Source organism: Peromyscus eremicus, chromosome 8a (assembly GCF_949786415.1).
Source record: "Peromyscus eremicus chromosome 8a, PerEre_H2_v1, whole genome shotgun sequence".
Lineage (NCBI taxonomy): Eukaryota > Metazoa > Chordata > Mammalia > Rodentia > Cricetidae > Peromyscus > Peromyscus eremicus.
In genome coordinates, this window is record NC_081423.1 from 46,345,400 (window position 1) to 46,417,488 (window position 72,089).

The 72,089-nt window shown below is 44.3% G+C and overlaps 1 protein-coding gene across 1 annotated transcript; it reads left to right on the forward strand.

Annotated features, from left to right (window-relative positions):
• The first annotated feature begins 6,021 nt into the window (after positions 1-6,021).
• On the forward strand, positions 6,022-50,200 carry Tekt3 (tektin 3). The gene is made up of 8 exons (XM_059270913.1): positions 6,022-6,164; positions 16,008-16,615; positions 19,545-19,628; positions 29,688-29,758; positions 33,411-33,554; positions 36,249-36,471; positions 39,818-39,972; positions 49,866-50,200. Exons 2-8 carry the CDS (start codon positions 16,037-16,039, stop codon positions 50,080-50,082), a joined length of 1,473 nt encoding a protein of 490 aa, XP_059126896.1. The 5' UTR covers positions 6,022-6,164; positions 16,008-16,036; the 3' UTR covers positions 50,083-50,200.
• The last annotated feature ends 21,889 nt before the right edge of the window (positions 50,201-72,089 follow it).

The following is a 72,089-nucleotide window of genomic DNA, read 5'->3' on the forward strand; positions in this document are numbered from 1 at the left end:
TCCTAATGGATGCATCACACACCCAGCCAAGTTTCCTGACTAATCCTCCACGAAGCCCTTCTCTGTGATGACGGGTATTCCGTTCTGCATTTTAAATCCATTCTGATCTCCTATGCAATTTATAGATTGAATTTACCATTTACAAAAAGGGTAGCTTTCTAATTCAGAACTCATAGGAAGTAAAGTCCTAGACACTGATGGTATAAATTTGAATAAAATTCTTCATATTTGTTTCTAAGCAATTTATTTCTGAGGACAGAGACAATGAGTGCATTTTTGAGAGCTCATAATATTCTAAAATGCATATAACAAATACTTCGTTTGTCTCTTTTGCAATGTGAACATTCCAACTCCCCTCTATACGGAGCAACAAAATATGGAGCTAAGAGTCTTTGGAGGGCACAAGAAGCCAGAGCTAGCCTGCTATATAAATAGTGGTTTTTATTTTCTCTGCTTTAATATTCCCTTTTCTCTCCAAAACACCCCATCACCTTTACACCTTTTTCATTTTTCCATGACCCCTCCCCCGACCCCCACACACTTAGACCATATACTTAATGGTGTAGCCATCCTCAATTCTCACATCAGAATGACAGACATTGCTGTGGGAAAAGCCCAATGATTGGTTGAACATATTTTTTTCTCTTTTTCACCGAAACACGTTCCTAGTCCTGAACTGTGTTCAGAATTGCAGTTCTGAACCATAGAACTATTGCCGTGGGCTGAAGCAGGTTTCCCACGGTGTGTTCCATGAAACACTGATGTCTCTGGAGATGTTAAGCATTCTAAATACTTAAATCTTCAGAGTTAGAGTGCCATGGGAAGATACACTGACCTATTAAAGATTCTAAGAGCACCAGCGTTAAAGAAACTTGCCTAACTTTCTCTCCCTGCTAGGAACACACAGATCTGTTCAGGTAGCGAACTCTTATTGATTGACTGGTTGGTTGATATTGACTGAGTTCATGGTGCCAGGAGAAACATGTCTCATCAACATGAATTCCTTTTTTTTCTTCTGTTAAAGAAATAAAGGAAGGGATTCCGACTATTCCAGCCTTTAGGGCTTCCCTTCATACTAGAAAAATGCGGCCACAGGCTCCCTGCTCACATCTTCATACACACTCATGCTTAACAAATACTTCTCGTGTTGCCTCATTCTCCTTCCTTTCTCCAGAGTTCTATTTTTCCGTGGGAAGAAGAGAAGCAAGTCCCTCCAGAAGTCTGTGCCTGGAGTTGCTCTACATGAGCATCTGAACTTCTAGCTGGTTTTGAGGCAAGACTATCAACAGAGCATCTGATCAATTCTCTTCCCTTTGGGGTGGATAACATGCCATTAGCCCTGTGTTCTAGCTCACCTAGGGGATGGCCTCAGGTTTATAGTGCCAGTAAGTGCCAAAGGAGATGCTAGTTCCTCTCCTCCAAGTATTGTGTCCATTCATTGAGTAAACATATGTTAGATGTCTGTCGTGAACCAAGCATGGGGATGCTGAAGATAACAAGAAGGATGTTTGAGTGGAGTGTACAGCATCAGATTCAGAGGAAGTATCACAAGTTTGGAGTTACATGGTCCTAGGTTATATTCCAGCTCAGTCATCTAATGTGGTTTTGGTCAAGTTATTTGCTCTATAAATCCATGTTATGGGTTTTCATGGGAAGTAGAGGTGAGATGGTATACATGAAGCTGGAGCAACACACGTGTTCTGTTCCTCCTCTATCACCAAAGAAGAACAGAAGTTCATCCATTACCTGACTATAATCCTGCATATCTTTAAATCTCACAGCATAGCAGTGGACCACCTTCAGTCATCTAAGCCCATGCCCTTTCACTTCCAACTTTGTGCTAACAGCAGACATGACTCTGAAGAACTCCAATCCTATATCCCAGGGGAGGTTTGTTCAAACTCTGTTGGACCAGCCACTGGGCCTCTGTATAAGCTTCCCATCGCTGATACCAATTACCCAAGCCAATCAAAGAGGGGAATGTTTCATTTGGGCTCACAGTTTCATGGTTGCCTCTTGCTTTTGACCCAGGGTGGCAATACAGCATGGTAAGAGTGAGGAGAAGAGCAAGTCTGCTCGTTTCATGGCTGATGAGAAACAAAGGCAGAAGAGGAAGGGGCCAGAGTCCCAGCATCCCCTTCAATGGTAGCGCTCAATGATCAAACTTCCCCTTGCAAGGCCTAACAGGTTAGGTAGTCTATCACATCCCAGGAGTATGATATGCTAGGCCACCTTTTGATACATGCACCTTTAGAAGACACTTTAGATCCAAGATATAGTACCTGCTTTATGGGTCCCACCCCTTCCCGTTTTGAGGGCATTGTTACCAAGACTGCCCTACTGAAGGCGATTATCCTGACAAAACATGTCCTGAAAACCTTTTCCCTGGGAACCTTTGCCCCAGAATCAGCCTGAACTGCTCTCATCAGTCTCAGATAAGCTAATTCAACAGGCTGTCAGCACTTTATGACTGTGGACACATGCCATCCTTCCCCTAAAGGATGAGACTGGAGTCAGAGTATGCATTGATGTGAAGGGTAGTGCTAGGCACGGCAAAATCTACATATTGGTTCTGGGTTCGATTGATCATTGTTTCAAGTGTATTTATTCACTTGTAGAGTAGAGGTAAAGAGCTCAGATGTTAGAGTCAGGTAGTAAAGCCAAGCTCTTGCTGCCTAGATCATAATGTTCAAGTCATCTACCCTCCAAGCCTCCATTGCATCATCTGGAAAATGGACAGGATGGGCTGTTAAGAGCACTACAAAGAGCGGGTGTGATGGTGCAAGACCAGACGATATGGGGAGACCCTATCTCAAACAGATCTATGCCTTTGCCACAATCCAGGCAGATGTGGTGCCTTCAACTCTGATGATGGCACAGGAGACTGACAGAGATGGGTGCGTTTAGCTACCTTTCTGAAGGGGGCACTGGCGGGAGTCAGAGATGAAAGGACTCGTGCATGAGGGAGGGAAGGGAGTTAATGAACTCCTATGGTTCTCTTTGAGCAGTGTGCTCCATTTCCCTGAAAGGCAGCTTGAAACAAGGGCAGGCTGGTGCCGCTCTTTGTAGGAAAGCATCATTAAGTCTGGGACACATAGGCTGCTAACAAGGAAGTAGCTATCGTGTTGGAAAGGCAAGTCTTCACGTAAGAAACCAGGAAAGCCAGACCTGTCATGATGGTTATTAGAGAAAGACAAAGATAACTTGGGGAGAATGTGGGGGAAGGATGAGCCTTGGTGTGTGGTTGGCAGAAATGTAATTTAGTGTAACCACCATGGAAAACTGCATGGTGGCTGCTCAGAAACTAAAGGTAGATTGACCACATATAATCCCAAATCTCACTCATGGATACATTCCCACTCTGGGGGCCTCTGCCTCTGCCACTATTGGAACACTCTTTCACACCCAGTGTTCATTTCCTCCTATTACAAAAGGAGCTGATCGATGCTGTTCTCAGTGCACCCTGCACAACACTCTCCCCAGGAGCAGAAATGGCTGGGCTCGCCTGAGACCTGCCCCGGATTGTAGATCCTACCATGCTGAGTTTATGCATCATTTACTGTCTTCTCCAGGTCCTAAAACACAGCAGTGACCCTTTAACAACTAGTGGCTGTACTGGTGAGCCTTCAGTGTCTGTGACTGTGTCTTAGCTGCGGACAGAGGAGCGTCACTGTTTTGTTCTGAAAACTGGGTCCTTGCTACATGGAAGGAGATGGTGAGTGGATGTGGTTTATAGGGCTAAGGAGCTTACAGTCTAAGGAAGTCATTCTGCAGGGTGACAGTGGCAGTTGACTGTCCTTCACAGAGCATTGTGCTAGATGAGACACTAGGTCGGGGACTTGGGCACAGGAGCAAGCAACAGACCTCAGTTAGAGGGACTGTTATGACATTAGGCAGGAATACATGATGAGGTCAGGAACATATGTCATTTAGTTAGATGTGACAGGGAAGGGAAGGGGAGGGAAAGAAAGGGAAGGGAAGGGAAGGGAAGGGAAGGGCAATACCTTGGAAAAGCAGATGAAGAAGCAGGTTTAATGGGGATGGTTGGCATAGGCTAACGTAGAAGGAAGGTCCCTAGGGAGAGCGAAGAGGGAGTGGCAGGGCAGTGGAGGGGTTACTCCAGACATCCAGGTGGTGGGATGCACTGTGCTTCCAAATAAATGTCAGTGAGAAGATCTTTTTCTGTGGAAAGGTCGCAGACAAGGGAAATGGGGTGTGCTAAGATTTGGAGGTGATATTGTTAACTGGAAGTTAAATTTTGTTCTCACAGAGGGCCTGGTATGTAACAGGAGTTTTAGGGGGTGCTTAGCAAGGCACACAGAGCTAAGCAGAGATTTCCAAAGAGTAGCCAAGTGAGAGAGCAGCCCATGCCTTTGGGAAAGCAAGGAGGAGGTGTGAGGGAGCCACTGGGATGGCAAGGGTGGGCGGAGCCCCAGGATCTCAGTAGACAAAGCTGCCCTTGGTTCCTGATGAGGAAGTGCATGCAGCTGGGACAGGATTGATGGCTTCTGGATAAGGACTGCTGGTGGCTGATGACTGAGTGAGGAAGCCCCAGAGTGACTAGAGAGGAAGTCTGCTGACAGCGGGACAGAGGAAGGAAATTGTATAGTTGGCCTCAAGCAGTGTGCTCCTCAAGCAAAGCCGAGAAGTTGCCTCAATCAGCCCTCTCTGCGTTGAAACCTCCAGTAAGTCTTCTCTGCTACACATGGCATCTGTGCTTCCAAGTCACAAATACTGGCCGAGGAACTCTTTGTGGCAAGCATGATAAGGTGCAAGGGAGATAATTACCTTTTAATTCTGGCAAACGTTTGACAATTGTACAAAGGGTATCTGACATATGTTTTAAAAAAATCATTTTTTCCCCCTGTGAATAGGGTTGATCAATTTAACCCAGGAAGTTTCGTGCTATCATTTCACCTGTTTCTTTTAAAATCAGACACAGGGTGACTAATATTCGGTCAGCACCATACTGTGGTCTATTGAAGAAGGTGCGGTACAAACCATTAAGACTGTCCCATCTTCAATAGATCTCAGTTACATTTGGTTCAGAGATTTCTGGTTTTCTGGCACCAAGAACCAACACACTATGTTGGCGGCAGCTTGTGGCAGCATTACCAAAGCCCAGTCAAGGATGCTGATGGCGTGTTGAGAGGAAAAGAATGAAAATGGTAGATTCAAGAGAGGCATCTTGAATTAGGATCTGGAGTTACCTGTAGGGGGAGAGAACTGGGAAAGAGAAGGCTAGCGTTTCAGTCCTGGGTGGGATACAGGGACAGGGGCCTCCATGTGTAAGCACTGGACCTTCAGCTGTTCTTTGTAGCCCTGCACCCCTCCCACCACACACTTGATGGAAACATTCTGGGCTTATTTCCATTGTCAGAAAGCTGGAGTCACTTAATGTGCACCTTGCTGGCATCATTCTAGCTATCCCTCGGCAGGTTCTTATGAGTTCAGTTGGCCTTAGCCTCTGATACAACCAAGTTTCTGAATGGGCAAAGCTGAGGACCCACTTCCCGCTTCCCCTGAATGCCTAGTGTCGTGTTGTAAGGTCCCTTGGGTGAGCTTCCTCATCTTGGGAGTGTGCACAAGGAACATCAAGAGTGATTAACCGGAGGCTTTGTTTTCTTTCATGTTACCAGTTGCAAGTGTGAGTTATTGGGGCTGGCACAGCTGGGATGCCACTTGGGGAGTATTAAACCCACCAAGTCTGCATTTTAGGGCTAGTTCAGCGACTGGGTGTGACTGTTAGACCAATGAACATCTACAGTCTCGGTCTCCCCACTTGTTAAAAGGACCTCTATTAGTGCTTGGAAGGAGGTGGCAGCGATGGACATTTAAGTAAAACACGTGACCGGTGCCTGCAGAAATATTGTGTTTACTGAAAACTTAACAGAAGGAAGACCCAAGGGCAGCTGGTCCGCCTCGGGATGGACCCTAAGTTCCAATGTCTCCGGGACCCCTCATTCTCCCTGCACCACTGTCCCAGCACGGTTACTATGCGCGTGAGCGTCCATAGCAACCGCCTAGGGCGGGGCTGCCTTGCTGGTGCCCAATCCGCTCCCTGAGGGGGACCCCGGCTGCCGTTGAGTGGTCCACGGTTTGAGGTCACAAGGGGGCGGGACGATCCGGCCTCTAGGGAGGCTGAAGGTCGACCGCACGCATAGGTGAGTGGTCTAGGAAGGGTGCCCTGGGTGGCAAGGCTGTGGCACCTGCCTAGGAGTCCTGGTTGTCTCATCTTCGGTCCTCAGGCAGCCCTGGCCCGCTGCTCCGCCCCGCGGTCCAGGGAGGGGCATTCATTCTCTTTCTCACCTGCTTCTTCCGGGTGTAGCCATCCCTTCTCCCCGTGCTTTCTCAGTCCTGGCTTCCAAGAGACTCAGAGGAAGACACATATCTGAAATTCAAACCAGGGCTGGTATCCTCTGGCACTCTTTGTCCCAGGGCCACTTTCGGGTTAAATCTTCCTTGCATTTTGGTGCTTAAAACCAAGTCCCTCAATACCATTTCTGGTGCTTACAGAGTAATAAGCAAACACTTGAGAACCGAGGAACATTCTTTGCTTGGTTATTGCTGACAGGAAATTGTTTTATTGACAGGTAAAGTATTTGAGGATTCTGGTAAAATGGTCTATTCCTTTTATAAATGAAATATTTCACACGATAATTCAGTGAGCAGCATCTTGGAGTGTCCTTTCCAGTGCCCTAGATCCTGTCACTGACAAGAATTATTTTGTATTTTTTGTTTGTTTACAGACAATTAAGCCTTTCCTATGTTTTTATTTAACCTTGAAGTTGCAATGTTTCATACTGAAATACAAGTCATTGCTTCTAATTTTGGTGTTTGTTTAAAAGGTGTTTAATTCATATGCCAAGTCACCCCATTCACCCCTTAAACTGTCACAAGCACAGCCCTCTCCTTCCCCAGGGCACTCGCCTACCAGAATTTAGTGTTTCCTTATACTCTGCGTATTTTATACTTTTATCATGGTATATCTACCCAGATGCTAACACATGGTGTTGCTTTAAGTTTATGTAATGATCTGTAACAGACACTTTGTGTCGAGTGTGCTATGAATTTGTCACACATCACCTGTACATCTTCCTGCTCATAAGCTTTTAGTTTGCTTCCTTAAAAATACTGGAGATGGCCGGGCGGTTGGTGGTGCACGCCTTTAATCCCAGCACTCGGGAGGCAGAGGCAGAAGGATCTCTGTGAGTTTGAGGCCAGCCTGGGCTACAGAGTGAGTTCCAGGAAAGGCACAAAGCTACACAGAGAAACCCTGTCTCAAAAAACCAAAACAAACAAACAAAACAAAACAAAACAAACAAATAAAAAAAAACCCTAGAGATGGATTCTTGGACATTCTTAATTGTTTCTGCATTTGGGTATCTCTGGGTATACAGTTGTGGCAATAAAAGTAACTTGGAGTGTCCTTTCCAGTGCCTTAGATCCTGTTACTGAAAAGAATTATTTTGTATTTTTTGTTTGTTTACAGATAATTAAGCCTTTCCTATGTTTTTATTTAACCTTGAAGTTGCAATGTTTCATACTGAAATACAAGTCATTACTTCTAATTTTGGTGTTTGTTTAAAAGGTGAAAGCTTTATAGGATCTGAAGAGACAGCCTCATTAACTGTGGTATTTATTGTGTGTTTCTGGCCCTATGTGACAGACACTGTGTTAGCCGCTAGTGGACCTGAGGGTCTGTATGGGAAGCTTTCAAGCCCATGCCTGCTGCTGATCTGAAGCCATGTGTGGAGCAAAGCAATACAGTCTCTGCATGTGGGTCTTCTGGAGAAGATGTTTTATAGGCTTCTGTTTTAAATATTTATGATCCTAAAGTCTTGACTAAAATGTGCTGATAAAATACATCCATTCAAGTCAAGCCCGTCTTCTGAATTGTAAATGTATCTTTCCAGTACTTGTATTCTCTTTGGGTTTGGTTCTATCTTTAGCAAATTAATATTTATAGATGGTCACTATAGTATTTTCAGTATGTTAGTACCTGTTGACCACACATTAAATGAATAAAGTTCAACACAGTTTAACATTGTAGCACCTCTCATTTATTCAAATGCTCTTTGGTGCTTACAAAATATATATTTTTTATCTATTTCTTTATTTGAGTTCTGGCTGTCCTGGAACTTGCTGGAACCAGATTGGTCTCAAACTCATAGAGATCCACCTGCCTCTGCTTCCTGAGTGCTAGGGTGAAAGGCATGCACAGAACACCTGGCCCAAGGTTTAATTTAAAAAACAAACAAACAACAACAACAACAAACCAATTGAATGGTCTACAGGATGATTTCCATGGCTACTTTCAGCCATTTTCCCAAAGAACTCATTGAATATCCTTGCAGATATGAGATAAATACAGTGTTAACAATCTTACTAAGTGTTGTACATACATGCATAGAGAGTGACTGAGAATTTGGAGAGCTAACTCTGTAAAAGACACAATCAGCAATTCATCCAGGATATTTTGAAAACTGAGGGCGCTAGTTTTTCCTTAAAAGTTTGATAGAAGTTGGGCATGTCTCACTTGAGAGTATAAGGCAGGAGAATCATGAGTTACAGACCATACTTTGTTGTTGTTGTTGTTTTTTAAAAAAAACAACAAACCAACAAACCTTAATTAAAGTTTGGTAGATGTCATGACTCTTCTTGTGCCTATGACCAAATACCAGGCCAAGAGCAACTTAAGGGAGGAAGCATTGATTTGGGCTACAGTTTGAGGGGGTGTTGCCCATCATGGTAGGAAGAAATGAGGCAGCCGGTCACATTGCACTTTGTATGCATCCAGGAAGCAGACACCCCCAGGATACGGAGTGGGGTCATATAACCTACCATCAACTCTCCAGTGACTCACTTCCTCAAGAGATGCTCTACCCCTTAAAAGTTTCACCATCTTCCCGAACAGTGCTGCCAGCTGTGAACCAAGGGTCAAAAACGGGAGCCTATGGGGGACATTTCAATCCAAACTATAACAGACTTTACCAGTGACACCGTCTAGGACTGAAATTTTCTTTGAGAAAAGGTTATAAATTATACATCCCATCTGATTACCATAGGGCTCTGTGGGTTGTCAGTCTCTTCTTCAGTCAGTTTTGGTCATTTGCATCTTTCAAAACCTTTACTTGGGCTGGAGAGGTGGCTTAGTGGAGTAAGTACTCACTGTGCAGCATGAGGCTCAGAGTTCGGATCCCTAGAACCCACATCAAGGTTGAGTAGGTGTAGTGGTTCCTACAGTACTGGGCCAGGGTGTGGAGACAGAGGATTCTGGCTAGCTGGTAATCTGGATTAGCTGGTATTGGATAGCCCAGGGTTCAGCAAGGGACCCCTTCTCAATTCATGGAGAATAAACGAAGAGGGCATCCCATGTCAGCATCAACTTCCGGTCTCCACGTGCATGCACACACATGTGGTCACACACATTTGAGTTGAGTTTAGCTCCTCTGGTTTGGCTGTAAGCACCTTTATCGTCTGAGCCAGCTCGTGCGCCTGTGCAGTCCACTGTTAGCATAAAGTCGAGAGTGTGGCTGCCTTATTAGCTTTTCCAGGTTTGCTCATTTGGTGGTAACATTCCTCTTCCATTCCTAAGTTGTCCTCTTTTTATTTTGGTATATCTAGCCGCTTTATTAATTTTATTGACAGAGTTTCCTTTTTTTTCTATTTATCCTTTGTTTCATGAATTTTTCTCTTTGCTATTTCTTCCTTCTACTTTGGGTTTATTTTGCTTTTTATTTCTTAGATTAAAACATAGATCACTGATTTGAGCTCATTATTTTCTAAAATGAATAAAACTATACCCTTTGCTCTAGTAGCAATTTTTGCTCTTTCATTAATTTTCATAGGTTGTGTTTCATTCAGTTAAAGATATTTTCCAATTTCCCATGCTATTTCCTCATTGATTCATGATTTTCTTTATAATTGTGTTGTTTAATTTCCTATTATTTGGGGGAATTTCTAAGTGTCCTTTGTTGACTTATAACTTAATTTTGATACATTCAGAAAACATATTTAACTTGCACGGTTTTGGTAGTTTAGGATTACTGAGATTTGGGCCTGGTGAGAGGCCTGCTGCATTGGTGGGCATTCTCTGTGCAACTGGAAATAGTGTGCAAGACTGCATTTGGGCTGGAGCGCTTTGTAGATACCTTAGGTCCAGGTAGTGTAGGTTATTGGAATGAGTATTAGCCAGTATATCTTGTCTATGAGTTACTGACAGAAGAGTGTTGGCTATCCAGTTGTAACTGTGGATTTGCCTGTGCCTTATTTCAGTCTTGTCAATCTTGGTGTTATGTATTTATGTCAATGATTACACAGACATTTAAGATGGCTGTGTCTGTTAAAATGTTATTTTCATTTCTTCTTATTATGTGTATGATATGTGTGCGAGTGCTGGTGGGCAGGTGTGGAGGTCAGAAGACAAGCCCCGGGAGTCAGTTCTCTCCTTCCGTCTTTATATGGATTCCAGGAATGGACCTCAGGTCTCCAGGCTTGGACAGCAAAGCACTACTACCCACTGAGCCACCTTGCCTGCCCTGGCGTCTCTCTTTGAATGACCCTTTTATTCATTTTTATCTTTGGTCTTGAGATTTACTTGGCTTGATAGTACTATAGTAAACTCAATGTTTTATTACTATTAACATGTTGTATGTTTTCCTATACTTTTATTTTTAAATTATATACTTTACATTTCAAATGATTTTTCTAGACAATAAACAATTAATATTACTATTTAAAATCATTCCTCAATTGATGTGGAGGCTATTTAATATAAATATAATTTATAGTATAGTTAGAGTCCTGTCTGTCATCTTGATAGTTTTACTTTTCTTCATCCTATTTTTTAATCTTCTTTAAAATCATGTCTTTGCTATCCCTCCTCCTCCTCCTCCTCCTCCTCCTCCTCCTCCTCCTCCTTCATTTTGACTCATCAATTTGAACTCTTTTTTTAAATTATTATTTTGTAGAGATTACTTCAGGAAATCAATTTTAAAATGGTCTTTGAGCCAGAACTCTTTTACAAAGTAGAGCCATTGATGACCCCAGACGTGCAGATGCGCAGACCATTCACATTAAAGCATTATTGTGTGAAGCAAAATAAAGTATATTGGCAAGGGTGTTGCTGTCTTACAATTGTGGCGTGTTCCTTTAATTCCTAGTTTGGTGTTTCATTTGCTCTGTTGTAATGCCACATGTGACATCACCCCTGGAAACTCCATGGTAAACTTACGAGATTACAGGGTTAAAGATGGTGACGGTCCCTGAGGGTTGACTACAAAAATAATGTCTGTTTTCACTGCTGGAAAGCTTTTTGGCATGCCTGTTGGTCCTTCGTTACCTTTTGAGAATGGCAGTTCTGAAGTGTGCAGTGTGTATTTTAATATATCACAGGCTATGTTTAAGTTCTATCGTTCATTTCAACCATACAACCCTTAAAATAGTATACTTTCCCCCAAACTCTCCAGCTGTGCTCTTATCATATAGTTTACTTCTATTTGATAAGTTATTTGGTAATATCTTTATTATTTTTGCCTTAAGCAACTATCCTTTAAAGAAACCTGGAAGTTAGAAAAGTTTTTAACAATGCTAGCACACATCCTCGCCGTTTCTGGCGTTCTTCATTCTTTGTGTTGGATCCAAGGCTCCATCTGGGATAATTCCCTTTGCCTGAGTAAGTTCCTGTGCAAGCCTATTGCTGATGAATCCTTTTGGCTTTTCTTTGAAAATCTCTTCTCCTGCCTTACTCTTTTGAGGGATGCGTTAGTTGGGTTTATGTGTTTGTCTGTGTCAGTTTGACACAGTGTGGGTCATCTGGGAAGAGGAAACCTTGACAAAACACCTCCATCAGATTGGCCTGGAGACAAGGCTGTCGGGCATTTTCTTGAGTACCGATGGATGTGAGGTGGTCCAGTCCACTGTGGGCATTTTCAGCCCTGAGCAGATGGTCCAGAGTTGTGTGGAAAAGTAAGTTGAGTAAGCTATGGAGAGCAAGCCAGTAAGCAGCATTCCTCTGTGGTTCCTGCCTCTGCATCTGCTTGAGTTCCTGCCACAACTTTCCTCAACTGACAGATGATAATCAGGGTATATAAGCCCTTTCCTCCCCAAGTTGCCTTTGGTCATGGTGTTACCACAGTCACGGAAAGCAAGCTAGAACGGGGACATTTCACTTGCTAGAGAATTTCTGCTCCATGCTTTCTTCCAGCCTTTTAAAGACTCTGTTCATGGCTAGCATGCAGCTCACTTGTTGGAATGCTTGCCTAGCATGGGAAAGACTACGGGTTTGATGCCAGGCACCACAAAAGAAACATTAGGGGAAAACTATTGTCTGGCCCGAGTAGTTTCTGGCAATCCTACGTTCCTTCTTATACTTATTCTCTCTGCTTGTCATGTTGTTGCTGTGTTCTCTGAGTCTAAGCTTTTTCTTTAGGCCTGGCTTCCAGCAATTCAATTTGGATGAGCCTTGGAGCGGCACTAGGGTATGTGTATGCCTGCGTGTATACCTGTGTTTATCTTTTTTCAGTTTGTGGAATTTCTGTACTTTTATAGCCATCTAGAGACTAGGATAGTTTCCATCACATGTGGAAGGCATGCAGTTATTTTCCTCCAGCATCTGGTCCCTCTCCTTATAACGTCACAAAGGCCTAGTTCCCATGCCCGTATGCTGCCCCTTCGGTTTTCGTTTTCTCTTTCAGTTAAAGAAAACCTCTGTTTCTTGTTAACGAGGCTTAAGTGTACTGTGTCCGATCTGCTGTCGGCCCCATGTGCTAGGCTGAGGACATACTGTCTGCATTCATCCTGCCTGTTTGACTGCTGGAGTCCCGGCTGGCTCTTCCCACCATCGTTCTTGCTCCAACATTCTTGCCGTTTCCAGACTTGCTCCTACTGACGGATTCTCCTTGATTGTGGCCCATATTTTCTGCCTGTCAGTATATAGGTAATTTTTGACCAGATGCTGGACACTGCGATGCGGCATGGTTGAGTGTCTTGATGTTGTCAGGCAACCATGTTACTTGCGGGCCAATCAGATCACGCAGAGACCTGTCCTCAGGTTTTGCACAAATGAGTCCTCAATACGCTATTCTTGCCTTTGCATTGTGATGGAAAACTATCAGACAAGAACTAATTAAAGAGAGAAGATGAATTTGGGCTCAGGGTTTCAGAGGGTGCTTGCTTGGCCCCATGGAAGGTAGCAGGAGAGTATGGCTCGGGAGGGCTGTTATCCATGGCCAACCAGCAAGCAGAGGGTGTACCAAGCAGCCAAGGGTGACACACCTTCAAGGACTTGCCCCAGCGGCTTACATCCTCTAGCTAGAATCTGCATCCTAAATGTTTGTACAAGCTCCCAAAGCAGCACCACCAACCGGGGACCTGGCAGCAAACCTGACCCCATGCCTGACATCTCATGTTCAATCCATAATAAGTGTTTTCACCCCAGGGACTTCAATTGTGTGACCTCTCTGACATCGTCACTGGCTGCCTCTGGGAACACGACAGATTCTAATCTCGCTCGCCTAAGTTCAGAGCGCATCCCAACCTTTATGCTCTAGAAATAGTTCAGCTAACCACTCTGCCCCCAGGGTTTGGCAAATTTCGAGGAGGGTCCCTGGATGCATGTGCAGATTATGCCTCATTAGAGGCTCACATGCATCCCTGGGTGGGTTCTAAGCGGTCTTTGCATAGCTTACATTTTCTTGAGTTCTGCTTTACAACTTCTAGCTGTTGAGGCTTCTCCAGAGTCTGGCCACTTTCTCAATACATAGAGCCTGCCAAGCTCTGGTCCATTTCATGTGTTTTTCCCACGGTGATCTGGAAATTGCCTCCGAGCACAATGGTGCCACAATCAGAGGGCTCCCTCGTTATTTGTCGTGTGTTGCCTGTAGACCAGTGTGTGAGAGGCGCTGTCCCACATATTGGATCCAGGTTTTTAGCTGTACAATTTTGATTAGTGTACCACGGGCTGTAAGTAGGAATCCTGTTTGAGTTTTAGACTTTTCCTAGGCCGTGATACTTTCAGATTTCTTTACCAATAACAGCCCAAATTACATGATGGTGGAGAACTTTGGTAAAACATCACCAAGGGATGGTTTTCATTCCAACTTCCTGGGTGGCTTTAAAGGATGCCTGGATCTCCAGTTGTGGTTATAACAGAGTTGGTCTTTTGGAACTCATCACCACACGTGAATTCTACATCCTGTCCATCAGTCCAGATCCTCAGCTGTCCCTTCCCTAAAACAAAGTTCTCTCTGTGTGGCTTTTTCTCAGTCCATGTGTTTCATATTGCTTATGAACCTGCATTTCCATGGCCGTGTGGTTTCATTTGTGACAATTCTGGATTGTGATTTCTCAAGATGCCAACATTGCAGGTGTTAGAAAAATTCATGGGGCATGCTGCCCTTCAAATCCCACTGTCAGAGTACCGAGTGACCCTCTGGATTTGGGATCCTTTATTGTCAAGCTTTTAACCAAAGCTTTAACCAAAATAGAAAGCTTTTTATTTGTTTGTTTGTTTGTTTGTTTGTTTGTTTTTGGCTAGAAGAAAACTATGTTATTTCTGGATATGACAAGGGAAACATGTTAGAAGGAAGGCACCTTAAGGTCCCCAACATCTCAAGTTGCTTTGAACTTGTTTTTAAGAAAAGCAATATTTAAAGTTTCGAACTGAAGTAAAGAGTTGCCATTATAAAGTGATTAGGAGCAAAAGAAAAGAAGGATTCCACAAACAGGGAAGGAAAAGTGTTACCTGGGCCACTCCGGCATGAGCAGCTATTCTATGATGTGATGTGGGTGGGTTTTATCTTGACACAGTTCTACAAATCAGTTATTCTGTGGTTTTGGTTGAAAGGCGTTGGTATATAGCTGTTTAATCTTTGAGGGACTTATTTCTTTTTATCGGCATAGTGCATCAAGTTGAATATGACTTGATACTTCTCTTTTTGGCAACAGGTCTAGACATTACCTCCCCAGCAGAGTTATACTTCCGTTCCAAAAAGTGTGTCACAGTGTATGGTGTCCTGGTCTTCCTAGGGGCCCTAGATATGTATTTAACTTAAAAAAAGTATATTCTAGAATGATACATACTGTGATTAGGATAACCCAGTAATTCAGTGTCTTGTATTTAAAAAGCTCTGCACATATAAGTGGCACATCAGTAGATGTCTGTAGTACATAAATAACACATATATCTACATGCAAATGGAATAATTTGAAAAACTACAACCAATAACGAGCCATCCACAGTGACTCCTTCTGAGTAGTTAGTGGACTTTTAGGGGAGAAGGGAGACTTTACTTCGATATCATTTACTCGTTTCAACTGGTAATTTAACAGTTAACGTTTATTGGCCCAACCTTGTCCCAGCTATTCCAATACCTAAGTACCCTTCTAGACTCATGGCTGGTCAATAATTTCTATATTGGAGGCTCTTAGAAGGGGTGTCTCCTACTTTCATTGAAATTTCTGCACACCAGCCACCCCACGGCCACCCGCTGACATGCTTATTAGTAGGGCATGATGGGGCAGGTGAGTCCTGCCAAGGAGCTTCCTGCAGGGCTGCTCCGACAATCCAAAGAAGAGAGTGCTGGTATTGATCCCTTAGATGAAGCAGCAGAAGGTAAAATAATTTGACCCGTTGTCATACAGGGGCAGGATTCGAATCGGTTAAGCGTTAACTCTCTGTTTAAACACAAAGCCACACTCTTGATTTGAGTTTGCACTCAATATTATTAGTCTTTTATTTTAAAACATTTGAATTTCAAAAATTCAAATGGCCGATATAGAAACATACTACCTTCATACATTTTAGAGACACAGGGATGGAAATTTTTTTGAAATTATCACCAAGAAGTACTGATGACATGTGAGAACAGGTACCTAATGAGCCCGGGAGCTCCACAGCTGGCACTATGTTTAATGTAATCTATTACGGGTATGCTATATAAGATTAAGTGATATGATATTCTTTTCTTGTTCCCTCTCTCCTTCCTTCCAGCCTTCCTTTGCAGGAGAGATTTTCAAATTGTGCCTGGGCACCATGGAGCTTTTAGGCTCTACGTTAACGGCGACTTATGCCCGCCCGCAACCAGCACCGACCAGTTTTCTACCAGCCGTTGGTACCATGACGTCGAGCTACCGGGACCGCTTTCCCCATCGTAATCTGGCACACAGCTTGAGCCTGCCGTGGAAACCCAACACGTACTACAAAACGGCCTCCAACTATCCAACGTTGGCCCCATACTGCACGAGAGCGCAGAGAGTGTGTGAGAGCACCATGCTCCCCTTCATGTCCAACAGAACCACCCTCTTCACAAGGTATACACCTGATGATTGGTATCGGTCCAATTTAGTCAACTACCAAGAGTCTAACAGTTCACGGCATAATTCAGAGAGACTCAGAGTGGACACATCTCGCCTCATTCAAGACAAATACCAGCAAATCCGGAAGACCCAGACTGCCACTACCCAGAACTTGGGAGAGCGTGTCAATGACATAGCGTTTTGGAAATCTGAAATCACGCATGAGTTGGATGAAATGATTGGAGAGACAAATGCACTTACTGATATTAAGAAAAGGCTGGAGAGGGCTTTGACGGAGACTGAAGCCCCTCTGCAGGTAAGGATGAGAGCTGGGGTAAAAGGTGCTGCAGCTCAGTTACTGTAGAGACACACTCATCCCTAAATTTGTAGTGGGATCGGTAATGGCCAAACCTTGGCCATTTTACTCCTATCACACATAGGGAGTTTCTGAGCGAATTCTAAAAGCAAAGCAGATGAAAGAAACGCCATTAGGCTCTACAGTGTTTTCAGTTCAATGTGTCATCGTATTAGCTCTTAAAAAGGCTGGCCTGATCTTTGCAGGTTCTAGAGTAAGATGAAAATGGAAGAAAATATTCGTTTGAGAAATTTTTAATATAATGGGAGCTGGGCAGATGGTTCAGTTGGTGAGAATCTTGCCTTGCAAGTAGAAGACTTGAGGTCGATCCCCAGGACCCATATGAAACATCAGGACATGGTGGTACGTGCTGGCAGTCCCAGCACTGGGGAGGTGGAGGCAGGGGGATCACTGGGGTCACTGGCCAGCCAGCCTAACCTAATCAGTGAGTTCCAGGCTAATGAGAAACTCTGTTTCAGAATGAGGTTGATGGTATCTGAGGAAGCACAACACTCAAGACTGACCTTGTCCCTTGACATTTACACACACATACACATACATGCATGCACACACACATATGGAAACCTGCACACACACACACACACACACACACACACACACACACACCACAGAAACCTGCATACACACACATATGCACACATATACCTGCACACAAATATATGCACATATACACATGTGTGTACATGCATACACATAAACAGATATACCTGCACGCACATGCAAATGTGCACACATGCACTCATGTGTACCTACACACACACACACACACACACACACACACACACACACACACACACACACATTTACAACTAAAGTTCTTTAAAAAGAAAATTAAAAATTTTCAGTCTGTGTCATGAAGTAAGCCCTTTGTTGATGTGATTGCCTTTCAGGGCACAAATGATCAAATGAGACTCCATTAGAAATCTGTTTAGGATTCTTTTATTAAACAGTAAATGAGGCTGATGTAGGCTGGTTGCCACGGCCATACAGACAGCACTCAATTAGTTGCTGGTGTCTGATGTGGCTTTGAGTGGGCTCCAGTCACCTATGACCCTTGTACCACACCATGGGCCCTCCAACCCCTTTGTACCCACCACCACAGAAAGAAGGCATTCCATGCCTAACGCTGGGGAAGGCATAGAAACTAGTATGTATCTCAACAAATGCAGTCAACACCAGTTGTCTCCATATGGAGCACTCGCAGGAGGTCACGTGGTATTTGTAGTGTAGGAGCGAGGCCCCAGGGGCTGCAAGGCTAGTGATCTGAGGAGTCTGCTGGGCATCAATGCCCAGTGTCTCTTCTGTCCCTTTCTCTCTCCACTAACCAGAAATACACAAATACAAACAAGCTCCAGAGTCCTCAGGGAGGTTGGGGGCGCTCACATAGGATCTTTTTGGAGTAATTCACCCTGGGTTGTTAAGACCCAGAAGGCCTCCAGTGCCTTCCCCAGGACCTAGCTCAGGGATTGAAAATGTCCTGAAAACCACGACCACATACCCTGCGACTTAATTTCTCCAAGACTCTCGGTTGCTTTCCTCACTCCCCTTTCATGATGACTGAACCCTTGACTTGGTTCTAACGTGAGCTCTCTCCCGCAGTCTCTGCCTGAGTGTTCTTGTGGGTCACAACATGGACTGTCAAAACAGAATCAGAAGGTCCTGATTACAGTCAGTGTTACATGGAAATGAACTTCAAAAGAGAAAATACAAACAACCACTTAATAGGAGGAAGGTTGTTAAAATGTAATAACACAGCAGTGGTTGAATCAGTACGGTGGCCATTTCTAGCTTATGACATTCGCAGCAATGGACACTTGTAACATCTAGGGCCCAGTGTGTGCACTTGGGTGTGTCGCTGCTGGGGTTGTGGGAGGAAGAGTCCCGAAAAGCAGTGTGGTGATATCCACTTAAATACTCCTAGTTACCACAATCCACTAGCTCCTCATCCAGTAAATATAAATTGTACTACTCAAAAGTAGAAACGTGCTCAGTTAGGGTTCAATAATATATACCAATTTGGCTCACATTTGATGTTTATAAGAGCTTAACATCATACAGTAGTTTTGTGTCATGGAAAAGGTTTTGAGAAAGCATTTCAGCTACATAATGACCTCTCTGACATAATTCATGGTTAGCAATTTATGATGGTATTTTCCATTGTCATCATTAACGTTCTCTTCCTCAAAGGGCATTTTAAAACTTCAATCTAATGTTTAATTTGATCCTAAAAAAATAGTATAAAATTGTAAGGACATTGTTGCCTCCATTTATTAAAATCAACCAAACAATAAAACAGTGATAAGTATGGCTGGATCATGTTTTCTATATTTTAATTTTTAATAGGTAAAAGCATTATATTATTTTTATAATTAGGAAAAAATAATTTTAAAGATGATGACTTAGATATTTGGCTACACAAATATTTTAATATTTTGAAAATGAATCATTCATTTCTACTTTTTTCAGTAGAAAATATTTAGAAACGATATCCAAACGCTTGGTTTCATGTAATCAAACTGTTTCTCTTCAATAAACTGATGCCAGGTACTTATATTAGTTGCTAGCTGATGGGCATTCATTTTGTCAGTTTCCCAAATTGGGATTTATTTATTTATTTATTTATTTATTTATTTATTTATTTATTTACTTACTTATTTTCCAATTTGTTTCTCAAGCAGACACCACCTTTCCACAGCAGCAAAGATCTCTTCCCCTGTCATGGTCTTTCTTAGGCTGGACTCTCCCAGATTGGCTTGAGAAGTCCAACTAGGGAGTCCCTGTTGACTTACTTGAAACAAGTTACTAGAGTTCCTTGTCCCCAGGTGCTGTCAGTTTGCAGTGATGTGTTCTGTGCTCTGTGGATTTGTAGGTTGCCCGAGAGTGTCTCTTTCACCGAGAGAAGAGAATGGGAATCGACCTAGTTCATGACGAAGTTGAAAAAGAACTACTGACGGTAAGCATGGGTGGTGGGGAATGCTTCACTAACGAGAAGTTTCTTGTTGCAAGTGTGTGCTTAAGTGAAGACACAGAGCCACGGTGTTGTCTACAACCATTTATAAGTGAATTTATAATGCCTAGCAAAGGTCCATTCTCTTGGTTTTATAAGTAATACGTGTTGACTGAGAACTTTAAAAATACAGGAAAGAATAAAGAAAGATTAGATGTTTGCAGTGCCATTGGATGGAAATCAGTGTTGATTTTGGAATAGTTCAGTCATTCTGTCAAACATGTTTAGATAGACACCACCGGATCACACGGCACTGACATGCACACATCTCCAAGATTGCCCTCATACAGAATTTGTGAATGGGAAAACTCCTTCATTCATTTAAAATGGTGCTGAGGTCATTTTCCTTATCACTGCATATCCCTGTAGGACACAGCTTTGGTTATCCAATTCCCAGCATTCACAGCGTGAAGGTGCCACCACTAACACAGCTCCCTTATTGGACAGTTTGGTAGTTTACTGACCCCACACACTACTTGGCAATGTTGGCTTAGTCTCCAAGGAGGGCACAGGCTCTGATCTTTGTAGCTTGATGCCACCACGGTGTCAAAGGGCATAAATATCTGGGGAAGTTTTGGTCCACTACTGAGCTGCCACCCTAGAACCGATGTGTCCCCATGCTGCTCTACGGATTCTCCCAAGCTTTCTGGCACTTTCCATCTGCTCAATCTGATCTACTTGTCAATTTTCTCACCTTTCTGGACTACCTATGGGAACATCTCTACAGTCTGTTAAAGTTTCAGTCCTCCTGTGAGGACTAAATTAAACATTAGTTTAATTAGGACACTAATTTAAACATTAGTTCTTCACATCAACTGTTCTGCCAAACAACTTTTAAGTTTTTGATTAACATACAATGGTAATAATAAGGATCAAGTATGTACTGGTCAAACCCAGCATCTGCTTGTCCTTCCTCCCTGTTCACTTCCCAGCCTGTCCTACCCTGTCGTCTACCTCTTTCTACTCATGGTAGAGTGCTCTTGGCTGTAGCCATTGCCTCCTTGAACCTTCCTGTCAGCCTTAGCTCTTCCTCTGAAAGCCGAATCCTATGCAATTCCCAGATATGCCCCCACTCCATGATTTTCTTTGATGTACACGTCACCAATTCTTTCCATCTTCTGAGAAATATCCCCAACTCGATAATTGCCTGGAAGATGTAAGTTCACTGGGACCTTCCACTGTGCCTCCCTCTAATTTCTCAGCCCATTTCCCCCTCAGAATCACAGGATTTCTGCTGTGATGAACCCATCTTCTCTGTCCCCAAACCAGATTTTCAGGGTCCCACTGCCTTTTTTTTTTTTTTAATTCCTGGTGAGAAATTATTTTGAGCTAGTCAAGTCAACCGAATGATTTTTATCCCAACACTCCATCGGTGTCTCTCTTGAACATCATCTTGAACTTCTGAAATGTCCATTCCATCAAGAATGATAAAAGTCATCACTCTCATTGCCTAGGAATAATTAGGATCTGCGCATCATGAATGAAATGGCTTTGCCATGATGGGCCCTTACTCTATACTTTCTTCTTTCCTGGTCTCCGATGAATCTCACAGTTCATGAAGTGATCTGTCATTGTTTGGCCACCGAAAGTGGGAGGGGACTTAGGGTCTGTCCCTTGGCTCATTGTTTTCACTGATCTGAGGTGTCCTGTGGGAAGTAAATGTGGAGCCTATTGTAATGGCTTAACCTCAGAGTGCCCATTAAACACACTTTGGTACTTTCAAGAAGTTTTTTGAAGCCTGGCATCTTGTAATATTTTTGCTATTGTAGGAGGAGCCCACAAACCTGTGCATATGTTAGAACCACCTGGTGTCTGGGCTGAATTCACAGAGTGTCTGGTTCAGATTTAGAATGGAGGCTGGTTTTAAAAATATTTCCCAGACAATTTTAATGAACAGGCACAGCTAAGAACAAGCATCTCAAAATGTTGAAGAGAACTGGGGAACACTCAGTGGGTAAAAGCCCTTGCATAGTGTGAGGACTGAGTTTGGATCCCCAGCATCAACAAAAAGGCCAGGAATAACCCCAGTGAGAGAGAGGGATGGGTAGAAACAGGAGGATCACTGGGGCGCATTGCCCACTAACCTGGTTCCAGGTTCAGTGAGAAACCCTGCGTCAAAAAGAAAAGGTAGCAAGTAAAGGAACAGGATACTCAATGTTCTTCTTGGGTCTCTGCATGTGAGTGCATGGGCACACGTACTCACACATATGTGTGTGTGTATATATATATATATATGTTTAAATGCATGCATGCATGCCCCACATACTCATGTACCACACACACAAAAAATGTGAAAGAAACTTAATGTGATCTAAGTAAATAGACATGACATGTTCATAGATGGGACAATTTGACTGTGTTGAGATGACAATACTTCCTCGGTGACTTCACAGATCCAGCATAATTTCTATCAAAGTCTCAGCTTTGATCCTAAAATTCATACACAAGTCCAGGGATTCACAGGGGTTGTAAAAATATTGAAAAAAGAAGATAATTGGAAGATTCTAACAGCCCAATAAAATGTATTGCTATGTTGTATTGTGTAAGATAGTGTAACTCATATGGAGGCAGATCAATGGAATGGAACTCAAGTTCAATGAGAAAACAATGGTCTCCAAAACAATGGTCCTCGGATAATTGGATATCCATGTGCAAGAATAAAGAACTCACATCTCTTCACTATGACATACAAAAACATTACATAAAAATGGGTGGAAGACTTAAGAGTTAAAGTGATCAAATGCTCAGGAAAAGTCTGTACAAATAATTTTGACACTGGAGTAGGTGACAGTGTTTTAGATGCGACACTAAAAACAAAACTTGTTTTTTTTTTTTCAAAAGATAAGCTACATCATCAAAACTGAAAAACTGGTCCATCAAAGAAGATTATCATTAACAAAAACCTTTACCTATCATATATCTACTATGGTCTTGTATCTAGCCTATATAAATAATGATTAAGAGTATTAGAGATAAACAAATAATCCAATTTTTAAGAATGGTCGAGTTCTCTAGTCAGTTCTCCAAGGAGGAGAAGGCATGAAACTATGAAGCATCATTAGTTGCCAAGAAAATATCAATCACCTTTCATAATGAGACTCATTCATGCCCACTAGGATAGTGGTGGCTAGACAGAAAATAAAAGCTGAGACTGTGGAGGGATTAGAATCAGTGCACATTGCTGGTGGGGATGTAGAACAATGTATCTGCTTTAGAAATGATTAGAGTCACTACAGAATCCAGTGACTCTACTCCCAGGTATCTACCCAAGGGGAAAAGAAACCACATGCCACGAGGGAAAAGCCTGCATGGGAATATGTACAGGAACAGTATGCAGAACAGCGGGGCCCAAAGTGAAAACATCCTAATGGAAATCCCCACAGTAGAGAATCCTTTAGCAACTCCACGTAGATTAGTGGGTGTCTAGAAGGAGGTCCCGGGGAAGCTAAAGCTTGGTAGTGACAGCTAAGAGGTGCTTGCTTTTTGGGTCCAGATGATGAAAGTGCCCTGACGTTGGTTTTGATGATGGATGTCCTAACAGACACTGAGCTGTTGTACTTTGAGTAGATGAGTGGTGCTGTCTGTGCCACGCAGACCTATCCATGAGAACCAGGGAACACTGAATCAGAGGTTGATGTTTTCCAGCTCAGTAGCAGAGGTCATTTTATCTCAATGTTAAACCTGCAACTAGAATAATAGCTCATTAATTCAAATGTGTTCTGTTATTCAGTGTAGTGATCTCACACACACACACACACACACACACACACACACACACACAAAGAGAGAGAGAGAGAGAGAGAGAGAGAGAGAGAGAGAGAGAGAGAGAGAGAGAGAGAGATTCTTTTGACTATTATATACAAGCAGTAATTATAGGCTGAACATCCCTACCCCCAAAATCCAAAATGTGCAATGTTCCAAAATCAAAACATTTTAAGCATGGGAATTGCACCACAAGTAGGAATTTGCACACCTGACCTCATACTATTCAGGTTTGTTAAATCACCTTCAGGCTGTGTGCAAGGTGTATCTGTGATATAAGTGAATTCTGTGTTTAGACTTGTGTCCCATTTTTTAAGATATTTCATCATAACTATGTGAATATTCCACATTCTGAAATCTGAAATGCTCCTGACTGGAAGTATTCCAGATGAGGGACGCTCGCTGTATTCAGCCATCTCTTACAGAACGGCTTCTCTCAGGGAACCATCATGAGGCCATCTGCCCATGTCTCTGATAGCGCGGTGTTTCTTTAAACTCCAAAGCCAAGTGTGCCTGTACAGTCACCACACACCCAGCCAGTCCGGGCTGTGCCCTGGGACTCAAGCCTGGCCTGCTAATCCAGAACTGAGCCAGGTTTGACCCTGCTCCCAGTGGCCAGTTTCACTCCCCTCCCATGTTGCAGAAGCAGAAACACTTCAGACTTCAGGGTTTATCAGGAATGCACAGCAATGAGTCCGGGAGACAGGCCTGTTTCAGCACAACGCAGCCCATGAGGGTACTGCTCCGAGAGGGCATTCAATAGAACCCAGATCTCAACAAAGAAGATATGGGTAAGGTATGGGTAAGGTCCAACCATCTGTACTATCTTTTTTTTTTTTTTTTTTTTTTTTTTTTTTTTGGTTTTTCAAGACAGGGTTTCTTTGTGTAGCTTTGCACCTTTCCTGGAACTCACTCTGTAGCCCAGGCTGGCCTCAAATTCACAGAGATCCACCTGGCTGTGCCTCCCGAGTGCTGGGATTAAAGGCGTGCGGCCACCACCACCCGGCCATCTGTCCTATCTTATGTCCTCCTTACCTAGGATTCTGTGTCCAAACATGCTCTGGTTCCAAAGGTTTCCCACAACCAGGCATGTCAGAAAGGCCAACCATTTGCTAGTCATCTTTGATGGGCACAGCAGCAAATACTGAAAATGGAAACTGGTAATGAAGGAGCATTGTGTGGGGGATCAAAGGACCTGCTCTTGTAGATGAGGTTTTCCCATCTAGGTTCCACTGGAACTGCAGTTTGATTTTAGGAGTTGGATTGCCTCAGACCATTCAACTGTGGTGTTTTATACTCTCTGAACCTCCAAAACACAGTTAAGTGAACACACAGAACCACACAAACAGTTTCAACCTCCTGGGTGCAGGGTCTGGATTAATAAGGACACCCATGAAATGATTTTAAACCCACAATTTAGGCTGTAGCCTAAGGCCAGCACTTGTCCACATCTGTAGTTGGACATCAGTGTTCTTGGGATGCTGGCCATGTTACTCTACGGAGACAGAGCCTGCATTTCACATGAGTATTAAGTTCTAACATGAGGGAAATGAGCTCTTGTGTGAGTTTTCCTGGGGAGATGTGAACGAGTGTCATAGCACATCCTAGATAGGAAAGGGATGAAAAGCCAAAGAAAAGACTCTACCTAATTGTACTTTAGAGAACCATCGAGATTATTGGCTTTACTTATTGGAGTATGATGAGTAAGGTAAGATCAGGTAGTGTGGATGAGGTGAGCATGGGTAGCTCAGAGACAGCTGTATTTTGGAAAAGCCCAGCCCGATGGGGATGACTGACACACAAAAGCTGCATCCTTGGATCTCCCTGCACAACTTGAAGGCAGCTTGGCTGTTCTTCCCCAGCAATTTCACTGCCTGAATTACCTTCTGCAGAGGCTCAGTGAGTCTCTTGACTTTCAAGAGCCTGGAACCTTGCGAGTTTTGTTTACATCTTGGGCTTTAGGCACTTCCCTCCTCAATCCAGGAAGGTGTGTTTAAGTTTGGAGAAAACACCTGCTAGAAGACCTACCACCTCCTGAACACTGACTGTCTGCTAAGCGTGAGCTTCTTTCCTTGTGGGTTGCAATCCCCTCTGGGGTTGTATTACAGAATGTATGGGGGTCATAAACATTTGACAGCAGTGGAAGAGTTCTATACAAAATAAAAAATTAATTCCAAACCAAACTTGCAATGATCATCAATGAGCATGAAAGTGCTCATCCATGTTGTGCCTAGGGACTTCACTGCAGTCTTGGTTCTGAACACACAGCATGCACACTTTACGATGGGCATGTGATACCTGCATGCAACACCACAGGGATGCTGCCTAAAACACCTCATCTCAGAGTTGAGATATCTTATGTCATGAATTGCAGTGTTTTTCTACACATAATTTTCTGCTCATATGGAAACATGATGGTTGAATGACAAGGTTCTCTGTGTAGCCCTGGCTGTCCTGGAACTCACGCATAGACCAGGCTGGCCTCGAACTCACAGAGCTCTGCCTGCCTCTGCCTCCCTGAATGCTGAGATTAAAGGCATGTGCCACTACCGCCTGGCTCAAAGAACTGTTTTAAATGAATTTCTTTTTGATTTATGAACACAAAGTATGTATGCCTATTTTAAGTAGACTTAATATCATCTAAAAATTTCTCAGGCAAAGGAGATTATAAGTGGAAAAGGTTTAAGGAATTCTGGACTGAGCACTTAGCTCTCTGTGCAAAAATCCAGGAGAGTGTCACTGTCCTCACATTTCCTTTATGACTCACCCTTGGATGCAGTTAACCAGTGGCAGAGCTGGCATCTGAAGCAGGGCTGGCTGATGTCAAAGCAGGTGCGTAGCTACAGCTGCACCAGTCGGAGTGCGAGGCAACACGTTTTTACTCGGGGTGATGGGAAGGCAAGGGCTGCAGTCTCTACCCCGACACCCCCACTCTGCATAACACTGCTCTAAGAATACAGTTCATACGAGGTGGGTTGACAGCAGGGGATGAGCTGTGAAGGTTTCACCTGCTCCATTAGGAGGCTTAACCCAAGCCTCCCCGGTCACTAAGACAAAGCTCCTGTTTGGCTTTTGCCCAAAGTCCTGCTGGTGAGACCACGTAGCTGTCAGGTACTATACTGATAATTTGAGACTCTCTGGGAAGTCAGGCCACAGTGTGGTGTCTCCTACTTCTCTCCAAGTCTAGGCATGCACCGGCTGTTACTCCTCCCCATGGCAGAGTCCAGAATCCCAGGCCCACTTTCCAACTCCTACAGGTGTGGCTGTGCTATGCCAGAGGCTGTGGTCATGGACTCATTGGACCCAGGCCGCCTCCACAGCTTCTGCCTTCTGCACATGCCCACTACCTCCTATAAGCATTCATCTCAAGGCAGGGGAGGGATGGATGCACCCTCCCTCTGCAGTAGACATGCAGATTGACAGGTCAGCTAAGGCTGGACAGCTCCATTGCAGGTATGGATACAGATTGACAGGTCAGCTAACACTGGATAGCTCCGCTGCAGGTATGTATGCAGATTGACAGGTCAGCTAACACTGGATAGCTCCACTGCAGGTATGGATGCCGACTGACAGGTCAGCTAACACTGGATAGTTCCACTGCAGGTATGGATGCAGATTGACAGGTCGGCTAAGGCTGGACAGCTCCACAGGACCCATTTCTAGTCTTTCCTTGCTCATGTAAATTCCTCTTTCTTTAACCATCTACTGTTCTCCATCTGAATTTATTTGAATTCACAATAAAAACTATTGTTCAAAGATAAAAAATATTAAAGTCTTATTAAATGCATTTCCCCACTGAAAATCCCAGTAATTTCTACTAAGTGCATTGTATGTGGAAACACACTGTACATACTGTAGAGTGCTCTCATGCTGCTTTCTAGGCAAGACTCCATGCATCCTTTGGTACCTCTCTCTCTTTCTCTCTCTCTCCCTCCCTCTCCCTTCCCCTCTGCCTCTCCTTTCTATGTCATCGAGATAGATGAAAATTAAACAATACAAAAATGTAAGACTCTTAGTATCCCATAACTGTTTGTGAGAACAGCCAGAGCTTTGCTACAGCAGGGAAGCAGAGCAAACTCTTAGTTGACTCCACTGATCCTGAGCATTTAAGAATCAGACAGCAGGTTTAACATTTTAGGCATATTCATTACTGTCTAAACATGTATGTGGCATGTTCATACGTGTGTAGGAGTGCACATATTTGCATATGTGTATGCATGTAAAGGCCAGAGGACATCATCTGTAGATGGAGTTTCTCTGTGTCCCATCAGCCAGTTCCCAAATAACCACTCTGAGACTTATTAATTATAAATGCTCACCGATAGCTTAGGCTTGTTACTAACTAGCTCTTACAACTTAAATTAACCCATATTTCTTGTCTACCCTCTGCCACGTGGCAGTACCTTCTTTCAGCATGGCACATTCATCTTGCTTCTTTCCATGTCTCCTCAAGACTTTCAGACTCTGCCCTTCTTCTTCTACCCAGCATTCTCTCTGCCCTGAAAATCCTGCCTAGCCAGTAAGCTCTTCACTAACCAATTAGAGTAATACATATTTGCAATGAACAAAAGGATTATTCCACAGCAAACATCAGCTGTCATTCTCTGGAATGCTATTTATTCTTTTGAGGCAGGGCTTTTCATTGGCCCAGAGCTCATCAATGAAGTTAGACTGGCTGTCCAGCAAGCTTCAAGGATCTGCTGGTCACAGCCTCCCCAGGCCATCATGTCTAGTATCTTTGTATGGGTTCTGGGAATCAAACTCAGGTACTGATGCTTGCAAAAGAATTGCTTTACTGCCTGAGCTCCCAACTCCCTGCAGCCCCCTACTTAATACTTTAAACAATAAAGGAAGAAGATAACTAACAGGTGAGTCACAATATTAGAGTGAAGAAAATATCATAATCAAATTAACAAAGACAGAAATCAAAAAAAATGTTTGATAGATTTTAGCATCCTAGAAATTATGTCAATATAAAGACATCATGCATAAAATTATAACACATCTGATGGGAAAGAACTGACTTGTTTTGTTTTGTTTTGAGATGGGGGCCTCCTCCTCTGTAATACAGGCTAGCCTTAGACTTCAACTCCTGAGCATCTCAGCCTTCCTTGTTCCTAAGACTACAGGTGTCTACCACCACGTGTGGCTAAGGATTACATTTCAAATATGTAAAGAACATTAAATACATCCTTCTATTAGCCTCCAAACACAGGCAGGTTGGCTGTTTGTCTTGGGGCATGTTCTGTCACATTGGCCAGGGTTGGACAATAGTTGGCTACCTGGTGTGCCAAAGGAAGGCAGACCCGTTCACCATTATAGACAAATGCAACTTTCCGGAAGGGAATTTTGCCTTTAATTGCCAAACCTTGAAAACAGGCACGACCCTTGGCAGTCTCTATATGTTTACACTGATTGTTCACACAGCCTTGTTTAATGTCATGGGAAAGCATCCAAGTTTAAAATGCCACAAACCAAATGTTAAGGATGACCCCTTTGTACTTGAAGAAAATGATAAAAATGATTATGTACACTTATAAAAAATGTCTGGAAGATGTTATTTGAGTTTGCAAATTTTCTAATGTTAATATTCATTTCAGGAGGAAATTAATATTTATATGCTATGAAATAGCGTATATATCATTGTAGCCTCAAAATGCCACACATTTGGTCAAGTGAGTGGCATGGCTAACACAGGTATTGGTTCAAGTGTAGGGACTGAGCCACAGGGCACAGCATGACATCAGGTGGTTGACCTCCAGTGTGGAAGTCGATTTCCATGTCTGAAGCACGGAGCTGGACCAGTGTTGTGTGTACAGCCACAGAGACGCTCCCAGGCTCGATCTTCACTGGTTTTCTTTGCTTTTGAAGGAAATCTGTTAAGGAAAAAGGTATCAGTTAAGTTCAATTGCACATCACCAGAATTCTAGGGGTTTTTTTGTTGTTGTTCTTGTTGTTTTCTTTTAATTAAAGACAAAGATAGAGTAGAAACGAAACACTAAAATTTTAACCCTGCTCCAGCTTGGTCCATATCACAGTATCCCTCTAGGCCTATAAGAAAAGACTGGTTTGTATTATCATGGGGCATGCAGGTAAATAAGTAGATGTAAAAAATTTTAATGCTCAACGTTACAGATTTTCAACAAAAAAAATTTCATTTATTGATGGGTTTGAACATTTATGACTTTGGATGATATCCGCAATGAAAACATTGATGTGTGGTTTTGTTTTTCAATTGAGTAGGAAACTGATGGCATTCTGTGTTGTCAAGAGAGAATGAGGCGGCATCTGGATAAGGCGATTGCCCAGCTCGCGTAAGCATTTCCTCTGTACCCAGTTTAAAGCCCAGCATTGAACCATGCTTCTGCCTCCTGTGCACATTTCTCTTAGCGCCTCATAAGAGCACACACACACACACACACACACACAGCACACAGGGACATTGGCACACAGGCACACAGACACAGGTATACACATGGGCACACATGCATGCACATTTCTCTTAGCGCCTCATAAGAGCACACACACACACACACACACACACACACACATACACACACACGGCACACAGGGACATTGGCACACAGGCACACACGGGCACACACGCATGCACATTTTTATTCGGAGGTTAGGATAAGTGCTTAGAATTTTTTTTTTCAAGACAGGTTTTCTCTGTGTAGTTTTGGTGCCTGTCCTGGATCTCGCTCTGTAGACCAGGCTGGCCTTGAACTCACAGAGATCTGCCTGGCTCAGCCTCCTGAGTGCTGGTATTAAGTAGTGCTCCACTACGGCCCGGCAAGTGCTTAGAATTTTGTCTTTGATTTTTATTTAAAAAATAATTTGGGGATGTTATGGGAAGGGTGGCCAGTGTTTCCTTAACTCAAGAATCTTTTACTTTGTGGCCTGTATTCTGTCCTGGCATTTGGAAAGGGAGTAGGTTGTGTCTGCCTTTTATTTTCATATTTCCTTAAAGACCCACCTCTCCTGATTACATCATCGCAGCATTCACTGAGCCACGGCACTGTCGTTAGGCACTATTCCTGTGCCGGAATACAACTCCCTCAAGGATGGGTTCTCAGGCACTTACTCTTTATGCCAAGGGTGGGAGGAGAATGGGAAAGGAGAGGAGGAGGAGGAGGAGGAGGAGGAGGAGGAGGAGGAGGAGGAGGAGGAGGATGTTCTTAAGTTATGGTAATGCCTGTCAGAATAGAAAAGGTACTGGCTGAACCTGGTGACTTGCAGTCCTCCAAAAGTCCATGTTGGCTATGGTCACACAAAGAAGCAGTGCTGAAAATGCCACCCCCACCCAAAGAAACGATGGCCACATATATACTGCTGTTACCAAAGATGACGTGATACACCTCAGGTAACAAGTCTCACAGAGGCATAAATTACTACCGGCTTAGTTTGCCCAACCAAGCCTTGGAGTCAACACTGGGAAGGTTGGTGAGGTTTGCATGCCGAGGTCCTCTGGAGGTGGCATTAGAAGGCTCTGTTACTCAGAAATTTGTGAGATGCACAAACGATTATGGAGGCTGCATTGTTTGGTTATGAATGGGGTAGCTATGATCTGAACTCACGACTCCTTTAAGAATTTCAGAATCTACGTTTAGCATGTTTCCAAGACTCTGTACTGATCTCCATTTTCTTTCGTAATCCCCAAATCTGCTGTTATGCCTTGTGTCCTTGGCTTTTTGTGGCCACGATTGTTCCATGCTGAGAGAACTACATCTCTCTGTGAGTCTGCATTACTGATTGTCTCCCTCGCTTGTATTACAGGCCCTCGCACAAGGTCCTGACCATGTGAATTCTCTTGCTTGGATTTTTGTTGGTAACCCTTTAAGGAGCTTTCTTTTGCTTAAATGTATAGCGAGCAGAGCCAACCTCAGCTCCCTGTGTGGCTTTTCCATTGTACTCTCTCCACTTGTTTTGAATGTGACTGTCACACTCTCAGAAGGCACATCAGCTGAAAATCGAACCTCCCTGGGCACTAACATGGCATCTGAGGCTCTTGACATCTTTGTTTATATGACAAGTTGATGAAGTGCCACCCCACATACCTTCCCAGGTTGACTGGCAGGCTCCCCTCTCATCAAAGATGCCATCCCAAGAGAGGAAATCCATGGACGTTCTGGTCCTAGATCACAAACAAGATAGATCTTCTAGTCCAGAGTCCCAGCATAATAACCCAAAGCAGGAGGCTCAGCGGCATCAAGGGGAGGCATCTTTTGCATGTATGTTCTTCTAGAATTCATAAAATACAGATAGTTTGCCCAGGGCTGCCCTCATTCCTACTTTACCAAAAAAAGCTAAAGTGTTATGCTAAGTGATTTGACTGTAGGCACAGGCCACAGTGAGTGGAAGCTGCAGGCACCAGTTCATTCCACTGGAAGCAATCTTTACCAGGCGATTCCTGTGCCGGGCCTTGCTTAGGGTTCTAGAAGCATAGATGTGATTGATCATTCAATTGTCCTGCTTCTCACAGGCCACATGCTAACAGCTTTCAACTCTCTGTTTCTAGTACAGATTGTCCCAAATTTCAACAGCCTACTGGGGTCTACATGTGGGTGTGGAAAGAGCACTCAGGCTTAGTGTGTCCTCCAACCCCCCGCTCAGACCCTCCTCCCATCCATATGTCCCCCAACTCCAGTGATGGATTTCCATCAATCCAGTGACTCAGCTGAGCTCTTGATTATCACTGAGGTCCAACCTCCTGGGAGATTGGCTTGGTTCTTAAACACACCCAGAATCTGAATACTTATCTCTTCTGCTGTCCACTTAGTTTCTGCCATCTTACTCTTCCGAGTCACTGCTGTGGCTTCCCAGTGGGACTTCCGAGGTCTCCGGCAGTCGGTTCTCAGCACAGCGACAGAATGATCTAGTTAAATGGCAAGTCAGCAGTCTCTAGCTTCACTTAGGAGAAAACCTGGGCCTTTGCAACATCCAGCGTCCAACATGTGTGACCTGGTTGTCCTTATGCCAGGGCTCAGCGTCATCTGATGAAACGCCTCCTGACCACCCTGTGTAAAATCACCGCCCCTGCTCTGGGGCTCCTGGTTCCTGTTTTGTTTTTTACCTTGCTCTTCCAGCCACACCAGCTGCCCGTGTAATGTGTGTATTGTCTATGTGTTCATGGAAGGACAAACTCCTCAGAGAAGAGGTTCTGCTGTGTTCACTATTTCTCAGGCTCACACAACAATTATTTGTTAAATAAACAGTGATATGAATGAAGATATGTTTCACCTGTTGCCCATGCCCACCTCTCATCCAGGGCTAGTCTCTGGGCTTGACTTGTGGGTCCTCTCTTTCCCTGGAATCCAGGCAAGACTGTATTACTGAGATGCAGGGTCTCTTCTCTCCCAGTAGCTGGGCCACTGGGGCAGAGTGCTGGAGTGAACCACCAGTTCCCTGACATCTTCTCAAGCACTCTTGGAAGATGATTCTGACTCTTAATTTATGGCTCCTGGGAAACATCTGAGCCACAACATGGCCTCAAATTTAGGTTGTCAATGGACCGAGGGAGGCTTTGCTGTGTGTGTCTCATGAGTTCTTGGGGAAAATATATTCAAAGCATAGAAAAAGGGGTGAGAATACAGAAGCTGAATAGGAAGGAAGAGAGGAAGGCACAGAAATGGACATATGACTGCAAACCAGTGTCCTGCTTGGAACTGGTGGTGAGCGTTAGGGTTAGGCCATATCATTCTCCCTCCACCCTCTCTCCCCACTTCCCTACACCCCATGGACAGGAAACATGGAGGGTGGGACGAGGTGGAGCAGGGCAGGGTGGGCTTCTTATGACTCACATGCATGACCATCTCCACAGATGCTCCTTTGGAGTGGGAGTTGATTGTTTTGATGGAGGAGAGTTGTGGAGGGTTCCACCTTAAAAGGGCAAAATGCCTGGTCGTTTGGGAAGTAGTTGCCTGACTGGAAACTTGTCTCTCTTCTCTCCCCTGGATATTGTAGCTCAGACAGAGCTGCACAGCATGAGCTGGAGAAGGACTTGAGTGATAAACAGACAGCCTTCCGGATCGACGATAAATGCCAGCACCTGCGGAACACTTCGGAGGGCGTGAGCTACTTCCGGGGCGTGGAGAAAGTTGATGCAACGTAAGCTGGCCCGTGCCCTTCTGTGATTGTCGTTCTCTCCGCTTCCGTAATGATGCAGCATGCAAGTCATCCTACTCCATTCCTTTTTAAAAAATGCTATCACAAGTTCCCAAGACTTGGTGATTGATAAGGAACAGAAGTTTCTTAGGTTCATACTTTTGGAGTCTTGGAAGTCTATGGGAGCAACTTCTTGAGAGAGGTGTTTTTTTTGGTTTTTTTTTTTTTTTTTTTTTTTTTTTTTTTTTTTTTTTTTTTTTTTTTTTTTTTCCGAGACAGGGTTTCTCTGTGTAGTTTTGGTGCCTGTCCTGGATCTCGCTCTGTAGACCAGGCTGGCCTCGAACTCACAGAGATCCGCCTGGCTCTGCCTCCCGAGCGCTGGGATTAAAGGCATGCACCATCACCACCCGGCCCTTGAGAGAGTTTTTATGTTGAAGAACCAGAAGGGCAAATGAGTATTTGCAAAAGTGAAAGTCATGTTCCTAACAACCCACTCTGGAAAACTGACCAACTCCAATGAGAATAAACTCATTTTCTCCAGAAAGTCACGAATGCAAGCAGGGGATGTGACTTAGTAAGGGGTATGCCTGCCTGGATTTGTCCCTAGCACCTCAAGATAAAGAATATTTTTAAAGGCATTGATGCTTTTTAATGACACACTCATTACTTAAAGCAGTGGTTCTCAACCTTCCTAATGCTGCGACCCTTTAATACAGTTCCTCATGTTGTAGTGACCCTCAACTATAAAATTATTTTCATTGCTACTTCTTAACTAATTTTGCTACTGTTATGAATTGTAATGTAAATTTTTTTTTGAAGACAGAGGTTTGCCAAAGGGGGTCGTGACCCACAGGTTGAAAACTGCTGAGGTATTTCCCAATGATGCACTGATGTTAAACTGAGTTAAAATGGAAGGTGTTTGTAAAGCAAGGCCAGGTGCCCGAAGATGAGGGACACACTTGGCCTTGACCCGTTTTCAGTAAGGTTTCATTCGAGTAGAGTCAGGCCTTGAGAATCGAACCATCCTGTATTTCTTTTTCTAACATGAAAATGACACCTCTTGTTCAGAAAACCTACAGACAAAAAGGCAACCAGACATTGCCAGTTCCTGGATGTCCTGGGCCCAGTGTGCACAGGCTGGAAACGGTGCATGCGTTTCTCACCACTGCTTGTTACATTTGCCTAACTGCTAGTTCTTTGCTGGACCCCTGGATGCCATTCTGGGGCGGGGCTTACAGTTTGAGCCCACCACTTCATTTAAAAAAAAATAACCAAGTTCGATGGAGTGACGTTTGCCTAGAATTAAAATGGCCGAGCTGCATGTGCATGGCGGTGGGTCTGTCGGAGTTGAATGTCTGTGTAACCACAGCCACACAGAAGATGGGTTTTTTTTCATAACCCTGTAAAGATCCCCACGGTTTTCCCCACACCTGTGTCTATGCACTTCCCCTAAAGTGACTCCAAAATTGATTGTGTCCTGTGGGTACCTGGTCCCGTCTCTTGAGAGGTACAACATAAGTTACCACTTGGACTTTCACTGTTCAGGTGTGAATCTGAACCAGACCCTGTGTTCTATGTAGTCCCTACATGATGCTTTATTTGACTCAAGGTGAGCAAGGAGGGTTTTTTTTTTTGTTTTTTTGGGGTTCTTTTTGCCACCTGGGACTTAGCCCTTTGAAAGGCCCCCATTTTTAGCAATCCCTTACGAAATATATGGAGTATCCATGACATTATTTTGGGTCTAGTCAACATTGAGTCCTATTCAACACTATATTATAAGAACAAGCAAACAGATACCACCTATTAAATCTACCATCCAGAGACACCAACGTTGACAACTTAGTCCTTCCAAGTGTCCCTAGATTGACAGATGATAGTTTATAACCTTAGAGAATGGTGTTGCCCACACACCGTTTCTATGGTCTATCCAACTTTTCACCTCATGCTGTATCAATAATGTTGTTTGTGAGCTTAGTCTTCCTAGGTTAAGATAGATTTATGAAGTAAATATTGGTGAATTTGCATGCTATGTAGATTTTCTGTGCATGTTAATCTAACCTGCACTTTCATTCATTTAGGCCATTTTTAAGCTTTCTAAGCTTTATATAAATATTACTGAAATCAATGTCCTCCCATATCCATTTTTGGGAATACTATTTTCTTGGGACAGAGGAATTTCTGAGTTGCAAACATTTAAGCGGTGAACTCTTAGTCTGTGCTGCATTCCTATCGTCCAGCAAGACTAAACCAGTTCGACATTCTCAAGACAGCACACATTCCTAAACACATCCCCAGCTGCAAGTTCGCCTTTCTCTCTTTACTCTTCTGAAATGGTTTCTCAGTGCCTTGCTTTTTTTCCCTTGGCACATCTTTGGCTGCTCCCAAGCTTGACATTTTTGCTTCTGTTTATTGGGTTGGTCGTGACATATTTGTAAAGACTGTACATGTTCTTGCCCTTCAGTAATCCCCAGTCTGGAAGAAGAATTGCTTTATGCCTATTAATACACTACTGGTTAATAGTAAAATAGGAGCAATTGAGAAAAAAAATTCAAATTAGCTTTCTCCTGTTGTTTCCATTTCATGCAACATGTCCAGGATGGGTGGCACCGGGGCCTTTCTCGTGCAGGACGAGCACTCCCTGCAGACCCATCGGGGCTGACCTATCATTGCCGCCATCATCTCTCTTCCCATTTCCAGGGTGTCAGTGCCCGAGTCATGGGCCAAGTTTACAGATGACAATATCCTCCGTTCCCAAAGTGAGAGGGCAGCCTCCACCAAGCTGAGAGACGACATCGAGAACCTTCTGATTGTGACGGCCAACGAGATGTGGAATCAGTTCAACAAGGTGAACTTGGCTTTCACCAATCGCATTGCAGAGACCGCAGACGCTAAGAATAAGATCCACATTCACTTATCAAAGGTGAGGAGCTAGCTTGGTCTGGGCACTCTACCCAGGGCTGGGGGCAGAGTTCAGAGGCAGAGAGTTCGCTTGGCACAGGCAAGGCCCCTGGCTCCACCCGCCCCAGGATTGGAACATGAAAAACTAAACCCATCATTTGTCCCCCATCATTGCCTTGGATGAGGCAGGGCACTCTGAGACTACAAATCTCTCACCACCTCCAGAAAAGCACCATAAGTCGCGCGGCTTCCTGGCCATCCAGACAGGAAAATTAAAAGCGGCACAAAGCACGCCATTTATTTCAGTCTGCAGCCAGGTGTCAAAATGAAATGGGAATTCACTGGTATTTGGAACACAAAGAATGCACTATGCAGGGAATTAGTATTTAATGGAAACAAAAATATTAGGATAAAGCTTAATGAATCACTGTGGATAACTAGGAAGTGAATTTAGTAGGACGTATGGTGGGGAGGAAGTTCATTCGGGTCAATCATTTCAGATCCTCTTTCTGGACGACAGGACCAAATACAGGGACCAAAAAGGTAGTGCTTAGTATTCCTGAGTTTGTGAAGTGCTCTGTGCTGGGAGTATAAGAGTTTTAGTGAAAATTTAATGAAAGGTTGATACAGAAGTCATACTTCAAGATAAACAAGAACCACTGTCTTTACTCCTAAGTACTGTGGAATGTGTTCCTCATCAATTGTCACTTTTTTCCTTAAAAAATATTTACTTTTATTTTATGCGTATTTTATGTATGAGTGTTTGGTCTGCATGTATGTCTGTGTACCGTGTGCATGCAATGCTCATGGAGGCCAGATGAAGGTGTCAGATTCCCCAATAGGACTGAAGTTATAGGGTTGTGAGCTGGTACAGGGATGCTGGGAATTGAACCTGGGTCCTCTGGAAGAGCAGCCAGTGCTCTTAACTGCTGAGCCGTCTCTCCAGCCTGTCTTCCTGTTTAAGGATCTTACACTGTTGCTCTAAGGTAGTATTTCACAATGGAGGGTGCCATGTTCCTCCAGGCAGCAACAATTTACCTTGTCTTCTCGTGATGTCTGGTTTGTGCAGTCAACAGCAGTTGAGCTAGGTGGTGGGCTACACTGTTAAGGGCAGGGAAAGGTATAAAATGTAGTTTTTGTTCCCGAGCAGATAGTAATAACAGTAGGAGATCATGCACTGTGATTGGCCACGACAAATGCATGTTCAGGGATTGGAAGGAGAAAGGAGTGTTCCAATGGGGCAACCCCTTGAACAGAGCCCAAGAGGCAGTGACTAAGAGGTCAAGTTCAAGTCCATGAAGAGGCCCGTGAGACTGGCGAGGATGGTGTGTCCTAGGAGAGAAGCTTGGGAAGAGGGTTGGTGCCACACTGCGGAAGCTGCTGGGATGGGGGTGAGGGGGTGGGAGACGGGGGTCAGGGCAGTAGGGCTTCATTCTGAAGTTCCTTAGAAAGGTGTTGTGACGGAGTTCCTTTGTTCATTGGTGGATTGGTGGTGGGGTATTTTTGTTTTTAACTACTGTGCTAGTTTGCCAGGGCGGTTGCCACATAAGGTGCTCCCTGTCTGAGTGGCCAGAAGTCCGAGTTCCAGATGCCACAGGGTGGCTTACTTCTGGGGCCTCGTCTTGTACTCTCTGTCAACCTCTTCTCTCCATGCATCTGCGTCACATTCCTCTGTGTGTATCTGTGTCTGTGTGAGTCAGGGTTCTCTAGAGGGACAGAACTTAGAGGATGAATCCCTCTCTCTGTACACACACACACACACACACACACACACACACACACACACACACGGAGATTTATTAGAATGGCTTACAGGCTGTGGACCAGCTAGTCCAACAGTGGCTGTCTACCAATGGAAGGCCCAAGAGTCCAGTAGTTGTTCAGTTCACAAGGCTGGATGTCTCAGCTGGTCCTCGGTATATGCCGGAATCCCAGAGAAGTAGACTCTACGGCCAGTGAAGGATTAGACTTGCTCATGAGAGTGAGAACGAGCAGGCCTGAAGCGAGAGAACCAGCTTTCTTCTTCCATGTCCTAAAAGTGTGACCCAGATTAAAGGTGGATCTTCCCACCTCAAAAGATCTGGATTAAGAGTGGAACTTCCCACTTGAATAATGTACTTAAGAAAAAACTCCCTCACAGGTAATGCCCAACCATTTAGGTTTTAGTCAATTTCGGATGTAGTCAAGGTGACAACCTGGAGCAGCCATCCAAGTGTCCAGGATTCCTCCATTTATGAGGCTTGGACCCACTCTCTTGACTTCACTTTAACTTGACCTCTGCAGGAACTCAGTCTCCCAGTAGAGTCACATTCTGGGGTCCTGAGGGTTGAGACTTCAAGGTATGAGCTTTTAGAGGAAGGACACACAATGCAACCCATAACGGGTACATTCTAATTTCCACTTAGGTGTGTTGGGATGTAGATACATGGATGCCATACTGATCCTGCCCATGTCTTAGTGAGACAATACATATATACATAGACATGAAGGTGTACACACACATACACACACACACACACACACACACACACACCATAGAAAATGGGTAGTCTGTTGGGAAGGCACAGAAATAACCACTTGGAATGAGAGAGATAAACGTTTAGCAGAAGGAAGCATTATATCTTCTAGTGAGAATCAGACATGACTATTTTTGACACGTTGGTAAAAGCTTGAGAGAGAGGTCAAAGCCTGAATGACAGATTTAGGAGTACTTGGATTACATGGGCTTTAAATAAGTGTGGTTTTGCAAGGTCTCTGTAGGAGATGGAGGATGTAATAGCTAATTTTCCCAAGATAAAGCTTTGGCAGTGGGATGAGGAACAGTTAGAAACTCAAGAATTTGCCTAGCAGCTTGCTAAGAGAACAAGTTGAGGCAGGGTTTCAGGGAGAGGGAAGGATCCAGGAGGCTCTGATGTTGACCTTGAGAGGCATTTTCATGAGAGCAGTGAGTGCTAGAGACAGAATTCAGGAACCTCTGGAGTATGGGGTAGGTGGGAGGCAGAGGAATGGGCACAGGCCATGGGTAAACACACTTGGCGAGGAACATAGGAGGGTGGCGAGGGCCCCACTGGGATTAGATGGGATGGTGGCAGAAAAGACAGCAGATTTGGAGAATGTGCTGGTTATTAACTGAGCTGTCTCCAGGCCACAGGAAAGGGGCCACACCAAAGGAGCAAAGTCGGGAGAATTTGGAACTGGGGAGCAGCAGAGAACCAGGTCATAGAAGGCAGGTTCTCTGAGCACAAGAAGAGGAGAATGTAGAAGGAGCGAGGTTCTCAGTGAGGAGGCCTATGGGCCAGAGGTGGGAGTGTCACAGGTTGTTCTGGGACCAGCAACAGGATGTCAGCAGTTGCTTCTCATTGCCACAGACCCTGCAGGAGATCTTCCAGACGGAAATGACCATAGAATCCATCAAAAAAGCCATCAAGGAAAAGTCTGCCTTCCTGAAGGTGGCTCAGACCCGGCTGGATGAGCGAACAAGGAGACCAAACATAGAGCTGTGCAGGGACATAGCTCAGTTACGGTAAGGGTATGGGGTGGGTAGAGAGGGAGAGCCGAGGGGCCCCTTCCTGGATGCAGCTGGGCTCTGGATAAGGATGTTCTCTCATGACAAGCATTATGGAGACGTCTTCTTTATAAGCGTTACCAATGGGACCTGTTAAATGGGTAAGGAGTTCAATTTGGGAAGATGGAGAGAAGTCTTGAGGTGGGTGGTGATGGTTGCCTGGTGGTGTGATTGTGTCTAATGTCACTGAACTGAGAACACTTCACGGCAGCTAAAGTGTGTTGTGTGTATTACACCATACGTTTGTTGAAAGTTAAAATGACACCGACACGTCACATGACATGAACATTTAGTTTATTCAGAGCATTCAGGGCGGTGGTTGGGTTTTTGAGCACTTCCTTAGGTTGGTAGTCCAGGCCATGAGGCCCTCCTTGTGAATGTGAATCAAATTGGTAGCAGAGGGATGGACGGTGGGGAGATGCCATGACCCTTCTCCTGATTTGACTCCATGATAGAGTCTCTTTGTCGCGAAGGATTTATTCTAAAGACGAACCTGCCAAATTTGGGCACTGCCAAGGACAGCGATGGGGGTTCAAAGTGATAATTTCTCAGGGGGGAAGTAAAGGGAGAATCCTTGTAAGGTCGGTTGTCATCGATGATGACAACGACAACAGCAATGGTAATGACGATGATGATGATGATGATGAAAACAGTTGTCACCATCCCTTGGTCCTGCCCCATGCGTGGCCCTGTCCTATGTACTCACAGTATTCCATACATTACCTTCATTTTGTAAATGAGGAAGAGGAGGCAGAAACAAGTTGTATAGTGTCTTAGTTAGGGTTACTACTCCTGTGATGGAAACACCGTGACCAAAAGCAACTTCAAGAGGGAAGATTTTTATGTGGCTCACACTTCCACATCCCCGTTCATCATCGAAGGAAGCCAGGACAGGAACCCAAACACGGCAGGATCCTGGAGACGGGCTGATGTAGAGGCCATGAGGGGTGCTGCTTACTGGGGTGCTCCTCTTGGCTTACTCGGGCCGCTTCTTACAGGACCCAGGACCACCAGTCCCGGGGTGCCCCCACTCACAATTGGCTGACCCTCCCCCATCAGTTATTAATTAAGAAAATGCCCTGCAGGTTTGCCTGCCTGCAGCAGGATGTTATGGAGTCGTTTCCTCAGTTGAGATTCCCTCCTCTTGGGTGACTCTAGCTTGGGTCAAGTTGACATAGAAACTAGCGGGCACACATGGCTTCACTGAGATCACAGCTGGAGGTGAGAGACAGCTGGGGCTTGCCCGTGTCACTGCCGGTGAGGTATGCTACTAAGCAGGAGCAGGGCAGGATCGACACGCCAGAGGATCAGCTCGATTCAACCAAACTCTGCTCCTGTTCCCTCCATCTTTTAGACTGCGTGGGTCTTTTTCATCCCCCTGCCAGATACCTGATCTCACTGGATCTTCTTCATGTCAGTCTGAGATGAGCTGATGAAGCAGGTGGTGTGTCCTTATCTCTTCCTCACACAGAGGCTGGAGCCCAGAGCCCTGGAGATCATTACTGTAATCACTCTCCATGTATAGTGTGGACTTGGACTGTGTTTGAAACATACGCTAGCATACACAGTCTCTGATTTAAGATTTTTTTTCTTACTTTGTGGTGGCATAAACTGTCCATTCCTATGTTGCCCTTGGCTTTCAAGGCAGTGCTCAGTAGGTGACATGAGATGTTCAACATGTTATTTTAAAATAGGCTTTGTTTCTACGGGAAGCTGGATGAGTTTGCCCAGCTGTAGGCTACTGTAAATGTCCTGTGCCTGTTTAAGGCTGGTGAGGCTGAGCCGTGATGATCAGTGGGTTAGATGTCCGAAACACGTTTTACATTTCCAGCGTACCAGGGGTTCATTAGGACATGACCCATCACAAGGTCAGGCAGCATCCACACACAAATGACCTTCTCAGATTAGCTGTGTGTCAAGTAGTGTAGCATTTTTCTAGGCTTCCAATACACCGCTGTTCACCCAGGCTGCATACTCCTCAGAATGGGCTCTTCCTACACAGTTCACTATTTGGAATAAGTTGCCCTCCACTCCAGAGGCAAGACGGGTCCCTGGGTAGCCAGCTGAAGTGTGTCTCTTGCTTCAAAGAACCTGGAGTCAGAGAATGGGCACTAGCCAGTTAGGATTAGATGGTGAATTGTGGCTTTTTGGAAATACGTCATGTATTGGAGGTGAGGGTGTCTGCTCACACATAGAGGCAGGGGTGCATTTGTTCGTTTGTGGGGGCCAGATGCTGGCAGTATATCTCTCACTGCTTTCTTCTTTTCTTTTCTTTTTGAGACGAGGTTTCCCACCGAAGCTGGAGCTGACCATTTGGGGCTGGTTGTCTAGACAGTGGCCCCCAGGGATCCACCTGTCTCCAGCTTCCAGCACTGGGGTTACAGGAGCTTTTTGCATTGGTTCTGGGGATCAGAACTCAAGTTTTCATGCTTATGCACCAAGCACTTTACTTGCTGAGTGGAGCCTTCTCCCCAGCCCTCTTTATGCAAATATTATTACAAGAAGCTGAGCTGAAGTTTCATGGTCCAAAACGATTTCTGCAGAGTCATCAAAAACAGAGATGGGAAAAATTCTTCAGACTGCTACTAGATAAACATGGGTTTTTATTTTTGTTTGTTTTGGGTGCTTGGATTGGAACCTGGGGCCTTTGGGAATGTTGTATGTTCTGTCACGGAGCCACACCCCAACCATAAAAGCTCCTTTTTCCAAGTGTTCGTGTGTGTGTGTGTGTGTGTGTGTGTGTGTGTGTGTGTGTGTGTATCACCTATGTGTATTGCATGTTTGTAGATGTGTATGCATGTAGGTGTGATGTCTGGAATCATCCTCCATCGTTCTTCTACCTTGTTCACTGAGGCAAGGTCTCTCAATCAAACCCAGAGCTTGCTGATATGGCTGACCATATTTCTGAGGATCTTCCATTTCTGCCTTCCTGGGTTGAAATTCCAGGCAAACTTCCATACTTCCTACCTGGCATTTATGTGAGTTCTGGCTGTCTAAACTTTGTTCCTCATGCTTACAGGGCAAACACTTCAACCACTGAGCCATCTCCCCAGTACATCAAAGTGGTTTGAGCCGGGCAATGGTGGCACATGCCTTTAATCCCAGCACTCAGAAGGCAGAGGCAGAGGTGGATCTCTGTGAGTTCGAGGCCAGCCTGGGCTACAGAGTGAGTTCTAGGACAGCCAGAGCTACAGAGAGAAACCCTGTCTCAAAAAAAAAAAAAATGGGTTTTGGGTTTTGAGTGGTGGTGACCTAGTGTGGCTCTGGAGGTGCTCACACCCCCTCTGAGGGGCTGACTCTCACTCTTTAGAATTCCCCCCTTTCCCAGCTAATGTGCTGTTCCTCTTGCTTCCTGTCAGCCCTCTAGTGTGTCCGTTTCCTTGGCTTCAGTTTTGACTTTAGGACAGAACCTGCTTTTGTTTCTTGTTAGGAATGTCTTGCCAAAGGTATTTAGGGCTATTATTATTTGGGAAAAACATTGTTTTTTCTCAAAATTGATCACCCTGAAAGTAACCCTTGCGCTGTCTAGATTGAGAAAGATCAACCTCAGGGTAGGGGTTGGGGATGGAAAAAAATGCTGTTTTCATTTGAAGACTTTATTTTTATTTCAAATATTCTAAGTGGGCACCTTCAAAAGTAGGTCTAAGCCTTTTTGGCATCTTTGGTAGAAATCCAGAGAAGGCTCTGCTTGACTTAAATCTTGATTCTAAGACAAAACAAATAAACTCTATAGCAGACATATTTGTATTCGAAGCAAAATGATTTTCAAGTCTGTAATGTAAACAACAACAAAGTGGAATGAATGCCTTCAGCAAAATAGTTTTCCAAAATCAGCTAAGACCATGGAAGGTGGAAGTGACGAGCATCCTTGAGAGTGATTTGGCTTTCTGATGACTGCACTTTGGGGAGGGTTGTCCCCTTCCGTGTACTCAAAGCTTCAAGAAAGTGGACTCTCTGTGGCTGCCCTCTCCAGTTCTTACATGTCTTGTTCTGACATTGATACGTTAAGGTATTCTATTCACAGTTCCTCAGGGGTTAGCTTCCAGGAGACAGACATTTGGCTGCAGGGAGTAAAGGCACATTTGGGTTCAGGGTTCCTTTTGAAGTCAGGGAGGACTGGGAGAGGAGAGCAGTTCTGGTGACAATAAACAGCACCTGTCGTCAAGTCCCACCTCCAGCCCTCTCCAGCAGCGGCCAAGGAGCTGACGACGTTTTATACCTAGGATCTTATATAAACAAACCAAAACTTTAATTTTTTTTTAACCCAATCTGCTCTAAACAACAAAATATATCGTTTCAGGTGAATTCTCAGACTTCTTGCTTATCATCCCCTGACCCCTGGATCTTGGGTGCCGTTGGTAGGGAGAACAGTGTGGTCTCTGGGTGAAGGGGAGGTGGGATGTTACCATGTTTCCCTGAGCTGCTGTGGGCCTTCTTTCTGCAGTGGTAGAGACGGAACCCAGAGAGTGGCACACACAACTCCAGCGTGCTCTACCACTGAGTCCCACCCTCAGTGCTTAGTTTTTTAGTACACCGTGTATCGCAGACTGGCCTTAAACTCAGGGCCCTTCCTTCAGCCTCTGCCTCCATAGAGCTGGAATTACAGGTGTGTACCCACATGCCTGCTGGTGAGCGACCTTTACTGGTGTCTTCCTTGGCTCAGACTGGATGCAGGTCGGTTGAAAGTAGGTTCCTCCGTTTTCTTCCTGCCATGAGTCCTTTTTGTCTTGGGTCTGGGTCTTGCTCTTGGTGCATCCGTTGGATTTAGAACTTCTTGCAGCTCCTTGAGAGCACTGGTTCTCAACCTTCCTGATGCTGCGACCCTTTAATACAGCTCCTCATTTATGGTTGGCAACCCCCCCAACCATAAAATTGTAATTTTGTGGTTTCCATAACTGTAATTTTGGTACTGTTATGAATTGTAATGTAAAATATCTGATATGTATGCAGGATTGGTTGGTCATAAAAGGATCACGACCCACAGGTTGAGAATCACTGACCTAGAGTGTAGTCATTGGTCCTCACTGGACACAGTCTATACTGTGGGAGAAACTGCAGGGTGAGGCTGCAAACAAGACTTTCGGGTGCATGACATTGCTTCCCGATGTCTGTAGGGAAGACATTCCTAAGTGCCCAAGGGTGGGCCTCTTGGCATGCACAGCATAACATAGGGTGACAAACTCGTCCCTAGGACTGGAGGTGTCTCTTCCTCTAGTATTGGGAGTTGGCATTCGTTAGAGAGCTCAAGAGGCAGATACAAGTTACACTGGCTGAAGAGATAGCAAAGGAGTGCCCTGAGGTCAGAAACTGTAGGAGTGCCCTGGAGGGCAGGTCTGCAGAGGGGTGAGGAAAGGATACAGGAGTAGGGGGGTGGGGTGGGGAGTGGCGGGGAGGGGTAGGAGGGGTTGTGTGGAAGACAAGATGGCTAGTTTTTATGACTGAGGGCTGGCTGTGAGGTCATGAGGAAGGGGTAAAGTTAGTCAGAAGATTTGAGTCTAGCACCCCAGAGGTTAGCTTTACCTGAGACGGGGACACACAGATGACCCAGGGTGTTGCCACTGTGACTGTTTCACACCCTACCTCTGCCAGACTCAGAGCCTGTGGCCAGCCGAGTGTGTGCATCTCAGAGGGGGGACTCAGAAGCTGGCTGTGGTGGGGTTGACCTTGGGAAGCTGTGAGTCCCATTTGACATGGAGATGTTTGTATCAGTATGGTATCTGTCATCCAGGCCCCTTCAGGTTGCCCCTCTAAAAAGTCAGAGTAGAAAAAAAAAAACAAAAACAAAAAACCTCTCCTAATGGCAGCCCCTTGATATTTTGGGATGTTAGGTCTAGGACCCACTCAGAGATGTTAAAATTCATGGGTGCTAAAGTCTTGTATATTAAATGGTATAGTATTTGCCATGAGCACTTCCTTCTACATGCATGAAATCATCTGTAGATTAGCAAAATCCAATGTAAATACTACTAAAATAAGCAGCTGCTGTCCTGTGATATTTAGGGATTAAGGTCAAGAAAGTAGGTGTGTATGTTCAGTAAAAGTAGGTGTGTATGTTCAGTAAGATGCAAATTTTTAAAAAAAGCAATACAATACTTTCTGTCTGAGGTTAGTTGAGTCTATCAATAAAGAACCCACCAATGGCCGGGCAGTGGCGGCACACACCTTTAATCCCAGCACTTGTGAGGCAGAGGTGGGTGGATCTCTGAGTTTGAGGCCAGCCTGGTCTACAAAGTGAGTTCTAGGACAACCAGGGCTACACAGAGAAACCCTGTCTCAAAAAAAGCCAAAAACCAAAAACAAACAAAAAAGAACCCAAGCCAAAAACCAAAAACAAACAAACAAAAAAAGAACCCACTAGTTGTGAGCATGGACTGTTTCTCTATTTTAGGGAGGGAAAAGTTGTATGTTTTGTTTGTTTGTTTGTTGATTGTTGGCCTGAAGTACAGTGTTCACTATACTCATGGTAGAAATCTGGAGTAGTACAGAAAGTAAATTGTAAACAGTAAGCATGCAGATTCCATCGCCATCCTATCCAGGAGAAACTCACAGGAGGGCAACTTGCTGTGTCTGCCCCCATCACTGAACACTGCAGGAGAGGTCTAGATGGAGACTTCCTCAAGCAGCAGCATACTATGGGGTTCTTTCTCCAGAAAATACTCTTTAAAAGTTGAAAACTTCATCCATGAGCACCTTATCTGCATAACTGCTACCTCGAACTCCTCCTGGGTGCCCCCAGATTGTGGCATCTTCTTAATTACTATGTTTTACATGGACACACATGTATACATATGCACACACACACACATATACACACACACACACACACACGTACACGCACACACAACCTCTTGAGTCCATTTCGCTTTGCTCATGTGTGTGTGTGTGTGTGTGTGTGTTCAGGGCTGAACAACTGGCGTTGGATATCCTATATGGGAGCTTTTCCCTGGAGGAAATTAATTCTCTCTCAGAGCTATCAATCACACTGTTTCAGCAGCCACTGATCACCTGTAGCTCCTCATGGGGGGGGGGGGGTGAAACCCTGTAGAATTTTCCCAGTCTATATTGTCAGGTCACCTGGTGCTGGCATCACACTGGTCTTGTTCAAGAAGCCATATTGTTGAGATCTCATGGGTGCATTTTCCCTACCACACCTGGGGGACACTGTCTAGCCACAGGCTCGAAATTCTGGGCTCCTGGCTCTTGCGATCTTTCTATGTCTTCTGTGTTTTCACCTGTACCAGAGATGTAGAGGTGTCATTACAGATCTATTAGCTGGTTATTATTCTCTGCATTTTGACCAGTTGTGGATCTCTGTAAAGATCTCCCTCTGGGTGGATGGTGGAGACAGCTACACAATGTAAATGCACTAAATGCCCCTGAGCTACACATATGAATACACTTAAGATGGTCAACTTTACAGTATGTGTATTGTGCCAGGCCTTAAAAAAATACTTGGCACTAAAACTTACTTGTTTATTTGACATTGAAGTCCAACTGAGCAGGCATCCTGTGTATTGTCTTGTGAGGATTACAAATAAAAGAGACAGTGAGATGGGTCATCTTAAAGGAGCCCTATGTCCTGGGTCTCGGCTTCTGCCCTTTTATTTTGAGGAATAAAGAGGGTGGGGACAGGAAATGGGACCCTGTTCCTTAGTAGAGCCACCCAGGCTCTGTATTTCCTTCCTAGATTCCAGGATGGCCTGCCATTGCTTATAAACACGTGTGGCCTGTGTCACTGGGGACAGGACAGCTCATCAATCCTCTGGGCTCAACTTCCTCATCTGTAAAACAAGGGACCTGGGCTTGACGACCCCGGATGCTCCTTTTCCAGTTGCAAAGTCTGGTGAAGCTATTCAGTGGCCCTGTGTCCTGGTGCTAATGTGGTTTGGATATGTTTCTGTCATGGTGAAATCTTTTTCCCCTCTAGGGATGCCTAGCTCCTTATTTGGTCATAGGCACTATTCTATTCAGAACAGTTTCTGATCTATATTTTAACTAAATCCACATCTCTTTCATCTGCTAGTAGGTGAAACTTTGAAAAAAAAAAAAGCACAGTTTCATCTTTGCACCACCCATCAGGATTTGATGTACATCCATCAGGATCCCTGGTGGGTGGTTCGTAGATTTCCCTTGGCTATCAAAAAATCCACACACATGAAATCCCTTCTAGAAAATGAAGCAACATTTGCACATAACCTATGCCTATCCCCCTGTGTACTTATCGTTCATGGATAAATTACTTCTAATGCCTATGCATTGTAAATGGTTGTGACAGTGCAGTGTTGGGGGAACAAGAAGATAAAATATGTGTTTAGCACAGGCGCATTTTTTCCTGAATGTTTTCAATCTGTGACTTAGTGGACACACATGCAAACTTGTAGATACTTTGTGATTTAGTGGACGCACACACAAACCTACAGATACAGTAGGATGACTGCACTCTGAGTTATGTTTGCAACTGGCTGGAACCAGAGGAGAGTTATTAAAAGTGGCTGGTAGGTGGCTCCCAACGTCTCCATTTGCTCATGTGAGATGGAGACCCTTCTGGTGTCTGGGTGATAGTGTCCTTAGGAAGAGCAAGCTGGTTGACCTGGTGTGGCACTCAGAACAGCACTTACATGGAGAGCAGTCACTAACAAGTTGCAATAATGATGACTGCCAACTTTACCCTTGAGTGACACAGAGGCACATCCTTGAGACACTATTGGTCAAACCGGTGGGTAATTGTTCTTGGGAAGAAAAAAACTTTCTAAGTATAAACATGGTAGAAGAAATCCCAAAGTGAGTAAGAGAGAAACTGGTTCGCTAAACACTGAACTCTTAGGTACAGCAAAACATAACAAGCATACCATAAACAAAATGAGAAGGCAAACAGTTACTTAGGGACAATGTTTTCCACAAGCAAACAACAAAAAACCCCACACAGCTGCTATTTACAGAGGCATGCCTAACAGTTATGTTTATTTATGCAAACGACGGTGATCTGTCTAGTACTCCAGCAGGCTGATGAGCCAAAAGACAGGCAGCTTGGAGACCAAATGCAAAATGACGCATGGGCATTTAGGAAAGGCCCATGAACAATGCAGAACCGCGAAGACCAAGACGTACTGACTGCATCCTTGAGAAGGAGCTGCTCCACTTTGTGATGATGCTGTATTTTTTCTTCCTGTCCTCATGACTGCTTTTCATCAGTACCCAGAAAGAGCATTTGGGACAGTTTCAGGGTCACAGTTTACAGTTACACAGTCACATATCATTCTCTTCATGTTGCATTAAGGTTTGGAAAATTGCAATATCCTGACTTTAGAGCCTGGGGGTTTTTAACCTAGGGCCTTATTGCGACATTGTGATTTGGGGAGTGCCCCCTGCTGAGACATAGTAACGGGTTGGGCAGAATTCTAAATAGTAGAGGCTCTCTCTCCTCAACTCTAATACTATTTTTCAAGACTAAAGTCAAAGGTAAAAAGTCTCAGCTAAGTTTTGAGGTTTCCCCCTCCCATTTTACTTTTTATGAAATATCAGTGTGTGCATATGAATATATATGTATCAGAGTATAAAGGGGAGTGTGCATGTGTGTGTGTATGTGTGTGTGTGTGTGTGTGTGTGTGTGTGTGTGTGTGTGTGTGTGTGTTTTAATTCAGGAATATGTTTAGCTTGTTATTTGAGTTATGGGCTACAGGGTGTAGGCAGTGGGAGTGATCCTGGCATGATACCGGAATCATGCACAGATGCCAATTCCCTTGCTACCTAAAGTACTTCGGACAGGGTCACTGCACCAGATACCTTTAATGCAGCTGAGGGCAGGCTGTAGGAGGATGCCCACCTTGCTGACCATGCTTTCCCTCCTGCAGCCTTGTTAACGAGGTCAATGAGGTGGACGACACCATCCAGACTCTGCAGCAGCGCCTGAGGGATTCAGAGGACACCCTGCAGTCCTTGGTCCATACCAAAGCCACCCTGGAGCATGACTTGGCTGTGAAAGCCAACACCCTGTACATCGACCAGGAAAAGTGCATGAGCATGCGCAAAAGCTACCCCAACACCCTCCGGCTGGTTGGCTTCTGTTAGGGACCCCAGGAAGAGTGGTTTTCAAACTCCCAAAAAATGGTAGAAGCGAAGCACAACCTCAGCATCTAAATGAGTGTTAATGTAGTCATTATTAAAGGATTGTGTTGATAGAAACATACCACACCCTTGTCTTGGACGGCCTTTCATTTGTGTCTAACCCTTGATTTTCTGTGTACTGGGTTTCAGGGTCACGGAAAGGAAATAAGGAAATGTAGTCAATCTACTAGAGAAGGTAAATAGGAGGGTTTGAATGGTTCTCACTGTTCTATATGTAACATGAATGAGCTGAAAATGAAGACCATTTTATCCTTGAAGTGACCAGATCTTGAGTCATAATGTTCCCTAAAGATCTATGTACTTGTCTTTGTCCTCAAGATGATGCAGCTGGGATGTGCTAGGACATTTAGGATGTGGAGCTGTGGAGTGCAATAGAGAGCCTTAGGCCGCAGGTGGTGGTGGTGGTGGTGGTGGTGCGATTTTGAAAATGATTGTGGGATGCCACTCTCATCCTGTATCTCTTCCTTCTTGGCCATGAATTCTTGGCCATTCCTCAGCATTGCCACACACTCTGAAATGGGAAGCTACAGCACAGAGAGGCTTTTTCTCATTTCTCACTTTCTCCTCTTTGGCTTGGGTTCTCCCCCTGTAGTCCAGCATGCTTGCCCTGCTTTAACCATTGTTCATTGACTCCAGAATTCATCTCCTCCCCCTCCTCCCCCTCCTCCCTCCCAGTCTTTCTGGCTTAGTTCATGCCCTCTCTCCTTAGAATACTGGTTAGCCAATTTCACAAAACATTTTCAAGTGCCAGAAGGGTTGATGTGCGCACGATAAGCTTGTACATTGGCTATTTTCGTGGCCCCAAAATATCATTTTAGAATCAAATTATAGGTTTGGTTTTGTTCCCTTTGCTTCTGATGGAACCAGATATCTCAATGCCACTAAATCATCTCGCAGAGTTAAACAAAATGCCATAATTTTATGAGCTTTACAGCCTTCCTATTTACAAGCTTAAACTTGTATGTCTCTTAGTTGTTACATGTTTGTGGGAAATCTTTCTTTTTCCATGAATTGTATTGTTTTTTTTTTAATTTGAAGAATACAGACTTACACAGCTCTCTTACTTAGGTCTATATTCCTGGCATTACGAGACTATGATGAGAAGAAGAAATGTAGTCCAGACAGAAAAGGCCTAGTTTTCTTATTTTGGTAAACTGTGGGCAAGTCTAAATTCTGTAAATAAACATTTGGTTTTTAGTCTGAAGCATGGTAGCTGCTTCATGATCGTAGTTACTGCAGTGTTGAAGTCTACAGGCAGCCCAGGCGCAGTGTACTCTCGTGTTTAAGAATCTCAGGGCTGGAGTGTAAACATCACAGGGCCTGGCTTTATCTGTTTAAACTGTCTTTAATACAATGTGACTTTGGGAGGGTTGCTGGGCTGCCAAAGGCACTCACTTGCCCAGGCATCATTCAAATTTAGAAATGGGTGTAATTGCCCCTAAATAGCCAAGCTGCCTATAATTTTAGTAATTTCCACTTATGTCTCTGGAGAATGTTGTTATAGACACCTCTTACCTGGCATTTCTGCCTCCTCAGTTCATGCTATAAATAGGTGAACAGTGGAGGTTGATTTTAAGTTAGAGTGTGTGTGTGTGTGTGTGTGTGTGTGTGTGTGTGTGTGTGTAGAGCAGGGATGGAATCCTTCCCTGTGTGTACAGGCTAATCTAGATAGTGGAACTGCTGTTTATCTTGTGATCCAAGTCTTCTCGCCTCCCCTCTCCTAACTTTAGCCCTTAATGGTTCCTAGCAGGGGTGCATGTCGCACCGCCTCTCACTACCAAGACTAGCCAGCCACTCTTGCCTGGTGCTGATGGTGAATTCAGAAAACTAACCTGACATTATTCATGGGGAAGAGAGATAATGCTTAAGCTCATCAGCAGAGACTGCAAATTGGCTTCACTTTGGAGATCAGCCCTGGCCCATCAGCAATGATTATGTGGGGTGTTGGATGGAGAAAGGTCTTGAGGCCATGTAAGAACTCAGGCCCTTATGAATCTAGAGGGCCAAATGAGAGTACCATCTGCAGAGGGTCCCAGAGGGTGGGATGTCCACACAGTTACCACCTCCTCCAAATGGCTCAAAATTCTTCCTCAGTTCCGGTCCTTGTTTATCAACAGCAGAGGATTCTGTTGAGTGATGGATGATCCAGTTCCCTGGGACCTTGCTGTTTGATTTTGCTAGGAGCTAACAGGAGACTTTCTACTGCCCACATTTTCCTTTTAGAAAAAAAAAAGTCCTTCAACTACATCATCATAAATCAAGAATCAATTCATCTGGCATCATGGTTTAGTGGAAAGGAGCCTGGCGGAGGCCAACAGCACTCACCACTAGTCTCCCCGACCCCTGTATGTGTGAATGGACTAAGAACCCCAAGGAAACCCATTTTCAACCACTCCCCCTCCCTATAACGTGAAGGCCAGTCTTGCAGTGACATATCTTTGTACTAGGTTTGAAAGTTCTCATGACATCTTAGCCTTGTGGCCACTTGGACATAGGGCATCTTTTTGACTTTCACAAAATGAGGCCCTGCTTACCTGAGAACCTGCTCTCTAGAGAAACCTACATCTTTATAATGTCAAAAGTCTCTGGTTTTGAAGACTATCCAGGTAGCTGTCACTAGTAGTTGCCCTCATTCCTTGACCCCCAACACATGCCATGTGTGATGCCAAGACAGAGTCTCAAACTTAAGAGAAAGAGGAGGAGAGAGATGTATATCCCAAGACCCAGGAGCATCTCATACATGATGCCGTGAGAAATATTTCATACATGACACTGTGAGAGATTAATGTGGTGGTATTGTGTTCCCCAAAATATTGTGCACCCTAATAAACTTGTCTGGGGTCAAAGAACAGAACAGCCACTAGATACAGAGGCTAGAAAATGGTGGCACTCACACCTTTAATCCTAGCATTCCTGAGGCAGAAATCCCTCTGGATCTCTGTGAGTTCAAGGCCACATTGGAAACAGCCAGGCATGGTGACACATGCCTTTAAAGAAGTGAGCCTTTAATACCAGGAAGTGATGGCAGATAGCAGAAAGGTATATAAGGCGTGAGGACCAGAAACTAGAAGCTTTTAGATGGTTAAGCTTCAGGCTTTCAAGCAGCAGTTCAGCTGAGAGCCATTGGGATGAGGACACAGAAGCTTCCAGTCTGAGGAAACAGGATCACCTGAGGAACTGTCGAGATGAGGAAGCTGTGGCTTGTTCTGCTTCTCTGATCTTCCAGCATTCACCCCAATAACTGGCCTCAGGTTTGATTTTATTAATAAGACCATTTAAGATTCATGCTACAGATTAAAGCATCTCATACATGATACTGTGAGAGATTAAAGCATCAGTGTTACATAACACTGCTGGGCTGGGCAGGTAAGCTTCCCTGTTCCCTAAGGTGTGGGTTGAAGATGTTGGTCAAGCTCTTGAGGGAAAGCCATACCCATGTCCTTGTAAAGTCCTCTACCTTGACGATGAATTGACTCTGATCACTGACCCATGATGCAATAGCAGTAAGACTTTGCTGGGTTGGACCTGAGCCTTGAGAAAGCCTGGAAATGTCTGATTTTGTATCTTTGGAAACTTATTAACACTTGAGAAATCTGAGAGCATTGTGATGTGACAATCTTCCTTTCTGCAGTCACATAGAAAAGCTCACATGGAGGACACTCCCCTCTGTGGCCAGCAGCCCCAGGTGAGTTCTCAGCTTGAGTAAGATCATATGGGATCTTTGTCATCTTTCAATACCTCACCTGATGCCATGCAATGGTAAAGAATCAACTGTAACCTTGTCATGCATAGAGGCGATATTAAACCTCACACCATTACCCTCTTCCTAATTAACTCAGCCCCAACTTCAAGCCTCTCCCAAGTGCAACCTAATGAATGGAATCTAACTCACATCATATGAAATATTTTAAGCCTCTGAGACTCTTTGATATAGTACATCAAATTTTCAGAAAGTTTAAAAAGTAATTGGATGATCAAGCTATGCCATCCTCCTGGAATCGTCAAAGGTGATATCTACCACAAGCGTGGATTTATCCAACCAACCATGGTGATGGGTTTGGATTTTTTTTTTTTGAAAGAGAACATAGAAACTTCTAACGAGTTGATGCAGATATTACTGGTCTTATTGTTCAGAAAGGAAGCCATTGAGGGAGACATGCTAGTCAAGCAGGAGATAGCACACTGCATTTCCTTTCATGCCCCACTAGTAATAAAGAAATTACTGGCCATGGCACATGCCTTTAATCCCAGCAGAGGCAGGCAGATCTCTATGAGTTTGAGGCCAGCCTGGTCTACAGAGCAAGATCCAGGACAGGTACCGAAAATACACAGAGAAAACCATCCCCCCGCCAAAAAAATAAATTACTGGTAGAAGCAATGCTGTTCCTGGTCCTCAGAAGAGAAAACAGAAAAAGTCATGCACTGGGCATGTGCCACTGAGCTACACCAAAGACGGTGATTTGATAGTTTGCCAGTCTACTTAGGTAGGATTTTTCTCTTTTCTTTCTTTCTTTCTTTTTGTTTTTTTGTTTGTTTTTTGAGACAGGGTTTCTCTGTGTAGTTTTGGTGCCTGCCATGGATCTCACTCTGTAGATCAGGCTGGCTTTGAACTCACAGAGATCTGCCTGGCTCAGCCTCCCGAGTGCTGGGATTAAAGGCTTGCACCACCACCACCCGGCTAGGTGGGATGTTTTAGCGAAAGACCAATGACTGGTTTTTCATAGGAAAGAGTTGGATACCAATCAGGCAAGACAGAGATGTCAGTATTTGTAGAGATTGGCTCCAGGGCTTTCTGTAGATACGAGTTTATGGATGCTCAGGTCAATTTTCTGAAACGACATCACATTCACAAATAAGCCATGTACATCCTTCCATATACTATCATCTCTAGATAGGTCCAATGCCCAGTACAACGTAAAGGTTTGTGAACAGCTGCTGTGCTGCATTGTTTAGGGAATAAGGACAAGAAAGTATGATTAGTACCTGCAGTTTTTAAAATGTTTTTCAATCCACGATTGGTTCATTCCACAGATGAAGAACTCACAAGCACAGGATGTGGGTCATATCTGAAAAATATAAAACAACTTTTAGCTAAGAAGGCCTATTTTCACAATGCAGAAATAAGGTAACCACATATCCATACTCACTAGGAAAAGAATTGAGGATGTATTAAACTTTGTCAACTGGGACCAATTGTGGTAGCCATTAGTGCTCCAGATCAAGTTATTCCCAACACTCCATCTTTCTGTTCCTTGTGGGTAAGTAGAGCCATGTGACTGGACAGAAAGAACGTGAGTTGATTTTAAGATCACCTACTCAATTGCCAGCATTAGACCTTCCAAAATTCTACTCCTTTTGAAGTGGGAACATGACCATGGCAACTCTTAGAAAGGAAAAACCTTTAATTGGGGCTGGCTTACAGTTCATAGCTATCGTCCATTATCATCGTGGTGGGAGACATGCTCTGTGCAGGCAGACATGGTACCGGAGAAGAAGCTGAGAGTTCTACACCTTGGTCTGCAGCCAGCAGAAGGAGACCATGCCACACTGGGCACAGTTTGAGCATAGAAGACCTCAAAGCCCACCCCACAGTGACACACTTCCTCCAACAAGACCACACCTACTCCAACAAGGCCACCCCACGTCCTATGGGCCAAGTAATTCAAACACATGAGTCTATGGGGGCCATACCTATTCAAACCACCACAAGCAGCCAGTGCCCTTAACTGCTGAGCCATCTCCCCATCTTTACCACTGTGGTCTTGATAGGAAAACCAGAAGACATCTTTATTGTCCTCACAGAACCTGGAGTATGGCTACCAATGTCCAATCCAGTCAAAGATCTTATAAAAAAAATAACACAGTGGAAATATCTAGAAGAGGACTCTGGGAAATTGGGGGAGGGATGGATATTCATATAATAAAGTATCGTGATTGGGATAAACTGTACTGCCCTACATGCTTCCTCCTGTCCTCTGAGTTAAATACCACTCCCTCCAGTTTACCTTTTCAGCATAGAGATCTGAAACCCACCCATTCAATCTTAAGCCTCAAGGTATCTTTTGGAATTGTTTCCTATCTTTTAACATTAAAGGCTCCTGCATCAAAAAGGGCTACTTTTTTTCATGGTAAATTTCCTCTCTTCCTTCTTACCATCCCTGGGCCGAGCTGACTGCAGTGAGATGCTTCAATTATTTGTCTGCATCCCACTAATCTGATTTCACAGGCACACTGGAGCATATCCCAGAGGAGCTTGGCTGTCTCCTCCACTTACTTCAGTCATATCTCTATTGTCTGTGAGGCTTCTGTTCTGTGCATTTCCCATAAACGCTGCTCAATGATGTCACTGGCAGCTGCACAGCCCTTCTTGTGGTGTTTTGTTCTCTTGGCGCTCTCCATCAGGTTTTCTGCATTGATGGTGATGTTCTGTGTCTTCTCTGTCTAGAACGGTAGCCACCAGCCATGAGGAGCTATTGAACATACTAGAGTTCCATGTGGAAGTTTAAGGTACCAAAGCTTAGCCAAGTTGAGCAGTTGTTCAAGGTCCTGGAGCCCAAATAGGAGAGCCTCCTACATGACTCTACACCCACTGCTTCCTAGTGATCTTTTCTCTGTACAATGAATAGGACTCACACAGTGTTTTATTTGCGGATGTTTTATAGAATATCAAGTAAATACAGTATACATTCAGATGGTCACAAGAAATCAAATAATTCCCTTAGGTCACCAATGAATGCTTATTAGGAAAGAAATACTTTGACGATACCTGTGAGCCAAGAAGAAAAGAGAACCCTTGTGTTGCCCTTCAAGAGAGCAGGCATTCAAGAGAAGAGTTCACGTTCTAGGTGGCATAATCTGCTTTCTGTTGCTGTGACAAAATACCGTGACCAAAAGCCACTTGGGGAGCAAAGGGTTTATCTTATCTTACAGCTTACAGTCCATCACTGAGGGAAGTTGAGGCAGGAACCTGGGATCAGTAACTGAAGCAGAGACCATGGGAGAACACAGCTTACTGGCTTGATCCTCCTTAGCTCAGCTTGCTTTTTTAATACACCCCAAGACCATCTGCCCAAGGCTGATATCACCCACAATGGGCTGGGCCTTTCCATATCAATCACCAACCAAGAAAATGCCCCACAAGCTTGCATCTGACGGTGTGTGTTTTCTCAGCTGAGGTCCCCTCTTCCCAGGTAACTCTAGCTTGTGTCAAGATGACAAAACTCTAACCAACACACAGGTGCCACCACTGTTGCTGTACAATGTGCAGTGTAGGTCCTGCTCTGCCTCTGTGCTTGGTAAGCACGCCTCCGATCACTGTGGGGTCATAGTGCTTGACACATGGGAAATCCCACTCATGACACCTCTAGGTCTTGGGATTTAGTGGGAGAGAAGAGTCTGAATAATGAGTCTGAATCCATCCAGCTACTAAGAAGCCATGACCTCCTGGATTAAAATCCAGTCCCTTTTAACTTGAGTATTAGCTAGGGCCACAGACGGTAGGATGTATGCTGTACTGACTCCAGTGCTCTTAGCTGTTCGAGTAAGATGTTTGGACTTATCTAACGGGCAGCAGAAAGCTGGAGAAGTGTTTGATAAACAGTAAGTAGGAAGGAAGAATCTTCTAGTGGAGTTAACGGTGGAAAAAAGGAAGGGTCTCACACAAGGCAGTGAGCCAGGGGTTCTGCAGACAATGGTGGCCTTGCAAAGCACAGTCCCCAGGAAGGTAGGTGATTGATTTCAGACTGGGAGGATGTTGATTTGCAGCAGGCACAGCTGTGAAAATGTTCTGAAGATTATTGATGACATGGGCTGTGAGATAAGGGACCTCTCCTTCATGCACTGAAGATTTGGAGAGAGGAAGGCTGGGTCCCACACACAGGGGTCCCCAGTCACATTCCAAGGGAGAAGAGTATGGTAGGCACATGCTCACGAAGAGCGAAGAGCAAAAACAGAATCTGCCACCAGATAAAACATCAAAGGTCCAAGATAATAGTGGAAGTAGGGACCAGGGGGATCCAGGCAGTGCTGGGGCAGGTACACATTCTGCAGGGATCTCAGGAAGCTGAAAATCAGAAACAGACAGAAAGCCCTGAAGAGGGTCCCTGATAATGCCTATATTTTTTTCTTTGGGTAGTACAGAGCATCCAGATAACAGAAATCCAGGGAGGGAGGAGACTGTTGCATGGGTTATGTATGGATTAATGGGCTGTGAAAGAAAAGAAACAGCCAGAAACCGCAGAGAGGTCAATGGAAGTTTCTTCAACAAGGATAAGTCCTGTCCTTATTAACATGGACTTAGAAATTAAGTATATTGCAGGAGTCATTGTGCTGGTTAAGATGAAACACTTGGCAATAATGTTAAAGTTATTAAGATAAGAAATCTTCCGCTCTCTTTCCAAGAGATCTTCAGGCCATGCTTATTTGCTTATTCCAGAGGCAATATGTTTTAATTATGGCAATTAAAACTGGGATGGGTGGGTTGATCAGTGAAATGGGACACCCCCCCACCCCCACCCCCTGCTCGCAAACAGTCTCACATAGGTGTGCAGAGCCAATAAATGCTTTCCCAAGAGCAAGGGAAAGATGGGTTAGTCTAGGATTGGTTATTAGGAAAACATAGAAACCTGATTGCATTTAATGCTGTATTTGAACATCAATTCCAGATGATTACAGAATTTTTTTAAACCATGAAAAAAATCAAAAGAAAATGTAAAAATGTGATAATAGTCTGAGCATATCAAAAACTTAACATTTGAACCTATGGTCTCAGAACACAGAGCATAAGCAAATCCTACAGATCATGTTGGCCAGCACCTGCTAAGGAGCCTTCTGCATGTTCTGTGTCCATTTAAACACCCAGAGGGACAGTAAGAGCATGCTGAGCTCAGAGGCAATGAATGGTCCCTGAAACACACTTCAGGATATTTTCAAGTTCTGTGACATAATTCAGGTGCTGCTATACAGTGCTACATAGCCCCCACCCCGCCTGCCAAATCAGCTACCTCTTTCCCGAAAAAGAGGTATTTAGAGAAAATAACCAAATACAGAGAGGAAGTAAAATTCTCAGCATTTGCCCTTAGTGTCCCTCTCTTTAAGAAGTTTTGAGAATCTGCTAAATGGGCTGGGGGGATCACTCAGTCCATAAAGTGCTCACTCTGTAAGCACAAAGACCTGAATTTGATCCCAAAATTCATGTAAGGAAGCTGAGCTTGGCAGATGCCTGTAAGCTTGTAATCTCAGTGCGGGGGGGAAGTGGACACAGGCAGATCTCTGGGTTCTCTGGCCAGATAGCCTAGCCTAATGGGTAAGCCCAAAGCCAACAAAACACACTGCTCAAAAACCAATGTGTGTAGCACCTGAGGAACTACACCTCTGGTCTACACACACACACACACACACACACACACACACACACACACACACACGAGAGATTAATAAATACATTTTTATCTAAAAACTGCTAAATATTCAGCAAATGGGCAAACCACTCAACATTATTTCTAGCATTATTATTACAATTATAATTGGCCTTATTAATGGCATCTAGTGATGCTCAAAAACAAAACAAACAGGAAAACAAATGAGTAGACAATGATGGGTAGGACTGGTTCTCGTTTTCGGTTGGAGTGTGCATCCTTTGTTACTGCATCACAGTTAGTATGCATAGTGTTGAACACCAAGTATTGAGAAGAGGTATGGGAGAGCAAGTTCCTTTTTTTTTTTTATGTATCACTACCCTTCATCAATGCTCACTTAGCGATCATGCCCACTTTCTATCATCCTGATGCAAGACACAATGTCCAGTTCTGCTGTGACTCACACATGATCATTCACTAGAATGAACACATCTCCTAGAGCATGGTCCCAGCAGAAAAAATGTCACCAGCTTCCTTGAATACGTATCACTCTTCTATCAAGAGTCATTTCAAAAATTTCTTCACCAATAGGTGACTTACATGTCCATCAAGGTTTGTGTTTGGAACTGAGTTCCCAATATGTCAGTGTTGAGAGGTGGCAGCTTTGAAAGGCAGTATTAGATTATTAGTCACGGATGGATTAATGTCACTATTGTAGGAGTGGGTTTGTTATAAGCCCCACTCTTTCTCCTGTGCTCTGTCTTCACCTGAAGAATCATAAGCCACAACATTTTTTGTTCATTATAAATTGCCAGGTCTATGATATTCTGTTATAGCAACACAAATGGAGTGAGATAGTAATTTACCCAACCATGAACCCAAACCAAACAGCTCTACTTCATGTGACATTACTCATTATGTACTATTCAGGGGCACACATATAATATGTTATTAATACTCTGTAGTTTCCAACTTATGACCAATGAGTGTGTTAGTATCTTTCAGCATATGCTAAATTATACTGTGATAACAATCCCCAAATATTTATATCCAAGGATAGCCTTGAACTTATAATCTTCCTGCCTCCTACCTGCTTGAACTCTGGATGTATGCGATCACAATCAGCTCTCCATATCTTATTCAACAAATTTCATGTACAAAGATCACCTGTATATCTTTTTACCCTGGAACCAAGGATGATGGAGCATCCCTCTGTAGAAGCAGAGGAGGACACACTGTCCTAGAAGCAGAGGAGGGCAACACAGTGATCACATGTAGTGTGTCTACTTTTAATTCTTGAACAAAACAGATCATATGGCCAAATGTAACATCATAGACATCAAATCAACCCAGTCCTATAATGTACATGAAAGGCCAAAGCAGTGAACAGTACAACTGACCTGCACAGGCTCTTGTTCTACTTCTGTTTGAACACTGATTTACAGCAATTGTCTAGAGTTGCAACATTCCCTCCTGGAAGGAAGCTACTGAGTGGTCCCCAAAGTTCTAAGTTAAGGGGGAGGCTCCTGAGAGCAAAGAAGTAAACAACTCCCAAGACTCAAGAAGTCCCTGAAACTTACAAGATACACAGGGAGCTCTCCCAAAGGTTGTGGAAGCAGTAAACAACTGCCTTGGAAGTGAGGGTGGAGGGGAGGGAGGTGAAAGGGAGGGGAGGAAGGAAGAGGGAGGAGACAGGGGAGGAGAGGGAGAGAGAGGGGAAAGGGAGAGGGAGAGAGAGACAGAGACAGAGACAGAGACAGAGACAGAGACAGACAGACAAGACAGAGAGGAAGCAGAACTGCTTTGAGGAGACTCTCTGGACCTGCCAAACTGCCCAGAAGAAATTCTCTGCCCTGTTAGGCTGTCAGCAAGTTCTTTCAGAGAGCTCCAGGGATGCAGCTTTCGTGAGTCATCACCCATTACAGGGTGGGCTTTTTGCTGATGAAGCAGCAGCCTTTGAGTCATCTCTGCTCCTATAAGGTAACCCCTCATCCATTCCCCTGTAAGTCACCCCAATAAATTCATCGGTTTGTCAAGTTGGACTTGGGTGTAGACGTTGCTTTTCTGCCACTGATGCCCTGTCTGGGATGAACAGGTGTGTGTACGTCATGTCTCCCCAGGAATCTCACATGAGAAGCGTGGAGATGAAAATCTGGGTGCTTCAGGAGACTAGATTGACCCACACCTGTTTGTATATTGGAGGAAGCTATGGGTGTTGGGTATTTGTTTTATTAGATTTATTAAAAAAAAAAACCCACACATCTGGGAAAGCAGTAGTGCTTTTGCTAGAATTAAAAGACCAACATGGTTATAGGATTCCTGTGTATGTCAACATGTCTCATGTCTGTATGCATTTCTTGTGTTTTTCCTTTGGATCTTTTTCTTGTTTGGTTGCTTTGTCCTATTCTGATTGTTTGTTTTGTTTTACTTTATTTTAATATTATTCCTTAGACAACTGTTTTCTAATGAGAGACACAAAGGGTGTGGATCTGGATGGGGGAGAAGGTAGGGGATTGGCTGGGAGGAATATGGGGAGGGGAAACCATAATCAGAATATATTGTATTAAAAAATCTATCTTCAATTTAAAAAAAAGACCTCAGTGGATTTATTGAAAGGCCACTGTTGAGACATGATGCAAAGTCTTCACATGATTATTGAGTAAGTTTCTAAACAGACAAATCATTGGAGAGAAGAAACAAATGCCTTAGCCTGGAAATCCACTTTACAAAGCTCCCTGTTGAATCCCCATTCACTGTCCAGTGAGGGCTCTCTGTAGGAAACACACTTGACCGTCACTTGATCTTGTACACACAGCTCCACAGGCTGTATTAGAGCAGACTTTTCTGGAGGTCTTTTCTGTTTATCTCTATTCCTTCAGCCGCAGTGTTTGTTACTATTTTTCACTACTCATTACTCATTATGTTCATTCTTTGAAAATCAAGTTTCAGTCTTTGAGTCTTTTTTTTTGTGAACTGAGAATTTAACAAGAGAATGGTAACAACAATCAGAGAGAGAGAGAGAGAATTCAGAAACACAATGAATAGCTTATAAAGAAAATAAAACTTTATGCTCAGTGAACTAAGGTAGACTCCATTGTTCAGATGGATGTGTGTGATAAAAGTTGGACCATCGTCTAGTCTTCCATGAAAAGTTTTTCCCACTGGGGAGGTGGGTGCTATGATTTGACTATGAAATATCCCCCATAGCTGCATGTCTTGGGGGGCTTTAGTGTAGCTGATGAGCTTTTTGAGAAGTGATCGGATCTTGAGCAATCTGACCCTTGCTCAATTCATAATACAGTGTTATCCCCGGTGGGTGATGAAAAGTAGGTGGAGCCTCGTTAAGGAAGCATACACCGAGGATGTGTCCTTGGCACTGTATCCTTCAATGGGCCCTTCTACTCCCTGCTTCCCTTGTGCGGTGAGACCAAGAATCCCTTCCCCACTCTACATCCCAGCTGCCATGATCCTCTGCCCCAGTCAATGGAGGCAAACCATGGATCAAACCTCCCTTCCTGAAGCTGCTCTCTCAGGTATTTTGGTCACAGTGACTCAAAATTAAGGAATGCATTGCTTTAAAAGGTAATTTACCAGCAATCTAAATTTGGATTATCTCTGAATAAAGTATTTAATGAGAGGTAACTCAAGTGTACTGGACATCTGTGTTAGGGGCTTGTGAAAACAGTGAAAGTAGAACTTGGCGTCCCTGGGGGCAGAGAGCGTATACAGCCCCATCTCAAGTGTGGGAAAAGGTGAAAATTTGTAATCTCAAGAAAACATGACTTTCCCCCTGCATGCTCTAAGAGTTTCTCTCTCAGTGCTCGCACCCAGGATTTTCTCCCCAGTGAGAAGAGTCTCATTTATTTAATTGACCAGTTCTTTTAGTCTACCCTCCTTCTACAGCACACGGGGGGGGGGGGCGGAGGAGGGCTTATCTCTGACTCCTGCTGCAGTACATATGCTGCCTCTCTAAGTAAGAGAGAATCCTCCTTGTTCAGCAGGTGGTTGGTACAACAATTAAAATCCCTGACACATCCATACAAAGCTCAGGTGCTACCTGGATTTGAGAAGAGTTCTTAGAGTTAGAACAGGAGTTGATACCTTCCTTCCTGGTCCTGACAACCGTATTTGAACCCACATTGTGAAGTATCAATAGCAAGAAGGAGACAGTGTGGGCATGGAGAAGACTTCAGAGTCAGAAAACAGGCTGCCTCTCAGAACAGTGATGACCTAGCCGCTTTAGAATCCACTGAGAAGATGGGAAAGAGTAAGAACACATGTCTCCTGCCTTCAGCACAGCAACCCTGCCTACTGCTGGACCACATGCTTCAACATTCAGTGAGTCAGATGGTCCCTGCTTCTCCCCGAGGAAGGAGATTGGGATCAGGTAGAGCAAGGAAGGCCAGGTGTGTCCTCAACACTGCTCAAGTAGGGACTAAAATACACTCTCTGATGGGTCACGTTATGAAATAGTAGAGAAAGTCATTCATTCTAGTAAATACTAGTGTCAGCTGGCCTAAAGGACATTGAAGGATTCAGAGTGATGGTATGGCTCATGTAAGGGAGATAGCAATTTTACAAACACACACACACACACACACACACACACACGCACAAAAGGACAAATTGGACCATGTTACGGTTAGAAATGTTTAGAAATCAAAGGATGCAATCAATGGAGTATAAAGGCCCATCCCAAAGGATGTGGGAAAATATCTGCAGATCATGTATCTCGTAAGGGCCCAATATCACTGATCTACAGTTCTTCTACAACTCAACGGCTACAGCAAAACTCTACAACAATGGAGTTGCCAATAAAGATGGGCAAGGGACTTGAGCTGATACTTCTTCAAAAACATGTGGACAACCAATAAATGAATGAAAAGATGCTTAGCATCTCTTAATTACTGGAGAAATGCAAAACAACATTACAATGCAGTCTGCATCATAGCTATTAGTTTGGCTACTATCAAGGATAAAACAAAAATAAGTGTTGGTGAGGATATGGAGAAAAATTGACTGCATATACATTGTTGGTAGGAAAGTAAAGAGATGTTATAGAAAGTATTGCCATAGTTGCTTTAAAAATTAAAAATAGGATTATCATATTACTTGGCATTTCTCTTCTGGTATATACCTAAAAGAATTGAAAAGAGTGTCTTAAAATGATATTTATACAATGATGCTTAAAGCAGTATTTTCATGATAGCCCAAATATAGAAGGCAACTCAAGTATCAATTAATGGATGAATAAGAAAAATACACTATACCCATTAAAGGGAACACTAGTCTTTAAAAGAGCGTTTATAACATCTGCTACAGCGTTGATGAGTCTTGGTGAAGTAAATGACTTACAAAAGGACATATACTGTGTTACTTGATTTATATGATGGGCCTAGAGCAATCAGTTTAATAGACAGTAGAATGGTGATTTCCAGGGACTTAGGGGAGAGGGGATGGGTACAATTTTTTATGGTGAGAGTTGTCTGAGGATGGATGATGGTGACAATTGCAGCATAATGTTCATGATGTGCTTAACATCACCGAAATATATCTTTAAAGATGGCTAAGGTGGAAACTTCTGTTGTGTGTATTTTAGCACAGCTAGCATGAATGAAGTAGTAATGAATGAAGTAAGATGAAGGGCAGGTTTTGGGAGGAGGGCATTGGCACAGGGAATTGTGCTAGCCACTTCCAGGCTGGCTCTTCCTACATCAATTAAAGCATGCTCACAGGCTAACCTCATCTCTCTACAGTCCCTTGTTGAGACTGTTTTCCCAGATGATTTTAAGTTATGTTCAGTTGACAATTAAAACCAACCATTACAGAAGGAAAACTTCATCCACAATCTTCCCCAGTGGAAGACCTTGAATGCTACAATTACAACCTGCCAGACAGCCTATGCCCACTGGAGCAACAGTGGTTCCCGACTATTATGGGTAACCAAGTACTTTCTGATTGGATTTGAGGCCTGTCTACAGGAGTGTATTCATGCTTAGTACTATAAACCTGGACAACAGACCATGGCTGGGAGATCATAGTTCCTGTGGGGGCCCACAGAGGCTCCCTAGTAAGGCCTTACTCAAGGCCAGAAAATCTGAGCTTGCTTTACCCAGCAGGGCTGCATAATAGGATGATATGGCCAAGGGTGTGATTACCAGGTGCTTTGAAGGGTCTACACTTGTTGGTGCTTTATACTTTGACCTTGAGAGGGGGAGATCTTTTGCTCCTCCCCTTGCTGATGTATAAAAAGTCTGTCATGATTAAACTTGGGCCAGCTGGGTATTGACCCAGGGCCCTCCTGAAGCTATCCTGTGTGTCTTTCTATATTTCTATCTAACAATTCTCCATTCCTCACTCCCCCAGCTCAAGAACCCTTCGACAGGTTGGAGCTGGTCTCCAACAAGTCCCTAAGGGAAAACTCTCTAATATCATTTTGCTAAATGGACACATTGTCACAGTGCCTTCCAAATACTCATGTTTATACCCATAGATTAGTTAGTGCTGCTCTCAATCTTCTCCAGAGAAGCTTCTTATTGCTATGGGTGGAAGGTAATGCAGGGACTCCTAACTGGGCAAAGTGCTGAGAATAAATGATAGTAGAGTAATCAGCCTTCAGTGAGACATCTATAGCTACTCCTCCAAGGTCCAGGGGCATCACAGAAAAGGGGGAGTAAATTTTTAAAAGCCAGAGGGTAATGATACGTCACAAAGACATCATCTGGCTATGACACTCACAAACTGACTGATCCAAACATATCCCCGCAGCTGTGATTATCCGCACAAGATTGGACTCCTCAGCATTTCATCATGGATCAGGGAAGACCCCAAGTCCTAACCCTTGCTGTTGCCAGTAAATGGCCTTGGGGGAAGGAGGGGTCACTTTCTCCAGTGGTGTAGACACTGGTAAGTTGCCTATCTACAATGTTAACCTCCCACTTATGCCCATGCAAGTCACTGTTGAAACCCTGTGGGGTGTGTGCTCCCCAACGTGGAAGTAGGAGAGGATTTGTTGAGAAAAAGGAAGAGGGAATGAGAGAGGGTAAGAGAGGTGAAAATGATTAAAATTCATTATATGCATACAAGAAACTGTCAAATAATAAAAACAAATTAAACAAAGAGAAAAATAAGCCACAAAACAACCACCACCATAAATTGGAAGGGACAACAATCCTACTGAGTTTAATTTATATTTACTTAAGCTTCTAGCAACTTGTATTTAGCCTTGACGTCTATACACTATCCTAGGCGCTTGGCAGGAATGAAGAGGAAACAGGACTTTACTGTGCTCATGGGGTCATGGGAGCAACCTCATAGAAGAGCAGAAAGGAAGTGTGTCCTTCGAGAAAGGAGAAACACATGTGTTGGGAGGGAGAACAGATGACTAAACCCAAGTGCAAGCCACACTGAGGGGTGTTCACTCTTGCCTTTTGAGTCAGATAAAGCTTAAGTTGAGAGCTAGCATTCAAAGGATTATTACAAATTAGTATAGTATTATGGTAACAGTATGAGGGACTGAGGGTTGAGACTCCAGCTTAAAATCTGGGCAACACAATGCATCCCACAACCCATTCGTACTCAGAAGAGGAGTGTAGAGCCTTGGCAACTTGTGAAGGACCACCAAGGGAAGAAAATTTGGAAGAATCTGATTTCTCCTCTCCAAAGAAGGACATCCTCTAGTGAAGCAGCTTTGGAGTTTCTGGTGGTTTTTCTAGATGCCTGGAATGAGAGTTTGGAGAAGGGAGGGGGTGGAGGGCATGAGTAGCAGGAATGTGGGAACCATATGGTGGAGTCGTCTCAACTCTATGAATCAGTCCATGAGGAGACATTGGTGGAGCAAACTGTGCTCTGGGAAGATGCTGTGCTGGTGATGGGTCTATGGGAGGAAGGGCTGAGCAGTGAGCAGGCAGCAGAGTTAGAGCAAGTGGGTGGGCTTCGGCAGAGAGTGCACTTGACTACAGCACAGGCTGCAAGGAAATAGAATCCTTATGAGCAAAGAGAAAACCAGAAAGGAGAACAAGACTGGAAGTGGAAGAAACCAGGCAGGTCATGTGGGCTCCATTCTTCTGGGTAAGTGTGCCTATTGCTGCTGCCACCACATGTGAACATCAGACTCCAGCTTCTTCATCGGACTCCCACCAGTGAATTTCTAGGGAGCTTCCAGGTGGTCAGCCTCACAGTGTGACTGTACCATTGGTCCCCTCATGCGGAGGCAGAGCTCTTGGCCTGAGCAGCTACCAATTCTGTGTCTCCAGCATGTGGGCAGTCCATTGGCCACCCAGCCTCCAATCCTGTAAGCCAGTGAAATAAAGCCCCCTTTGGGAACCACAGGCTCCAGCTTCTTTGGAAGGAGGGTGAGTCACACTTCTGGAGAATGGGAGGTGGGGCACACTTGAAACTTCCATTTTCCTTCCATTGGGGTCCCTCATTAATTGCCAAGGCTTTACTACCCTTTTCCATGAAGGGGGTATAGGATATGTAGGGTAAATAGTCTGAGCTCATTTCCAGGTTTTGAAAACCCACCAATCCCTGAGCTTGAAATCCCACCAATCTCTGGTCTTGCCCCAAGCTCAAGACTTGAAATCTTACCAATACCCACCCTGGATAACTCCACCCCCAAGAAACCCTATATAAACCTGCCTCCTGCTCAGTTCTTAGCTGCTTCTCATCCAAGCAGAGGCAACCACTATCTTGTGTCTTTCCCAATAGATCTCTTGTGTGAGGCATGTTGTGTGGTATGACTTTGTGGTATTCCTTGGCGCCTGACTGCTGGGATACCTTTCCCCTCAGAGCTGTGACACTTCCACTGGGGAAGCCTTTCCCCTCAGAGCTGTGACACATACAGACTAAGCTGTGTCCCCTTGGAATTCATATGATGAAGACCCGGCTGCCAGTCCCACCGAATGATGATGAGTCTGGAGACAGGGCCTTGAAAGGTTAGATGACGAATCTGGAAGGAGGCCAAGGGGGGCTTTTGTCCTACTGAAATGACTGACTCAAATACAAAGAAAAGTCCTGAGAAATAGCCCAGGCGACATGACTAGGAAAATGGCAAGCTGATGACACCTTGGATTTGGAATGTAGATTCCAGAATTATGAGAAGAGTCATGATATATTTGAACCACCCTACCAGTCCATGGGACATTGTTATGTGGCCCCAGCATATAGATACAGGAATATGGGAAACAACCCTTATTTTGATGTCTTACAACAGGGCTGTGGGATGTTTGGACCAGGCTTTTGTAAAGGCCGTGAGGAAGTAAAGGCAAACACAGGTCAAAAGCTACATCACTGAGCTTGTAAGTTAGGCTTCATAAGATGCTAGCTAGATACAAAAGGGTCTGCCTGAGGACTCACAATGAGTCACTTTGAATGCTCCTGCCTATACCGCAGCCACTGCCATTTGTCACAGATCCATGTGCTCCTGTGTGCTGAGACCAGGGCTGAGACACAGAACCACAAGCAGCCTGTGGCTAGAATTTGTGGCTAAGAAAGTAGCAGCAGAAGCCAGATGTCACAACCCAGGCTTGTCCAGAAGGTAGGCTGGCCATCCACGCAATTCATGTGGTCACAGCATCCCATGCATGTTTGGGGAGAGCTGTGCGATGAATGAAGTGTTTATAAGCATTTGGGAGAAAGCTGTGTGTTCCCACATTCCCATGGCCCCGACTGCAAGCTGCAAGCTGGGCAGCCTCACTCCCACCAGCTGCACACACGGAGGCCAACCGGGCTCTTTTTCTGACCAGAGAGGAACATTCCCTGGCAGAGACTAACCCTCCAGGGTGCTCCAGGAAAGCCGTTTTGAGAGCAGGAATGGCCAGGTCTGGATAAACATAGTTCAGTCCCTCAGATGTTTTGAACATGACTAAATACTCAGCCACACGGCACTTCATCAGAGACCTTCAAATAGTTCATATGAAACCCTGGCTGTGATCCAGGCAGGGGCTGGTCAAATGTTAGATCTACTGTTCTAGAAACCAAACACCATAGAGTTTAGGCATCTGGGATGAAAGCTAAGGCCCATGGAGTTGTTTCTGGGCTTGGGGAGGGAGGGCTGTTCTGTACTCTGAACTTCATTTTCTTGTCTGAAATGGCAATAATAATAAGGATAAGTCTTCAGTGGCATGAACCCTAATTATAAAATTGAGAGGCAAAGGATACTGGTTGGATCCTGGAAAGTTCTTCAAGTCCCTGCACACCAGACACATCCAGGAAGTACTAAAGGTTACGGTGAGGAATGATAGGGATGATGTTAATGACCTCTTGACCTACCAATGGAGCATACATGAAATACCCCACAGTACCGTGATGACACAGTTACTGTATTCTTTTCTTTCTTTTTCTTCTCTCATTCTTCCTTCCCTTTTTATAATATGGTCTAGAAATCTAAGTGCAAGAATGGACAGCAGATGGCTATCATGGCAGAAGTAATGTTGAACTGCTACAGTATGGTCTTTCTACACACAGCCCCCCCCCCCAGAATCTGTGGAGGATTGGAGATGCATTTTTTTAATTGTGCATCCATTCACTCAACAAATACCTATTTTATTTCACACACTCTAACTTGGCATACCCCCAAAACAGTTAAGAGAGGCCTCAGTCATTCATGAGCTTATAACCTGGAAGGATGAACACAATAAAGAAATACACACAATAAAACCCAACTAGACCCAGCACGTGTTATTCTCAGTGTCAGCAATCTGTGAGAAGTGCATGGGCCTGTGACATGCGGAGACATTGACCTTTCTGAGATGCAATATGAACTGCTTGACCAGGCACAGTGTGAAGTGTGGACCTGAGGGTAAGAAGTGGAACAAGTCACTAGAATGTTGATAGTCCCACTGCCTTCTCATCATCCATGCCTCAGAGAGTTGTGAGACAGACTTTTCCTAGGGAGTCGCAACACACACGTCTACTCACTCCAGGAAAGGAGCCCATGAGAGATCAAAGTGTGGATACTACTGAAGGCCAATTTGGTGATCCAATGAGTTTTATTGGGGTTACTCACAAGAATATAGGTAAGAGGTTATTTACAGGAGCAGAAACGACTCAAAGACAGCTGCATCACCAAGGTCCACCCCAGGACGGTGACGGCTCACAAAGCTGGGAACCTGGAGCATGAGGCACAGCCTGCAGGCAGCTCACCAGCTGGAGAGCTTTCTTTCCGGGTTGTCCTTTCCGGCTGTTCTGAGTCTCTTTTAGGCAGCGCGTCTGATTTCTGCTCCTTCCAGACTGGTTGGATGGTCTGAGGGTTTTCTTTGTAGCTTTGTTTATCCGAGAGTGACTCTCAGCCCGCCTTATTATTTACTCTTCGGAGGGAGGGGACTGATTAAGTCAGTTTCAGGGACTTCCTAAAGTTATTTTGAGTTGTTTACTTTCTGTCTTAAGGGGATCTGCTCAGAAGATGGAATGTTTCATCTTGGGGAGAAACTGCTGCTACATGGCAGAGAGGCTGGGTTTTCTGTGCCAGCCACCGGCCCGGTTTCCTTACATGTTACAGCATCTCAGTGTTGTGAAGAACTACCCAGACACAAAGCTGATAGGAATTCATATTAATAGACATGAAAAGAAATGAAGATCTCAGAGGCAGCAATTCCTCATATCCATTTGAGAGAAAGGACTACATTCATGAGCATCAATGAGGAAAGTCATGTCATGCTCAGACAGCGTCTCTTATGATCATCTAGTCTATGTATCATGTGCCATACCAGATGGAAGATGTCAGGAGGAGACTCACAGAGGAGGAGTCTCAGATCAGATGTCTGGAGGGGAGCCATGTGCTGACCTGAAACCCCCAAAGCCAGAGGGGACTCTGGCCAAGTTAGTAATAGAGACAGTTTTTACTCTTTTACTAGACACACCACACAAACACAGCAGATAAAATGTGTAGAACAACTAGAACACTGGATATTTGTCAACAAGGGATGGTTGCCCCTGAGAGATAAGAAACAAATGAGATGGACGACGATTTCATACCACCGAGTTTCCGGTGCTACAAGAAGAAACCCATGCGCCACTTCCAGAGCTGAGAAGAGTCAAGAGCCTGGTGTCTCTGGGCTCACGAGGGGTCTCTTCATGCCAAGCTTTGCTGTCTTGGAGCATCTGAGGGGCATACTTCTTGAACCCCAGTCCATGGATGTTTCACATTTCTTGTCAGACCTCACATAGCATCCTTGACGCAGCTTTCAGGGAAGAATGGAGGCCTATGGATAGCTGTGGAGCTATATGCTTCCTGCTCCAGCCTCTAGCCTGCGAAGATCTAAGCCTTGAGGCTTCTTCTTCTTCTTGTTGCTAAGTACCTCTTCTAAGTAAAGGATTCTGTTCTTCATCAACCTTTTCTTGTTTGGTTTCCCATAGGACTTGCCACACAGATTGAAGAAGTGTCATTTGGCTCCATGTTCAAAGAATAGTGTTAACAGTCTAGTGTGTGTATAGGTGTAGTGTCGTGACCCTGAGCCCTGAGACTACACACATGTAGATTCATCTTCAGCTCATTTTCCAGCAAAACTACTCAAGATACATGCTGCACACAAGACCTGTGAGGGTTCATAGACTGTTTTAGACCCCACCCCGAGAGGTAAGCAGAGATACAGA

Bases quoted from the DNA above. Each gene is read 5' to 3' on its own strand.
- Tekt3 (XM_059270913.1), top strand. From the start codon at position 16,037: ATGGAGCTTTTAGGCTCTACGTTAACGGCGACTTATGCCCGCCCGCAA. The intron at 29,759-33,410 runs GTAAGCATTTCC...TGGATATTGTAG, and splicing joins AAGGCGATTGCCCAGCTCGC to CTCAGACAGAGCTGCACAGC. The intron at 36,472-39,817 runs GTGAGGAGCTAG...TCATTGCCACAG, and splicing joins TCCACATTCACTTATCAAAG to ACCCTGCAGGAGATCTTCCA.